General features: G+C 44.1%; 1 protein-coding gene across 1 annotated transcript; it reads left to right on the top strand.

Annotated features, from left to right (window-relative positions):
• Positions 1-43,093: 43,093 nt before the first annotated feature.
• XRCC2 (X-ray repair cross complementing 2) lies at positions 43,094-68,059 on the top strand. Its single transcript, XM_043590012.1, has 3 exons — positions 43,094-43,272; positions 56,977-57,058; positions 67,229-68,059. The coding sequence occupies exons 1-3, from the start codon at positions 43,234-43,236 to the stop codon at positions 67,927-67,929; spliced, it is 822 nt and encodes a 273-aa protein (XP_043445947.1). The 5' UTR covers positions 43,094-43,233; the 3' UTR covers positions 67,930-68,059.
• The last annotated feature ends 3,840 nt before the right edge of the window (positions 68,060-71,899 follow it).

The following is a 71,899-nucleotide window of genomic DNA, read 5'->3' as shown; positions in this document are numbered from 1 at the left end:
ATATCATTTCAACAGAGGGCAAGAGACGGTAGAAACGTGACAAGACAACGAAAAGAGGTTTGCGCTTCTGTGGGCAGTAACTGATGGGAAGGTAAATAAATGGGGGAAATTAATGGAAAAGCAGGCTTATTCGGTAAGGTTTGTTTATGCAGACTCATCTCGGCGCTGACTTTTGTTTTTTAATGTTTGTTTATTTTTTGAGAGAGAGACAGAGACAGAGTGCAAATGGGGGGGGGGGGGGAGGGCAGAGAGAGAGGGAGACACAGAATTCGTCCGAAGCAAGCTCCGGGCTCTGAGCTCTCAGCACAGAGCCTGACGAGTTGCTCGAACTCACGAACCGAGAGATCATGACCTGAGCCGAAGTCACATGCTGAACCGACTGAGCCACCGGCACCTTCGGCGCTAACTTTCTGTCTCTCAGGATAGTTTTTCCCTTCCTCCAGGCTCAGGAGAGGGCGGGGGGCAAGGGAGGGGATGCACCTGCTCGAAAGGGAAGTTATGCCCTGCTTTGAAGCAGAAAGAGAGGGGGCAGAGAGTTCCTCCCGCATCTGCCGTGTCGCCATTGGCTTCGGCTCAAAATAATCCCATGTCAGAGGGGCGTCTCCTGGGGTGGTGGATTCCGGTCCAACGTCAGAGATATGAACGAAGATTCCCCCAACACACAGCCGCCCTCCGCCAAAATAAAAGATTTTCAACACATTTTATAAACTTTTGTCAAGTCCCTTTGAGACGCTGGCAGCCAGCTGAGGGGTGGGGGTCCAAGAATGAACACCGGCAAGTGTGTGGGGAGAAGGAGGTGTGCCCACGTCAGTGCGTGAACAGGCTGGACAGAGTGGGGGCACTTTGGGGAGCGCCAGGGAGAGAACAATTAATTCCGAGTAGGAGAGCTTGGACGAGTTCCACCGAGGGAGGAACATTCAAAAATAAAATAATGAGGGGTGCCCGGGCGGCTCAGTCGGTTAAGCGACCGACTCTTGATTTCGGCTCGGGTCGTGATCTCGTGGTTGTGGGATCAAGCCCCACGTTGGGCTCTGTGCTGACAGCATGGAGCCTGCTTGAGAGTCTCTCTCTCCCTCTCTCTCTCTGTCCCTCCCCCATGCTCTCTCTCACTCTCTCAAAATAAATAAACATTAAAAAAAAAAAAAGATGCGGGGCGCCTGGGTGGCTCAAACAATCGAGCATCAGACTTTTGATTTTGGCTCAGGTCATGATCTCAGCCCTGCCCGTCTCCCCCCGCCAGGCACCTGCCCGGCTTTTTAGCCGCCAGATCTCTGGCATGGATCCCAATTCCAGTTATTCGGTCCCACTTTCCCCGTAAATTTATCTGTACTTGTCAGATTAGGTGTCCCGATTTTTGGCCTGAACAGTACGAGAACCCTAGTCATCAGTTATCCTAACCTGCACGTCCTGTCACTGGCTGGAATACATTCCGCGGGGACCACATGTCATGGGCGATCCCTGGCGTAGCCACTGAACAAACACACACTCCCCCTCAAAAGGGCCCGATTTTTCCCGGGTCCCTCCACCTTGCAGCCATCTGGAAACCTCCCCGGGCTCTCCAAGAACTGCTTTAGGGATTCGGAGAAGGGAGGAGGTGATGGAGAGGGTGAGGCCGCCCCCCCCCCCCCACGGAGAGAACCCCCAGTGAAACTTCTGGGCACAGCTGGTCTGCTTCCAAATACCTCCAGCAAAGGGGTTGTGTCAGAAAACAGAGGCGTGGACAGCTAACCCCGTCTGAGGAGCGCCAGGCTCTCAAAACCGTGTCGTAGAAAGGGCACCATCAATATCCCGGGGCTGCAGATACTGGGCTCGCTCTCTATGTCACCGCCCGAAATTCTAGATTCCATTTCTTTAAAAACGTAAACAACTTCGGGAAGGTTAAGGGACTGGGGCATTCACATATCATCATAAATTAGTGGTCGCTTTCCCGAGCCAGCTACCGAGGAAATGGGATATTTGATGCAGGGCGCAGAGGGCAAAGGTGGCCGGGAGAAGAGGGCTGTTTATTTTTTTAAGGTTTGGACAACTGCCAGAGGCACTGAATATTTAATTAGTGCTGCAGGAAGAGAATAACTAAAGCAAGAGGCCGGCCGTACAACAGGGGCTGAAGGCAGTTTGCGGGCTCTTGGGCTCAGCACCCTAAGGAGAACATCCCTGAGGTGCCATAGAGGGGGCCCTGCCCCCCGCTACGCTTCAGAGCCCCCCTCTCCCCCCTTCCCCCCCTTCTGGGATGCAAATCCAGGCCCACGCGCCGTCAGTGACACCAGGTGGTATTTATGGGTAATCAGTGAGAATGTCGAGTAGTCTTTGTTTTTAACGTTTATTTTATTTATTTTGGGGGGGGGAGGACGAGTGGGGGAGGGACAGAGAGAGGAGAGTCACCACGGAGCCCAGTGTGGGGTTCCATCTCACAAACTGAACCTCAAGACCATGACCTGAGAGGCAATCAAGGATCGGATGCTTAACCGACTGGGCCACCCAAGCGCTCCGAATGTCTAATATTATTTACATGGGCAAATATGTTCTTAGTTCAAACGACAGAATGTAAAATGAACTTTCGTTAATACTTTTTAAATTAAAAAAAAAAATTTGTTTAGTGTTTAGTTTTGAAAGAGAGAGACAGAGCAGAGTGGGGGAGAGGCAGAGAGAGAGGGAGACACAGAATCCGAAGCAGGCTCCGGGCTCCGAGCTGTCAGCACAGAGCCCGACATGGGGCTTGAACTCACAAACTGTGAGATCATGACCGGAACAGAAACCAAGAGTTGGAGGCTGAACCGACTGAGCCGCCCCTGAATGTAAAGTGAATCTTTGGAACGCCATCCATGTGTAAGTCGGGAGATGTCTAGCAATAAAAACGGCTAAGTTTTTAAACACTAATCACTGTGCTAAAGGCCCTACATGAGTTCCATTTCATCGCCACCACAGCTCTGGGAGATTGGCGCATTTTATAGACACGGAGGCGGGGTTAGAAAGCAAGTGGGGGATCCCGGGCTCAAATGCAGTGGTCAGACTCCAAACAGCACGTTCCTCGCATGCGCCCCTTGTGTTCAGTTACAGTCACGTGTTTTCATTCCGGGAAGGGGAAAAGATTGTCAACCCGCAAGGCAACTCTGGACGCTGTCTTCACAGGAGGTGGTGTGAGAAGTGAGTAGGATAGGGGCCTTGAACCAGACGGACGCGGGTTCAAGTTCTGACTCTGGCACCGATCGGCCAAGTTACCCTGGACAAGTTTCTCGTGGTCTCTGAAATTGAATACACTCGCCTGTAAAACAGGGGGACGATGCCAACCGTATAAACAAGATCGGAAGGTAAGGAGGACATTAGAGCATCTGGCTCCGCAGAGTGTGAGCTCTGAGCTGAGGACCAAAGATTCCACCAAAACCCCAGTCGGAAAATGCCTTCTTGTTCTTCCCGCGATTCTCGGGAACCTTGTCGTGAGATGTTACGTAGGATTTCCCCACCAGCAGGGCGCAGGCTGACACAATTCACCCAGCCGACGGCAACAGCCAAGGTCACGGTAATGCAGTTGCATTTACGGCCTTTGCTGGGATTACCCACAGCTGACCAAGGGCAAACACAGCCCCAGTGCTCCAGCTCAACTGGTGGGTCACCGCCGGGATCAATGGCTAGGTAAAAACAAACAAACAAACAAACAAAAAAACCACAACAACAGCCTCTCCTTTTATTTGGTTTTGCTATTTTGTCCAAGGAATGGAAGGTACTGGGCTACAGAGGCAAAAATACACAAGCCTAAAAACTATTCCAGAAAACTGGTGTTACGTCTTCAGAAGAATACAGGTTTCGCGGTCACCCACACTAGTGATATGAAGCTGGGTTTCTTTTTGTTTTTTTTTAACATTTATTTATTTTTTATTTTTTTTCAACGTTTATATATTTTTGGGACAGAGAGAGACAGAGCATGAACGGGGGAGGGGCAGAGAGAGAGGGAGACACAGAATCGGAAACAGGCTCCAGGCTCTGAGCCATCAGCCCAGAGCCCGACGCGGGGCTCGAACTCCCGGACCACGAGATCGTGACCTGGCTGAAGTCAGATGCTTAACCGACTGCGCCACCCAGGCGCCCCTAACATTTATTTATTTTTGAGACAGAGACAGAGCATGAGGGGGGAGGATCAGAGAGAGAGGGAGACACAGAATCTGAAACAGGCTCAAGGCTTTGAGCTGTCAGCCCAGAGCCCGACGCGGGGCTCAAACTCACAGACTGTGAGATCATGACCTGAGCCGAAGTCGGACGCTCAACCGACTGAGCCACCCAGGCGCCCCCGAAGCTGGGTTTCCAGATCGGGCTCTACCCCCGCAAGCTCTGTTTTGCCTCTCTGGGTGTGCCTGGGAGGGTTGCACGCATGCATGAAAGGTTGGGAAGGACCTTTCCTGGAAGTGGGATCCGTGGAGGGTGTGAGGGTACCAAGGGTGCCGGTGACACTCATGTTTCCGCTTCATGAAGTCTGTCTTGTTTGACTCTAGAACCCTCTGAGGGTGGCATTGTCATCATTTTATACACGATGGACCCAAGTGCCAGAGAGGTTACGATATCGCCCCAGAGCACGAGGCTCGCTAAGCAACAGAACAGGAATTTGACAAGGTCCCTCCTACTCCACGCTTCCGAACACTAACGCATGGGGCAAATGTAAGTTGTTTAAACTGTCAGGAAGAGGGGCGCCTGGGTGGCTCAGTCGGTTGGGCGGCCGACTTCGGCTCAGGTCATGATCTCATGGTCCGTGAGTTCGAGCCCCGCGTCGGGCTCTGTGCTGACAGCTCGGAGCCTGAAGCCTGTTTCAGATTCTGTGTCTCCCTCTCTCTGACCCTCCCCCGTTCATGCTCTGTCTCTCTCTGTCTCAAAAATAAATAATCGTTAACAAATAAAAATAAAAAATAAAAAAAATAAAAAATAAAAAAAATAATAAACTGTCAGGAAGGAATACCTCGAGGAATATCTTTGCTCCTTTTTTATTTTCTGCCTCCCAGCCTGGTATTTTGGCATCAGTAACCAAATGTTGAATCCACCTGTAGGGACTCGGGGTCAGATATCATCATTGCAAGGCAAGATGAGTAAGAACCAGGGACACCAGCGAAGGGGACAGAGCTGGGGCACAGTCTCCAAAGGTTTGACTGCATACTGCTATCAAAAATTTTTGAGGGGCGCCTGGGTGGCTCAGTCGGTTAAGCGGCCGACTTCGGCTCAGGTCATGATCTCACGGTCTGTGAGTTCGAGCCCCGTGTCGGGCTCTGTGCTGACAGCTCAGAGCCTGGAGCCTGTTTTGGATTCTGTGTCTCCCTCTTTCTCTGACCCTCCCCTGTTTATGTTCTGTCTCTCTCTGTCTCAAAAATAAATAAACAAAAAAAAATTAACAAAAATAATTTTTGAACTTACACTATATATTTTGTGTGTGTTTATGCCCTCCCTACATGTACACCTACATAGGCTACTGTGTTACTATTATTGTAAAACATATACAAAAAACAAAAATGTATAGGTGTCTGGGTGGCTCAGTCGATTGAGCGCCTGACTCTTGATTGTGGCTCAGGTCATGATCCCAGGGTCATAGGATTGAGCCCCACGTCAGGCTCTGTGCTGATGGCTCGGAGCCCGGAGCCTGCTTCAGATTCTGTCTCCCTCTCTCTCTCTGCCCCTCCCCCACTCTCTCTCGCTCTCTCTCAAAAATAAACATTAAAACAAATTTTAATGTAAAAGAATGAAATAATATTTTTAAATAATTCTCATTTAATTTCATGTATTAATGGAACAAAAAGCATTTTACTTTGTCATCGATTATGCTTCACTGTGTGATTTCACTTCACAAGATCTTTATTTAACACCACGACAATTATTCGAAGTCTGGTGTCAAATTCGGTTTCCTTCTGTGCTTGTTTTCATTACTGAAACTTGCCTGCGTTGCTGAAAAAGATATTTCACAAAAATGGAGAAGTGAATGGCTTGCCTTTAACCTCTAAGATTCTTTGAAGTACTCTGCAATGAAATAACCACGGGACCTAGGTGCGGTACAAAATACTTTCAGGATCTTTCCCCATGGCATTTCAAAACTTTTGTGAGGATCACACAATTTAAGATAGCACAATCCATCGGGCTGGCTGCCTGGGTGGCTCAGTCGGTTGAGCGTCTGACTTCGGCTCAGGTCATGATCTCACGGCTTGTGAGCTCGAGCCCCGTGTCGGGCTCTGGGCTGACAGCTCAGAACCTGGAGCCTGTCGGATTCTGTGTCTCCCTCTCTCTGCCCCTCCCCTGTTCCCACTCTGTCTCTGTCTCTCTCAAAAATAAACATTAAAAAAATTTTTTCAATAAAAAAATAAAAGAGTACAATCCATAAACCCCGTGCACGTAAACAGCGGACTTCACCACGACGTGCTAAAAACCAGGAAGCAAGATGGAGCCCCCGTCAGCCCCTGGGAGGGGCTTCTTCACTTCCCTCTGGGACCCGCGACCAGCTAAGACTCGGACCTGTGTCCACCAAGCTATTAGAAACTAGCAAAACTGTGTTTTGTGTCTGCTTATGTAAACTAGGTACAACTAGGTTCCCTGCAACCTCATGATTGACTTACATATACCCCAGTTGGACACCAGCGCTCCAGGCAAAGGAAGGGCTCAAGAGCTCAACAGGTTGCAAAGGCTTCGTGCACCAAGCCTCAGGCCTGTCACCCAATATGGTAGCCGTAAGGGTCACTCCGAGAAGTTGCCTGGCAGGCTGACAAACCTAGAGCAGGAAAGGCAGCACGCCAGGTCCCAGGAGTGAGGGCAACTGAAGAAATGCTTCCCTCAACCACCAGAGAGGAATGGAACCCTAATCATTTTTTAGGGTTTTTTTTTCTCATTAACTCTGGGATTAGGTGGGACCAAACTTAATGCCTACAGATGTTCAATTCTGCAGTTGGACAGAGCTGTTTATAAGCAGGGACTTATAATACTCAGTCACTGAGAAAATCATTTTGAACGTCCTTTATCAGATTCAAAATATGGGACCTTAAGCAAAGCACGTAGACTTCCCTGGTCTTAGCTTCCTTGTTTGTAAAGTAAAAGGGTCAGAGGGGGCGCCTGGGTGGCTCAGTTGGTTACTTATCCGACCTCAGCTCAGGTCATGATCTCCCAGTCTGTGGATTCGAGCCCCACCCCCGTCGGGCTCTGTGCTAACAGCTCAGAGCCTGGAGCCTGCTTTGGATTCTGTCTCCTTCTCTGTCTGCCCCTCCCCTGCTCATGCTCTGTCTCTCTGTCTCTCAAAAATAAATGAATGTTAAATATATATATGGGGTTGGAAGATGTGATCCTTCTCAAATCCCTTTAATTCTACAAAATAAAAAGATAGCCCATGCTAAGTACCTCTGGAAATTTAGTTCCACCCATAAATGTTATCTGTACATTTGTAACCCTTTGTTCAAAACAAAGCAAAGAGGAAAATCTAATTCTTTTCTACAATCCTTTGTCCACACCCTGTAGTTCTAGGTGCGTTCAGAATTCAGAACTGTTTGCACTTTAGAAAGGAAATGATGTACAGATAGACCATGATGTAAGAGCACTCGGGCCTGAAGCAGGACCCTGTCATCAATCACACTAACGTTTCTTTTTTTTTTTTTAATTTTTTTTTAACGTTTATTTACTTTTGAGACAGAGAGAGACAGAGCATGAACGGGGGAGGGGCAGAGAGAGAGGGAGACACAGAATCCAAAACAGGCTCCAGGCTCTGAGCTGTCAGCACAGAGCCCAACGTGGGGCTCGAACTCACGGACCGCGAGATCATGACCTGAGCCGAAGTCGGACGCTCAACCGACTGAGCCACCCAGGCGCCCCTACACTAACGTTTCTGCGGTGAAATAGAGGAGTTTCCACACTAACTAGGATACAGACTAAAAGTAGTCTCACATCAGTTCTGGTCAAATTTTACAGCCCAAAACTTTCCCACATATTTAACAAAAAACCACCTGTTTTCAGACCCACCGTGGCCTTCAGATTTGCTGCAGTGGATTGCAGACCCAAGGCATGTTCCGACTCAGGCTAACTCCTAGGTAAAACTTTTTCGTGGTGTAAATCAGCCTAATAGCTAATAACTTCCCAATACTTCACAACCTGCCACTACTTGTATTATTCAGAGTTTAAAGGCAAAACTTCACCGTAATGAAATGTCTCCTACCTGTTCCAAGTCCTTCTAGCAATCACCATCATAGTAGAAGATTACGACTGGTATGAGGAACTAGGTCCTTTACAAAACCAACATTTGAAAATGTTGTCTAATCCCCATAGAGTTAGTACACAGTGTTTTGTTAGTTTCAGGTGTATGACAGAGCGATTCAACAATTCTCTGCATTACTCAGTGCTCATCATGATATACGTAGTCTTTTTTAAAATTTTTTTTTTCAACGTTTATTTATTTTTGGGACAGAGAGAGACAGAGCTTGAACGGGGGAGGGGCAGAGAGAGAGGGAGACACAGAATCGGAAACAGGCTCCAGGCTCCGAGCCATCAGCCCAGAGCCTGATGCGGGGCTCGAACTCACGGACCGCGAGATCGTGACCTGGCTGAAGTCGGATGTTTAACCGACTGCGCCACCCAGGCGCCCCTATATGTAGTCTTAATTCCCATTATCTATTTCACCCTTTGCCCTACCCCCCTCCCCTCTGGTTACCTTCGATTTGTTCTCCATAGTTAAGAGTCTGTTGAGGGGGTGCCTGGGTGGCTCAGTTGGCTGAGCGTCCAAGTTCGGCTCAGGTCATGATCTCATGGTTTGTGAGTTCGAGCCCCATGCCAGGCTCTGTGCTGACAGCTCAGAGCCTGGGGCCTGCTTCAGATTCTGTGTCTTCCTCCCTCTCTGCCCCTCCCCTGCTCACACTCTGTCTCTCTTTCTCTGTCTCAAAAATAAATAAACATTTAAAAAAAATTTTTTTTAAAGAGTCTGTTGGGACACCTGGCTGGCTCAGTCTTCAGAGCAGATGACTCCTGACCTCAGAGTCATAAGCTCAAGCCCCACATTGGGAGTAGAGATGAGTTTCAAAAAGAGTCCTTTTTTTTGGTTTGTCTTTTTTTCCTTTGTTCATTTGTTGTGCTTCTTAAATTCCACCTATGAGTGAAATCAGATGGTATTTTCTTTTCTCTGACTGACTTATTTCACTCAGCATAATACTCTCTAGCTCCATCCATGTTGTTGCAAATGGCAAGATTTCATTCTTTTTTTTATGGCTGAATAACATTCCATTGTATACACATATACCGCATGTCCTTTATCCATTCATCTACCGATGGACACTTGGGCTGCTTCCATAATTTGGCTATTGTAAATAACGCTGTGATAAACATAAAAAGATGCGTGTATCTTTTTGAATTCGTGTTTTCATATTGTTTGGGTAAATGCCCAGTCCAGGAATTACTGGTGATTTTTGAAGGAACCTCCATACTGTCCTCCACGGTGGCTGCACCGATTTTTATTCCCACCAACAGTGCACAAGGGTTCCTTCTCCTCCACACCCTCGCCCACATTTGTCGTTCCGCAACATTTGAGATTTTTGCAAGTGGCTTTAGGAACATTTTCAGAACTGAAATTAAATGGACTGGACTGTAATCTGTGGTTGTACTCTCCTCCTTTTTTTCTCTTTTTAATGTTTATTTTATTTATTTTTGAGAGAGCAGGGGGAGGGGCGGAGAGAGAGGGGGACAGGGGCTCCGAAATGGGCTCGGCACTGACAGAAGAGAGCCTGATTCGGGGCTTGAACTCGTGAACCGTGAGATCCGTGACCTGAGCCGAAGTCGGACCAGGTCAACTGAGTTGAACCAGCTGAGCCCCCCAGGCTCCCCTCTCTCCTCCTTTTCTAAATTCAGGTACTGCATTCGTCTACGGGCACCAGCTCTGCCCCCTTTGGATTCCCAACAACTGATGCCCTTCGTGATCTTATATCCCTCAGGTTCCTGGCAGGGAGTTAATCCAGAGCTGCCACCAGACATTCAACATGTCAACAGGAGATACGGGCACCTCACCCCGATGGAATGAAATCAGTCGGGAGAAAATGTGGACAAAGATATTCAAGAAGTGTCCTATCCTCTTCTGATGAAGGAAGCCTTCCCGTAGTTTCTGGTTCCATCTCGCGGTTTGTGAGTTCAAGCCCCGCGTGAGGCTCCGAGCTGACAGTGCAGAGCCTGCTTAGGATTCTCTCTCTCTCTCTCTCTCTCTCTGCTCCTCCCCCACTCGTGTGTGCGCTCTCTCTCTCTCTTGCTCTCTCTCAAAATAAATAAACTTAAAAATACATGAAATTTAAACACTCCATCAAAATCGATTATTACGTATCTGTTGTTTCGTGATGTCTAGCAATCAAAACAGTCACTCCATTGAAGAAGAAAATTAAAATCCACTGACAAGTCTTGTTCTCATAATTGTGCTTTATAATTGATTGATTGATTGCTGTCAGCCATTGATATCACTCTACTGTCGGTCAATGTCTTAGATGGATAAATGGAAAATTACAACATGGAATTAGTTAATATGATTCCTTACAAGGATATAAGCAAAATTCCACTGAAATAGTACAATATTTCCTTAATCACAAGGTGCACCCTCAATTGACAACAGCTTTTTATGGGGAGGGGGAGCTGGAAACTGCCTTAAGTAGTGTTTAGGAAATTGAATGAACGAGAAAAAAAAAAAAAACCCGTATACTTAAAGAAAAATTTACAGTGCCTATTCCTGAAAAGTGCCAGCATGATTCTAGTGCCTTACCCTTGAGCGTACCAGTAGAGAAGCCTGAGCCCGACTGCATTTCCCCCGATAGACCCTGGGTGAACTCTCACCCCTCTGCACCTTTGCAAGGCCATACCACTCACTTTTTGACGCTATTTCCAAGTTTGGAATAATTTTTTAGATAGTCTCCCTGCCCTTGTGAAGACAACCCCTGCAGGTTATTTTTGGATAAGAAGCAAAGCCCCTTTAGTCTGATGATTACATGGTTGCAGCAGAGAAGTTGTATTCGTTTGGTTAAGTGCAACCCCCCAAATATCTGTAGGTGGAAAGCAATTATTCTGCTGTGTAATTTGATTTTAAAATTACCTGAAAGACTCTCCATCTCAGGTGTGTGAAGCCTGAGGGGCAATCCACTCCAGGGTGGGGAAAAATTTTCAATTAGCAATTGGCGTAGTTTTGTCCTGCCTCGATGTATAGCCAACCTTGCTCAGTGGCTTGTTTAGAGCCCCCAAGTTTCCAAAACTGTCGCAGCCTCACTCCCTAAGTTCCCTCCTCTCCTGTCGGGATGTCCCAGGGGCACCTCCAGTTCCAGCACATACAAAGAGATGAATCACTGTCTTCACCAACAAACGTAGTCTTTTCTCTGTGGGAAAGTATCACTCTCTACCTCGTCACCGGAGCCACTTACCCAGTCACGCGTGTAAGTCGACTGAAGTGCGATTTTCCAAAAGATGAAATCGCGACTGGTGTGTAACTGTAACACGAACGCCTGTCAAATATTTTATTCAACTCACTAATTACCGCACAAGAACGTAGATGAATCTCGCAGACTTGCTGAGCAAAAGAAGCCGAACACAGAAGTACAAACTGTGGGCTTCCGTAGGCAGAACCAACGGTTATAGAATTCAGAATAGCTCCTAGCTCTGGCTGGGGGAGGGTGGGTATGGACAGGGGAGGAACACAGGAGAACATTCTCAAGTGCTGGAAATAGTCGAGATCTTGTTCTGAGTGGCGATTATGTCGCTGTACGGACGCACAAATTCATTGAAACGCATATACTGAAAGTATGTTATGCCCCAATAAGAAAGTTATAAATAAAAAAATGACTTAGGGGCACCTGGGTTTCAGTCTAGGTTTCTAGGTTGCTTAGGTTGCTAGGTTTCCGTCGGTGAAGCGTCCGACTTCGGCTCAGGTCATGATCTCGTGGTTCGTGAGTTCAAGCCTCGTGTCGGGCTCCGAGCTGTCAGCACAGAGCCTGGAGCCCGCTTCGGATTCTGTGTCTCCCTCTCTCTCTGCCCCTCCCCCTCTTGTGCTCTCTCTCTCTCTCTCTCTCTCTGTCTCAAAAATAAACATTAAAAAAAATTTTTTTAATGATAAACACATTTCCAATTCTTACCACGCTAAGGTATTCTTACTCATTTCTTTATTAGCATATCATATTTACCCTACAGATTTGTCTGCAACTTGGGTTAAAGTTTGGTTGCATTTTGCCTTATCTTTTACTCTAAACAAGTCTGCAGTCTCCTCCCTACCCTGCTTGGGTAGAGGGTCCATGAGGAACAAATTAAAACCAAAACCAAAACGACCTTTCTAGATGAAGGACCCAGACAGTGGAAGTCAGTAGAAATGGTCAAGTCTTGGCACATCTTGGTCATTAACTAACAAATGGAGGCTTTAGCCAAGTCCCTTCATCCTCATGTGCCAAAAGGAGAGAATATAATAACCGTGACGCCGGCCCATCTCAGGGGTCATGCAATGAAGTAAGAAATGATTAAGAACCTGCTTTAGAAACCAGTGATGCACTTGCCTCATGTAAGTCTATTAGAGTCTATCAGAGTCTAGGGCACAAAATAAAACTCACTACATAGTTGAATTCACCAGCCAGCCAGGAAGCTTCAGAAATCCCCATAAAGACACATAGCGACCGCAAATTATTTTAAAACATTTCACTGTCAACACCAGTACCATATTGTCCATCTTGCTATGTTTCCAAATCAACCTTAGAAAGAGTTTTCACATGAGAGTCGAACACACGACTGATCTATTCAAGTGGGTGATGGGCCGGGGTGGGCAGGGTGAAGTCAGAGAAATAACTGAGCAGTTATGTGGGTGTGGGTGGAAGGCAATTCTCACTGCCTCACAGCAGGTTGATAGCCTGGAGGAGAAAATGGAGGCCCCCGGGGGTACCGCAGAGGGCTCTGATGAGCCTCATAGAGTAGATGGGTGCTCTCCCTTAAAGTTGGCTCAACTTTGGCTGCTGCACAGAGATACTCTTTTCCCACGTGCATGCTTTTGTCTCTTTGAGGTCACAGTTCTTAATGTCAAAAATACCCCCACCATTGAAATTCTAGTTGTTCTCTATGGTAATATTAAAAAATCTAGAGGTTGAGGGGCACCTAGCTGGCTCAGTTGGAAGAGCATGCAACTCTTTCATTAATTTTTTTTAAAATTTAGCATATAGTGCAGTAATGATCTCAGGAGTAGACTCCAGTGATTCATCCCCTACGTGTAACACCCAGTGCTCATCCCAACAAGGGTCCTCCTTAATGCCCCTTGCCCAATTAGCCAATCTCCCCATGCCAAACCCCTCTGGTAACCCTCAAGTCATTCTCTGTATTTAAGAGTCTCTTATGGTTTGTCTCCCTCCTTGTTTTTATATTATTTTTGCTCCCCTTCCCTATGTTCATTTGTTTTGTATCTTAAATCCCACATATGAGTGAAGTCATATGATATTTGTCTCTCTCTGACTAATTTCTCTTAGCATAATACCCTCTAGTTCCACCCATGTTGTTGCAAATGTCAAGATTTCATTCTTTTTGATTGCCAAGTAATATTCCAGTGTGTGTGTGTGTGTGTGTGTGTGTGTGTGTGTGTGTAACACATCTATCTATGTAATACCGCATCTTCTTTATCCATTCATCAGTCAATGGACATTTGGGCTCTTTCCATACTTTCGCTATTGTCGATAGCACTGCTATTAACATTGGGATGCGGGTGCCCCTTTGAAACAGCACACCTTTATCCCTTGGATAAATACCTAGTAGTGCAGTTGCTGGGTCATAGGGTAGTTCTATTTTTAGTTTTTTGAGGAACCTCCACACTGTTTTCCAGAGCGGTTGCTCCTGTTTGCATTCCCACCAGCAGTGCAAGAGGGTTCCCCTTTCTGCATCCTCGCCAACATCTGTTGCCTGAGTTGTTAATGTTAGCCATTCTGAAGGATGGGAGGTGGTATCTCATTGTGGTTTTAATTTGTATTTCCCTGATGATGAGTGATGTTGAGCATTTTCTCATGTGTCTGTTCACCATCTGGGTGTCTTCTTTGGAAAAGTGTCTTTTGCCCATTTCTTCACTGGATTATTTGGGGTTTTTGGGGGGAGGTGTTGAGTCTGATAAGTTCTCTATAGATTTTGGATCCTAACCCTTTATCTGATATGTCAGTTGCAAATATCTTCTCCCATTCTGTCTGTTGCCTTTTAGTTTTGCTGATGTTTCCTTCGCCGTGCAGAAGATTTTTATCTTAATGAGGCCCCAGTAGTTCATTTTTGCTTTTGTGTCCCTTGCCTCCGGAGACGTGTTGAGTAAGAAGTTGCTGTGGCAGAGGTCAAAGAGGTTTTTGCCTGCTTTCTCCTCTAGGATTTTGATGGCTTCCTGTCTTATGTTTAGGTCTTTCATCCATTTGAGTTTATTTTTGTGTATGGTGTAAGAAAGTGGTCCAGGTTCATTCTTCTGCATGTTGCTGTCCAGTTTTCCCAACACCATTTGCTGAAGAGACTGTCTTTATTCCACTGGATATTCTTTTCTGCTTTGTCAAAGATTCGTTGGCCATACATTTGTGTGTCCACTTCTGGATTCTCTATTCTGTTCCATTGATCTATCTGTCTGTTTTTGTGCCATACCACATTGTTGATGATGACAGCTTTGTAATACAGCTTGAAATCTGGAATTGTGATGCCTCCAGCTTTGGTTTTCTTTTTCAGGATTGCTTTGGCTATTTGGGGTTTTTTCTGGTTCCATACACATTTTAGGATTGTTTGTTCTAGCTCTGTGAAGAAAGAGCATGCAACTCTTGATTTCAGGGTTGTGAGTTCAAGCCCCATGTTGGGTGCAGAGATTACTTAAAAATTAAAAAATCTTAGGGGCACCTGGGTGGCTCAGTCAGTTAAGCTTCTGACTCTCGACTTCAACTGAGGACACGATCCCAGGATCACGGGATCTAGCCCTGCATCAGAATCCACGCTGACCTCCACTGAGTCTGCTTAAGATTCTCTCTCTCTCTCTCTCTCTCGGGCACCTGGGTGGCTCAGTTGGTTAAACACTGGACTTCAGCTCAGGTCATGATCTCAAGGTTCATGAATTTGAGCCCCAAAGGGGTGAACTTGCTTTGGGTGAGCCCTGCTTCTCTTCTCTCTCCCTCTCTACCTCTCAAGGGATTGTCCCTCTCTCCCTCTCTCTCCACCCATTGCTCACTTGTGCCCTCTCTCTCTCTCTCAAAAAAAAAAAAGATTTTCTGTCTCTCTCTCTGCCCCTCTCTCCCACTCACACACTCTCGCTCTCAAAATAAATATATCTGAAAAAAATTTTTTAATAAAATTCAAAAAAATCTAGAAGCTGACTATCATAAGAGGAGGGTATAAATTTGAAACACGGATGCCCATTGCTTTTGTAAAACTAATATATTTCGCTTTGCACAGGTTTGCACAGCTGATATTTGATGCCCGTTAATAGAAATTGTTCTCTCCCTTTCCTTTCTCTCCTTCCTTCACCCATCGTCCTCTTACTTCTTGTGTTTCCTGCAGTCACCAGTCCACTTACAAAAGGTTTTAACGTGTTAAAACATACTGATAATCAGCAAGACTTCTTAGCGTCCACTTCTTTGTTAAGCAGACCCGAAGACTGGAATTTTTCTGCCACTCATTAGCTGATGGACCCTGATCAACTCACACATCCTTGCTGTCAACAGGAGTAGCTAGCTAGCAATGGCTCTCTTCTCCACCTAAAAGGATTATTGGAAGGGCAGGTGAGATAATAGACGTGAAAGTGCTCTGGTGAGTTGAGCACAGCGATAGAAACAACAGGTGTTATTATTAATAATTCACGAACTGGAACGCTGACTTATAGACTCCCCAACCAGAGAGCAAATTGGTTCTTGGAATTTGTTTTTATTCCATTTATTCGTATGAGGCCATACTTTTTACTAAAAATGGAAGTGGAGGGGTGGCTCATTCTCAACAAGTTGTTTGCACGTAAGACACTATAAGTTGCAGACTTAATATGTCAACAGAGACAATTAACTCAAGGCTAAAGCCTATTGTACAACATCCAAAAAAAAAAGAAAGTTGGAACAGCAGGCTTTTAAGAACCCTCTCCATGGAAGCTTTTGGGAAGGTGCTGATTGCCGTGGGGAATCAACAGTCATTTAGCGGGATTATATGACATCAGTCTGAGTCATGCTAGTATGTAAAACCAGTATGAGGTCATTGTAAGTAATCAAATGGGTGGCTGGAGAAAGGTGCCATTCACTATTTATGACCTCAACCAGAAACAAAAGGACTGGATTTAGTTAATGGAAACCAAAGGCTTAATGAATCAGACTAAACAAGGAAGGCGGTGGTAATTGTGTCATTAAGGCCTTAATACTGAGAATCTGTCTACTTCTTATGTTGGCCCGAAGGCAACTTTTCCAAAGGTGATCCTATGGTCATTAAAAGGCTTTCTGCTTTCAGTTCGTAGAGCTCTTCTTATTGCAGTCACTGAAAAGTGGTTTCTGGGTTACCGAGAGTGTGTTCTGGGTCATTGGGAATGTTCATTATTGGTCGGCAAACATGATGGTAATGCCCATCAAATTCTCTTCCAATGGCAGGTGTCTGCTCGGCCGGTTGATGTGACTATAAAAAAAAAAAAAAAGAACAAAAAAAACTAAAGCTGATTATATTGAATGGCTTCTGGAAACCAGTCTCCTTCTCTTAACTGGGCCATCACGTCAGACAAGCACACGAATTATTACAATTCAAAGAAGGGACCATAAAAGGAGCATAAAGGGCTGTGGGGGAGGGGAAGACGAAAGGACATTTTGTATACCGGATTGGTGGGCTCAAGGAACCGCTCTTTGGAAAGATGACTCTTCCAGCCACTTGGAGGGCAGCTCGAAGGAGACGAGAAGGGAAGGGGGTTGAGGGCGGGAAGTGGTGAGAATCTGAGAAGGCTGGTGTTGGAGCCGGGAGAGCAGGATGGATGAAAGAGAGCTTCTAAACAGCAAAGGGACTTAAAACTTTGGCTCCCAGTTTGAGTGTGCAGGAGAGAAGGGAAATAATTTGCCCAAATGAAGGAGTGAGGAGAAGGGCATGTCTGAGGTGGGAAAAGATGACTGGGGTTTGGGATGTGGCCCCCTGAAGTGGCACAGTTCCCAGGTAGAGAGAAGACGAAAAGGCAGGGACCTTGACCTGGACCACTGGGCACATCCCGACGGGGGAGGAGTAAAGAGCCCATGATTCAACAAGGGACCGTGGGAGGGTCCCAAGTCTGGGTTGCCAATTTCAGGACGTAGAGAGCAGGGAAGGCGACCCCGGATGGGGTGACGGCGGTATGGAACAGCAGGTCTCACCCAAGCAGGAGCATGTCCCAGGAAGGGCTGATCCGCAGAGAGGACTGGGCTCCGCCTCAGAATCTCTGATTCCGTGGGTCTGGACCCGGGCCTAAAAGTTGCACTTCTAATCGGTTCTAAGGTGCCGGCCTGGGGCCCACACTTTGAAAACCACTGGTGTATAGAAGGCAGCGTAGGTTTGGGATCCAGAAAGACACGAGACCAGGGTTGCCTGGGTGGCTCAGTTGGTTGAGAGTCCAGTTTTGGCTCAGGTCATGATCTCACAGCTCATGGGTTCCAACTCCACGTCGGGCTCACTGCTGTCAGCACAGAGCCGACTTCGGATCCTCTGTCCCTCTCTCTCTCTCTGCCCCTCCACCACTCACACACGCACACACACACTCTCTCTCTCAAAAATGAATAAACATTAAAAAAAAAAAAGGGGGGCGCCTGGGTGGCTTGGTCAGTTAAGCGTCCGACTTCAGCTCAGGTCATGATCTCGCGGTCCGTGAGTTCGAGCCCCGCGTCGGGCTCTGTGCTGACAGCTCAGAGCCTGGAGCCTGTTTCCGATTCTGTGTCTCCCTCTCTCTCTGCCCCTCCCCTGTTCATGCTCTGTCTCTCTGTCTCAAAAATAAATAAACGTTAAAAAAAAAAAATTAAAAAAAAAAAAAAAAGACATGAGACCAGTTTCCAGCTCAGTCACATCCCCTAGCATCTCTGAAAGCTTCAGTTTTCTCGAGTGGAAAATGAAGGAAAAAACTGCTTCTCTGGGAGAGTAAAGGGCGTGTGTGTAAAGAGTCTCCTAAGAGCGTCTGGCACGTAGCTGGTGTTCAGTGTAGGATCCCGCAGTCGGGTCGGTAGGAAGAAGACTGGACGGTGGGTCAGTAGGATGACAGGCAGGCGGATAGGCGGTCACGTGGGCGAGCAGAAACCTGCCAGGCATGGGCAGGGAGAGAAGAAATGACAGGGAGCACGAGGAAAGTTGGGATCCAAAGAAGATGGGGCAGAGTAGTTCCCCAGTCCGAAGAGTGACCAGCAAACAGGTGCTTTTGTACCTGGTGCCTCGCTTTGCCAGCAGGGTAACTGTCTCAAGAGACAGCCGAGGAGCCAGAATAAACATAGTCGCTGGACGGGATCCGGCGCGTGGTGATCAAACGAACCCCGGTGATGCATGAGCCTTGCCATCCGGGTCCTGGGCCGTCGTGACCACTACAGACCCTCCTCAGAAGACGCAGGCTCCTGGTCTCAGAGGCTGGGGCTGGGAGACGAAAGATGGGTCCAGAGACCCTTCCCCGTTTTTCCGGCAAGCTGTGGGGCACCGCCTGGCCCCAGGAGCACAGCATGGGCAGGAAATGGGGGGAAGAAAAAAGAGGCAAAGGCAGTCAGTTCTATCAGAGGCAGGACCAGCTAACAGAATTTGCAGGTCCCCGTGCAAAATGGAAATGTATGAAGAACGTCAAGCGGGTGTCAGCAGTGATGCTCCGAGAGTGGGCCCACCGTCGTCACGGGGCCCTGTTTGCCCAGGTCACCCACCCGTGGAGCCAGCCGGGTTAGCACCGTCGCAGCCTGGTACCCTCACCCTGGGAAAACAAGCGGCCTGTATTTGCAGACTTTGCAGCTCAGTTCACAGCTCTGGCAACGTCCCAGGGACGCCCCAGTTAGAATCCTGTAAATGCAAACTGGTGACTTGGAGCCTGAAGGGGTCCTCAGGAGTGTCCGGGGGCTCCCACGACGTGTTAAAAACCGAGGACAGAGAATTCCTTTATAAGGGACGTGCCTTGGCCACGGCTGCTGTGATCACGAGTCTTACCTGCCGGGCTCAGGACGGCGCATGAGTTTGTGGACTTGGTTTGAATCCTGATCGTGAAAAGCCAAAAGTCCCCTGCTCGGGATCCGTTTTGTGACTAAGCTTTTACATCCATAGTGTTTATGCTGAACAGTAAACACACACTCCTACTCGGAAAGCCCCCTCTCCAAACTGACCATGACCGACCCCGTGTCCACACGCTGGGCAGTGTCTATACTCGCCACTAGGAGGCGGCGTTGTCTAGTTGGCTGCTCGTGAGGCCACAATACGAGGACTTTTTTTTTTTTTTTTTCCCCTATCTCAGTTCACTTGCCGGAGGACTTTGAACTTTTATCTTCCAGAAGTGAAGGGACGCCCTTAATTGTCTACTTCACAGCAATTGAAATGTATTAGTTTTGGGGGGGAGGGGGACCGCAAAAGAAAAAAAGGAAAGGTTGTTTTCACAGCAGGGTGCCGTTTTTACCTGGATTACAGAAACCGTTCAATGTCAACCCACCGGGTCAAATTCTGGTTTCGAGAATCTGAAAGAGAGAGAATCTGAAAGGGATGACCGTGAATAACCGTCCTGGAACTAGAGAGGAGCTCGGATGTTTTTCTCCAGGTAAGCTTGCTATGCAGTAAAGCCCCAGACACTGGCTTTGACCAGAGGGAATTTTCCATTTGATTCCTACAGCCTGAGGCTCACCAGCTTTCCTTGGTTGGCAAAACAAAGTCCAAGCGATACCACAGAAGCGAGCAATGGCCCAGCGGTTCACAGACACTTGACACAGGCCTTGGACGATTCCACCCTCTCTCTCCAAGGCTACAGATCCCTCCAATCCTACTTCCAGAAGAAGCCCACAGTCCAAATCTTCTAGAAATGCTCATTGAGTCCCCAGGATGGGCTTAGAGCTCGATGTTAGTTTCTCTCTTCTTATAGGCTCTTGAAGAAGATAACTCCTATGCAGAAATAACTACGTGTGATGCTGTATTCGAGGAAATGATATGCACAGGACAGTCCATGACAAAGGCTTTCCAGCTGGGGCAGGGAGAGATGCCTTCAGACAGGGACAATCTGGCTTCACAAAAGGGTGGCACTTGGGAGAGGCCTTTCTCAGAACAGGGAGAGAAAAGTGCAGTTCGGGCTCAAGAGCAGTGGGTACGTGTCTAGAAGATGCGTCTAGAAAGATGAGTGGGTTACGAGATGTGGAGGTTAACGTGCCAGGTGGCAAGCCAGTCACGATGTTTCTAAAAGAACTGAGAAGTGTCTTGTGGGAAAGTCTGTAGAAGAGAAGGAACAAAACAGAAGCAAGGAAGCACTTTGTGAGAAAGTAGCCCAGAAATACAGAAGACGAAGCGCGGTTTGCCTGTGAATCCCCCCTCCCTCGCTCTGGGCTGTGTGACCTTGGACCAGCCAGTTAACCCTGGGGAGCCTGTTGTTCATCTGTAACGCAGGGTTAATATACAGATTACACAGATGATCTCTAGAAGGCACTTGTACAGGGACCGAACTACTTACCAGTCACTGGTGAAGGCGAGGGCGTTGTGAAGAAATGGTAGCCCACGCAGATCAAAAACTAACCAGGGGCCAATCTGAATGAGCCGCGTGGTCTCCTGGCTCCGACCTGGGGTTCTTCCCTCTTGCACATACCCTGTAAACATTTGAAGTCCTAAAATATTTCCTGCAATCTTTGTATTTTGAACTTTATGTTAAAGCACGAGTTCGTTCGTAAATATAGTAACTCCGTTTTCAGAGTCACGAAAATAGTTAACCAATTTCCAATTAATAAAGATTTTAGGGGCACCTGAGTGGCTCAGGCGGTTAAGTGACTGACTCTTGGTTGCGGCTCAGGCCGTGATCTCATGGTTCCTGGGACGGAGCCCTGCGTCAGGCTCCCCGTTGCCAGAATGCTGCCTGCTTGGGATTCTCTCTCTCCTTCTCTCCCTCTGCCCCTGCCTCTCTCTCTCTCTCTCTCTCTCTCTCAAAATGAATAAACATTAAAACAATTATAATAAAATTTTTTGAAAAGATTTTATTTAGCTGGGATTTCAACTGCCTTCCAGTTAAACCCATTATTTTCATTTCAATAAATAAATTTGATAGTATCTGTACACATGCAACACAATAAAATGTATTTAAATTTTTTTTCCACTTTGGGAGACACAGTCTATATATATATATATATGTATATACATATATATGTATATATATATATTTAAAGGTATCTTGATTTTTAAAGTTTACTTTGGCAGCTACAAAAAAAAATCACACGAAGATCTTATTTACGCAAGTGAAATTCAGATAATCGAGATACGTAAAGTCTTCAGGAGCTAACCATGTATAAGCCAATGCTATAATGGCAATAATACATGCTATAGAATGGCATAATAATGCTAGGAGGGCAAGAGCAAACCAACCAACCTTCCACCAGCAGTGATGAACTTGTTTTATTTAACTCAAAGCAAGCTTACGACTCTGAATATTTTTCTCTGGCAAGAAATACGTATAATTCTTTTGGTTGTACAACACCACAGGAGGAATAAAGAAACTCAAAACATTTTGTCTGGGAATGCACCTTGGGCAGAGGGGCGGGTGGTGGGGGGACAGAGAGGGTGGAAGAAAATAAGTAGAAAGACAGCTGTTTTAAACCTTCACAGAACCGTCCCTGCAGGGAAGAGTTTCGTGCATTCTGTGAAGTTCTAGAAGCCAAAACCAAGACTTAACCACTTCTGAAATGACAGAAATTCCAGTTCAATTTTAGGTACAACTTTCTGTCAATTAGAGTGCTCAAAATGGATTTGATACGAAATTATGTTGTCATTTGTATTAAATAAAAAGCATGTGTGTGGTCCTGGTTGAAGGAAGGGTACTACAATCGTATGAATATGTGTACGTGGGGCGCCTTGGATGGCTCCGGCGGTGAAGCGTCTGACTCTTGGTTTCATCACTGTCTCACAGTTTGTGGGTTCGAGCACCGTGTTGGGCTCTGTGCTGACAGTGCTGAGCCTGCTTGGGATCCTCTCCCTGCCTCTCTCTCTCTCTCTCTGCCCCCCCCCCCACTCTCTCTCTCCCTTTCTTTCAAAATAAATACATGAACTTAAAAAATATGCATGTACACAAAACCCTCCAGGTACAATACCTAGAAACTTCGTAACCGTCGTTACAGGGAGGGGAACTGAATGGATGGAGAATTAACCCACTCAGCATACTTTTTTTGTTCTGCCTGTGTTTTCATATACACCACAATGAAAATAAGGGAAACGCCTTAGTCATTTTTCTGATCTCGATAGAGCCTGAGCAGAATCTTGTCAACCAGTTGACAAGAATGCTTTAAAAAAGAATTCCTGGGGCGCCTAGGTGGCTCAGTCGGTTGAGCATCCGACTTCAGCTCAGGTCACCATCTCGCGGTCCGTGAGTTCGAGCCCCGCGTCAGGCTCTGGGCTGATGGCTCGGAGCCTGGACCCTGCTTCCGATTCTGTGTCTCCCTCTCTCTCTGTCCCTCCCCCATTCATGCTCTGTCTCTCTCTGTCTCAAAAATAAATAAACGTTAAAAAAAAAATTAAAAAAAAAAAAAGAAGATTTCCTGCTTTGGGTGAAGACCAGTTCACGACAGAATCCCAAGTTCCCTTCTGACTTAGAGATGTAGGAACAGGTTCCTATGGTAGAGGCAGATGAGGCAGGAGAGCCAGGGAAAGTGGGGCGGGGGGGGGGGGGTGGCAGGTGGTCCTCATCCACTGTATTTCCTTCCAGGTTCCAGGATAGAAGGGGTGCTGGCCTCTCAGGTGCCCAACAATGCAGAACCAGCAGTGGTTATCAGAAGCAGAGGGAAGGTTGCAACCCAGTCTTGATTTTTCTTTTCCTCATGCTTTTCTGCTTGCATATTTAATCTCTCTTTCAGTTTGAAATCACCACAGTGGCAGATAGCATCAACAACCATTATCCCTGTCCTGAGGTAGTTGTCAACCCAGGAGAGAAATAGAATCAACTCTGGGGAAATACCACCTGGGCTTTGCTCCTAGAGGCCGTAATTACCTCTGTCGGGAGAGGTATAGCATTCCACTTCCCTCTGCCGCAGAAACCGGGGTGAGATTCTCTTCCCCAGCATTCCTCTGGGCTAGTCCCGTTGAGAATGAGTCTGGCTCTCAACAACAAGGAAAGGAAAGCAGATTGCCCCAGCTATGATGTCTCCCCAGATCTTTCCAGCTGCTACTGCTTATCCAGTTCTGCTGACCTCCCTGGGGCACTGTGGCCTACTGACGGCCACCGCCATTTTGCCTCCTCTGCTGGCGTTCATGCTGGCCCAGGCTTCCACTGACATAGTTAGTATTGATCCCTGACTTGAGAGGTCACCACCTTGCCTGCACCTTTAAACCAGTGCTCCCTGTACCGCTGGTGGGACATATGGTTGTGTACAACCCCAGGTCATCGGGGAAGAAAAAACAAGCTTGGTCTTACTTGACGCAATACCTGATCACTTTAGGCTTTGCGTAAAGAGAAGTGTGCTTCAGGTAACGCATAACACGTAAATGCTGAGAATGAGATTGCCTTTTACAAAGGCGAATGTCTGCTCAACCTAATTTGGGGAATGTTTCTTTTATCTGCATTGTTTAGACTAACTATGCAGTTTGGGAATCAACCAGATCTTTTCCTTTATCCTGTTTCGCACCTCCCTTGTTTCCCAGTTATTTAGAAAGTGCTTTAATAGCAATGAGTAAAGAAGCAGTAAATGACATTTTAAAAAATAAAAGCTTTTGTTTTGTTTTTACTATTAGCTTATCTGGTAAGGATAAAATCTGAATAAAGATCGAATTAGGTGTCTTCTGAAAATGGCAGACTGGATAATGGGGAACAACTCTTTTACTGAAAGCTATTACAAAAGCTGCTCAAATGGAGAAAAAAATTGTTTGAAGTCACTAGAGGAACTAACAGCACAGTAAAAAAATTACAGGGTTGGGATCTAGAGAAGAATTAAATGCAAGGAGTGACATCCAGCATTAGGTCTACTATTCTCCCAGGGCATCTGTCAATTCCTTGAGAAGTAACCAAAAGATTGAAAAGCTGAGCATATATTTTTTGAGACTGTGAGGGAGACCTGTAGAGAAAACACCACACACACACACACACACACACACACACTCTGCGTTGGGAAATGCAAGGGTTAGACCCTAGGAATAAGGATGAACTGAAGCTCAGCTCCAATTATCTAAGGCCTTTATTGGATTCGTCTGATCTGGAATTGCTAGTGTCCCTACCCACCTGCCAAAAGCAAATACAAGTCTTCTCTATCAAAAGATAATGTTAGATTAGATTCAAATTATTTCTGTGATAATTAATATACAGTGTCTTGCACACAATAAAAAGTAAATAGGTTTAGGAGGAGTGAGGTCAGTTGAAACCTAAAGAAACAAAAGGCAATAGAAAGATACCCATAAGGGATCAAAACAATGGAGTTCTTCTTACTCTAAGGTGTTAACATAACTATGCTGAATACGTTCTGATTAAAAGACAGCTCAGAAGATAATTGGAAACTGTAAGTCAGAACCAAATGAAAATTATAGGATTAAAAAAATAGTAACCGGGGCACCTGGGTGGTTCAGTTGGTTGAGCATCTGACTCTTGGTTTCGGATCAGGTCATAATCTCACGGTTTGTGAGATCAAGTCCTGCATCAGGTTCTTCATAGAGAACACGGAGTCTGCTTGGGATTCTCTCTCTCTCTCTGCCCTCCCCCTGCTTTCTCTCACTCTCCTCTCTCTCTCTCTCTCTCTCTCTCAAAATAAATAAATAGAGGCGCCTGGGTGGCGCAGTCGGTTAAGCGTCTGACTTCAGCCAGGTCACGATCTCGCGGTCGGTGAGTTCGAGCCCCACGTCGGGCTCTGGGCTGATGGCTCAGAGCCTGGAGCCTGTTTCCGATTCTGTGTCTCCCTCTCTCTCTGCCCCTCCCCCGTTCATGCTCTGTCTCTCTCTGTCCCAAAAATAAATAAACGTTGAAAAAAAAATTAAAAAAAATAAAAATTAAAAAATTAAAAAAATAAATAAATAAACATTTAAAAATCAGTGACCAAAGTTAATACCTCAATATATAGGTGTAACCTCATATTAGACACAGCTAATGAGAGAATTAATAAATCAGAAGTTAGGTCAGGAAAAAATGTCTAGCGTGAAGCACTGAAGGACAAAAGGATAGAAACCATAGAAGAGAAAGTAAGAGGTAGAGGCAGAAGGACTAGAATATATGTTAATTGGAGGATGAGGGAGAGAAAATAGAGAATGGGAATGAAGATGAAGCAATGTTTGAAGAGATAATGGTAGAGAATTTCCCAAAACTGATGAAAGATATCAAGCTACAGATAGAACCATCCTCGTGAGCCCCAAGCAAGATGAATACAAAGAAACCTTCCCGCTTAGGTCCATCACAGTAGAACATCTGGAAACCAAAACCAAAGGGAAAAATATTAAGCACAGTCAGAGGAAAAAAACTTTCGAAAGGACAGCACTAAGACTGGCAGCAGAATTCTCAACAGAAACAATGGAATCCAGAAGACATGAAAGACCTTTGAAGTGGTAAAAAAAAAAAAAAAAGAATTAGAAACCACCTGATAAAAATCAACATTTATTAATTCACTCAGCAGGTACGTATTGTGCATGGATTGTGTGCCAGGCACTGTTAGACCGTGGGCGTACAGCAATGTAAAGGTACAGTGGTTGCCTCAAGAAAATCAATAATGGTACTCAACCCTTTACTCAAAGGCCTACCTGACTCAAGCTGTGTGACATATTCCCATCAGTAAGAGTGGTTTCCTTATGGAGTAACCTGAAGAAGGTGGGATTCAAGGGTACACATCAGAACTTGAAGGTTGTGTCATTTTAAAAGAAGCTCCCAAATGATATACTCCCTCCCCTAATCCCCTGAAGGGCTCGAGAATTACTGATGCATTGGAGACAAGGTGCAAACATCTGCACTGTAATATAGTAAAGCCATAATCAATCAACTTACCCATTCGTTTAACGTCGTGCTATGAGTACAAAGATAAGTAAGTCCCCTATTTCTTGACCTCAAGATGCTTGTAGTCAATGGGAGAGACAGCCAAGAGAAATCAGTAATTACAATACAGTGTTTATTGTTTAATATTCTTTGGGAGGCAGAATACAGGGAGTGTGATCTCTGAAATCAGACTGTATAACCCCTCTCTGTCTCACAATCTTGCTGTAAAGATAAAGGGAATATATGGAAAACATTTAGTACCATACAGTGGTTGGCATATTGAGTAACTGTCTAATAAATGTTGGCTATTTGATTAAAAGGGCCAGAACCCAAATTTATGTCAATTAAGCAAAAAAAAAGTCAGGATTTTTATAAAGACACAGGCACGTATCAAGGAACTTAAGGACAATAAGACCACAGTAAAGGACCCAAACGGAATGAAGAAAATTATTAGAAACTCACAAAATACTCACTATCTCTCCTGTTTTCTCTCTACATTCCTCATTCTTTCAGCTATCCTTCTAAAACCTGGATTTCTTTTTTCCAATAACAAGGCCAACTGTGGCTGCCCCTTAGTTCCTGAATGTATGGTTTGTGGTCCAGCCATACACAGGGACTAAGTGACAGTCTTACAGATGCCACTTCTAAAAGTCCTGATTGAGACAGACACTCATGTATGACATGATTCATTTGGGGCAAGAGATGAAGCCAGGTAATAGAAACATGATTGGATAAAAATAATAATATAGTCTTTTTCATGTTCTTTCCTATGCCTTCAATTAAATCCTGCCTATGGTAGGCTTAGCATATTCTTAGTAATGGATGAATGCAGGTCAATGATATGAGCTAGTCAAGCTTCCCTTTCCCCAGCACATCTGGAAAGTAAGACTTCGCTTTAGGAGTACATAACAGACCTCCGATAAGCTCAAACTAGAATTTAAAGTATGGGGGCTGGTCGTCTGGAGAATTCCTCCAGATGCCCTATAGGCATGAATTGGTATGAAGAGAGGTCTTGGGGCTGGTAGGGGGATACGGTGCAGCGTGCACGGATACCTGGAGAGAATGGGTGAAATGAAATAAAGAAGAAGGATGGCCAGGCATACTTTCCCAGCTGCTGTTGACTGAGGGGTAAGGTCTCAATGTGGCAGAGATGTACTCCCCAAAGGCTCTGGCTGGTGGAAGTCTGGCTGACAGCTATGGGGCTCTGAGGGCCAGGTGAGAGACTACAACACAATACTGGTGAGAGGTCCATCCACCAGTCTGCACTTTTGCCCTGCGAGGGTTCAGTGTGGCCCCCTGCAGAGGACAGGTGGATCCAGTCACGTTGTCATGCAATGTGGGCACAAGTAGCAGGCCAGGGCAAGATCCTCCACAAGAAATCTGGGCAGGAAGAGCCTAACTGGACCCATTTCTGACGATATGACACACACTAGTGGATCCCAGAAATGCCTTGGGGAAAAACGGTGGGGAGGAGGGGAAAAAGGGGGGCAGGGATTTTATGAGCATGTGAAAATGGAAGCTCATCCTATTATGGCATTCATAGTGTTCCTCAGTTACACCCTGAGTGGAGCCCGGGAACTTTGGCACGACATTAAAAATAATAATTTTTTGGAATGAAAATGTTTCAGACAAAGGTTACTCTTTTACACACATATACAGCATCAAGTGTAAAAAAAGTACCCCTTTTAAATTGGGTGATTAACTTTTTTGCTCTTGATTTTATGAGTTTTTGAAATATATTTGGGAAATTTACCAGTTGCTTGATGGTTTGCAAGTATTTTCTTCCATTCTTTAGGTTGACTTTTCATTTCATTGCTTTCTTTGTTGTGCAGAAAATTTTTAGTTTGAGGTAATCCCACTTGTCTATTTTTGGTTTTGTTTCCTATGTTTTTGGTGTCATATCCAAGAAATCACTGCCAAGACCAATGTCATGAAGCTTTTCAAACAATGGGCTAAACTGAGAACAAACTGAGGGTTGTTGGCGGGTGGGAGGGAGGGGAGGGTGGGTGATGGGTATTGAGGAGGGCACCTTTTGGGATGAGCACTGGGTGTTGTATGGAAACCAATTTGACAATAAATTTCATATATTGAAAAAAAAATAAATAAAACAATGGGCTAAAGACTTGAATAGACATTTCTTCAAAGACACACAAAAGGCCAATAGGTTCACAAAAAGATCAGCATCACTAATCATCAGGGAAATGCAAATCAAAATCACAATGAGACATTACCTCACACCTGTCAGAGCATCTATTATCAAAAAAAAAAAAAAATAGGGGTGCCTTGGTGGCTCAGTTGGTTAAGTGTCCCGCTCTTGATTTCCACTCAGGTCATGATCTCACGGTTCATGAGATTGAGCCCCGGCATCAGGCTCTGCACTCACAGCACAGAGTCAGCTTAGGATTCTCTCTCTCTGCTCTCTCTGCTCCTTCCCACCCCCATGCTCAAGCTCTCTCTCAAAATAAATAAATAAACTTAAAAAAAAAAAAGCACAGCAACAACCAAACCCAAAAGATAATAAATGTTGGCAGGGATGTGGGGAAAGGGAACTCTTATACACTGGTGGTGGGAATGCAAAACAGTGCAGCCACTATGGAAAACAGCGTGGAGATTCCTCAAAAAAATTAGAAATGGAACCACCATCTGATCCAGCAATCCCACTTCTGGGTATCTAATGGTTTTTAATGTTTATTTATTTTTGAAAGAGAGAGACAGAGCATGAGCAGAGGAGGGGCAGAGAGAGAAGGAGACACAGAATCCAAAGCAGGCTCCAGGCTCTGACCTGTCAACAGAGCCCAATGCGGGGCGTGAACTCACGAACTGCAAGATCCTGACCTGAGCCCAAGTCAGATGCTGAACCGACTGAGCCACCAGGTGCCCCCACTTCTGGGTATTTATATGAAAGAAATGAAATCAGGAATTCAAACAGGTATTAGGCCTCCAATGTTCACTGAAGCATTATTCACAATAGTCAAGATGTGGAAACAACCTAAATGCCCAGAGATGGGTGAATGGATAAAGAAATGTGGTACGTACACACGGTGGAATATTTTTTTTAGGACTTTATTTTTAAGTAATTTCTACACCCAAGTGGGGCTCAAATTCACAACTGTGAGATCAAGAGCTGCATGCATGTGACTCTTGGTCTTGAGGTTGTGAGTTCGAGCCCCATGTTGGGTATAGAGATTACTAAAAAAATAAACTTAAAAAAAATAAAAGAGTCGCATGTTCTACTGACTGAGCCAGCCAGGTGCCGCCACACAACAGGATTTTTATTATTCCGCCTTAAAAAAGAAGGAAATTCTGCCTACGTGACGACATGGGTGAAACTTGAGGACATATTATGCTGAGTGAAAAAAGCCAGTCACAGAAAAGCAAATACTGCATGATTCCATTTATAGGAGGTACCTAAAATAGCCAAACTCATAAAAACAGAGAGAACGGGGGTTGCCAGAGGCTAGAGGGAGGGGGGAAAGGTGAGTTGTTAATGGCATCAGGAGTCAGTTATGCAAGATGGGTAAATTCTAGAGCTAGGCTGTACAACATTGTACACTTAGCCATTTCAGAGAGTAGACCTCATGTTGTGTTATCGTAATACAATAAAAAACGTTTAAATTATACTTTTTCTTCGGCGCATTTTGAAGTTTCCACTTGCAACCATATTTTATTAAAATTAGAAGGGCGGAGATTCTAACCTCAAAGAGGTTATAGTCTTACTCGAGAGACATTAAAGGGCTTTTTTTTTTTTTTTGTAAGTAGCCAGGTACACCGACTACTTAACCAACAGTGAAACTGACGTCTCCTAGTCCCCTGTTTGCATTTCACATTTCTTGACTCTAATCCATGGTGTCACTGCGCTTCCCGTTCCGACTGACATCTCGGTGATGCACATTTTGGGTTGCCGCCTAAGGACATTTAGAAAGAGTTTAGTGCTGAGCGTAAGCTGAATATATTCCCAGAATTCCTGTGCTGATCAATTATTTATCCCTTACAAATGCTAAGATCAAATACGAAGAAAAGTTATGTACCCAAGCTTGACAGGAGGTTTTGGGAGGCCGGCAGGGACAAAACACTTTTGAGTCCACAGTGGGTAAGAATGAGTTTCCCGATTCAGTTATACTCTGTCTACAACAAGGCAAAGAATATTCCTTTGTTGCCAGTAGTTAAAAATTAATTCGTAAATTCTGAGGAACTTGTAATTTACATGAAATGTTGCAGTCTTTGAGTTACTGGGATTTTTCTGATGTAACTAGTAAACATATTGTGATATTTGTCACCCTTTACCCTTCATTTTGGTTGTACTACAAAAGGTGATTTAAAAAAAAAACACACACTAAATTGCCATCTTTTTGTCCGGAAACGTCTCATCCTTGTGCGCGTAGAGTTTTAAATAGGCTTTATTTTTTTGGAAATGCTGTCACATTTACAGGAAAATTGACAACCTAAAGGTACCTGGCCCCGGGTTTAGCAACGATTGGCATCTTCCATTGCTATGGTGTATTTGTTACACTTAACTAGCCAATATTATCACTCGCCTCTTGTTTGTTTTCGATTTGTCATTTGCTTTCTTACCCTCCTCTCTCTGCCTTCAGTGGTGCCGGGTTCTGCCTCGGGCTCCACACCCCCGTGGCACTCTGTGCTTGCCGGAGCCTCTGACCACACCTCTTGCTTTTCACCCAAACAACGCGGGCTCCCGTCTCCTCCATAACCCTGTAGGCAGCTCCCTCCTGCCAGGAGTGCTGTGAGATATCCCATGACGTGGAGCACCGTAATTATTAAGCCAATCCCAGTCATTTGTATTATTCTCCAAACAAAGCTGCAGTACTTAATCTTGCCGCGTATTTCTTTCTGTACCTGGGCTGGTATTTCCGAGGGATGGATCCTCAGAGGGGAATCGGTGGGTCCAAGGGTATGGGCTGTGCCCTTTTAAACCTTTTAGAAATCAGGATTTCACAGTAGTGAGTGTTTTATCGGTCCACTCGTTTTCCCATCTTATTCACAAACTATTAAACGCTTGGCTTAATCAAAAGATGTCATATTTATGGGGCGCCCGGGTGGCTCAGCCGGTTAAGCATCCAACTTCAGCTCAGGTCACGATCTCGCGGTTTGTGAGCTCGAGCCCCATGTTGGGCTCTGTGCAGATCGTCTGTTTCCCTCTCTTTCTGGCCCTCCCCCGCTTTCTCTCTCTCTCTCTCTCTCTCTCTCTCAAAAATAAATAAACATTAAACAAAGTTTTAAAAATATGTATCATATTTATGATAAGTCCATGCTTTAAGAGACTTACTCATTTTTATAGACACCCTCCTTCAGCCCTATTCACTTTTAAATTGTCTACCCACAGGGTTATATCTTTTTTTTTTTTTCCTGCTCTGAAATTCTACTATTCTTAGGTCTAAGACATATCTGACTGCACCCATGTTTCCTCTAAGATAACACGGTCATTTTCTGCTACTGCCTTTTCACATGGTCAGAGTTAAATTTTATGCAGCAGTTCCTCTCATTAAATATCTAAATTTGAGCACTTTAATCTCCACCAAAGGAGGTAAAGGACATATCTGAAGCTCTGCTTTCAACAGAATGAGGCTTCCATCAGCGAACAGACAGTCCAAACCTCTCTACGTTTCCTGTGCGGGTTTGCATCTCGTTTTGGGAAAACATGACTCATTTTCTCAGTGTGGCCTGGCGGTCTGTGGTCTGCCGTCCCTCCAACAAACCTCCATCGCCCTTCCCCCGTTTCTGCTTTGCCGAATGCTTCCCGCCGTCTTCCCCCGCTGCTGTGGGTATTTCCACAGTAGGCGTGCACGTTTTGGAGAGAGTTCCAGTTCACGTCTCTGTTTTTAGGCAGTACAACCTTGGATTGCAAGTGACTTGTTCTGCGAGTGTTCCGCAAGACGAGCAAGCATTGCTAATAAATTTTAGCCTGATAAAACAAGCGATGTCTTGCAATACGAGTCGTGCGTGATTCCAAAAGCCACGTGGTCACAACTGCTCCAATGGTTCTTCTCTCCCTCCCTTCCTCCCTCTCTCTCTCTTGCTCTCTGTCTCGCTCTCGTTCTCGCTCCCTGCAGGATTGTGGGTGATCGTCTCCCACGCTCGGATGCTTAGTCTCAGGCCGTGGTGTTTGGCAGAAATCAGTGATTTTTCAGAATGTTGGAAGGTGCCCACAGCTGGCACTAAAGTATTTTTTGTCACTTCCAAGCACCTATGGCCGGTCCTTTGCTTCATTCTAGGTCAGGCCGCCTGCAGATATAGACCCATTCCTCTGCTGCCTTATTGCCAGTTACATTAAATACAATCTCTGACAAGAGTTTAACACTGCACGGTAGTCAACATCTTTTAGTGATGCTGAAAGTCGTCCTACACAATAACCCTCCTCTCTCTCATCTCTCTCACACCCCCCACGAAGGCTTTCAAAGGTAAGTGCAGGTTAATTTGTTTATTGTTCTTTATATTTTGTATTTGCTTTTTATTTTATATTATATTACAGGATTGTGATCATTCTTATATGAATGTTTGGGGTTGTGGAACAAATCGTCTGAATTTCCATTATTTCTTATGGGGAAATTCGAGCTTTGATATACAAGTGCTTTGGATTACAAACATGCTTCGGGGATGATTTATGCTTACAAACCAAGGTTTTACTGTATGTGGGTCCTTGAAGCAGAGCGTATGCCTGTATTTCCTTATTCGTACCCCAAGTTTTATTTCCCTGATTCTCAGTGGCTTTTATAATAAGGTCAACCTCCATGTCCCCCATTTCAGAGTTCACTTTGTTTAGTGTCCAGGCTCTGTTCGGGGTCATGGGAACTATTGTAGCAAAACGGATTTGTTTAGACCCTGTTGTATCATCCCCACGATTACTGGGACCCCTGTTACCGCTGTTGTTGCTCCTGTATTATCGACATCTGAGCTGGGCGGGCCTGAAACTTGCTTCTTTTCTGCTGTCCTGTCAGTTCCTCACACAAGGCTTCAAAACCACTGGTGACACCTCCTTAGCTTCCTTTTGGGCTTTCCAGTAATTGTTTTTTTTTTAATTTTTTTTTCAACGTTTATTTATTTTTGGGACAGAGAGAGACAGAGCATGAACGGGGGAGGGGCAGAGAGAGAGGGAGACACAGAATCGGAAACAGGCTCCAGGCTCCGAGCCATCAGCCCAGAGCCCGACGCGGGGCTCGAACTCACGGACCGCGAGATCGTGACCTGGCTGAAGTCGGACGCTTAACCGACTGCGCCACCCAGGCGCCCCGGGCTTTCCAGTAATTGTGATTACCAAAAAGTGCACCTAAAGTTGAGGAGAAGAGCAACACACTCTGCGTTTGACATCATCAACCGTGGCCCCATTACTTCACTGTGAGGGATTTCCTTTTACTGCTCGCCATTCCTCTTCCGGTATTAAGATGGTTTCCATGTTTTCATGGAGCAAAAGTAAATGTTTAGTTGTTGAGGGACACTCTTTATTATGTAATTTTTGTACATATACCTAGACATTTGTGCACGTATTGTGTTGTTGTTGTTGTTTAAAGTCTTTATTTATTTATTTTCAGAGAGAGAGAGAATCCGAAGCAGGCGCCTCTGACAGGGGGGCTCAACTCCGGAAGCGTGAGCTCATGACCCAAGCCGCAACTAAGAGTCGGACGCTTAACCGACTGAGCCACCCAGGGGCCCCACGTGCACATATTTTGAAATGTAATTATTAAATAATGATTGAATTAAAATGAAATGTGAAATGTAGTCAACGGAACTCTTATCAGGAATTTTAGCAAACACTAAACCAGTGGTTGGCACACTGCGATCTAAGACTCCTGGGGATTGCCAAGACCTTTCAGGGGGTTCATGAAATCAAAACTATGTTCGTAAAAAATACTAAGATGTTATTTTCCTTTCTCTTTATGTTGGTATTCGCACCGTGCTCACATTACAGCAGATTAAATTCAGAAGTGGATAGGAGATCCTAGCAGTCATTTGATTAAGGCAACCATTAAAGAAATTTGCGAAAAAAAAGGAAAACAATGCTATTCCTTTCACCAAGTTTTAATTTAATTAAAGATTTTATTTTTTTTCAGTAATCTCCACACCCAACTTGGGGTTCGAACTCAGAACTCTGAGGCTAAGAGTCTCATGCTCTACCAACTGAGCCAGCCAGGAGCCCCTCACCAATTTTTTATTTCTTTTATTTCTTTTATTCCTTTTTTCTTTATTTATTTTAGTTTCCTTAAATTTTATTTTTAATTTACATCCAAATTAGTTAGCAAATAGTGCAACGATGTGGATTCCTAATGCCCCTTACCCCTTTAGCCCATCCCCCCCACAACCCCTCCAGAAACCCTCTGTTTGTTCTCCATATTTATGAGTCTCTTATGCTTTGCCCCCCTCCCTGTTTTTATATTATTTTTGTTTCCCTTCCCTTATGTTCATCTGTTTTGTCTCTTAATGTCCTCATATGAGTGAAGTCATATGATAATTGTCTTTCTCTGACTGACTAATTTCACTTAGCATAATACCCTCCAGTTCCATCTCTTTTATATTTTAAGTTTATTCATTTATTTTGAGAGAGAGCACAAGCAGGGAAGAGGTAGAGAGAAGAAGAGACAGAATCCCAAGTAGGTTCACACCATCAGCATAGAGCCTGATGTAGGGCTCAAACATAATGTGAGATTATGACCTGAGCTGAGATCAAGAGTCAGACACTTCACTGACTGCACCACCCAGGCACCCCACCAATTTTTTATTTTAGAAAATCCTTTTTAAAATATGTTGACATGTAATAGATTGAATAAAGATATATGTTTTTAATTCCTCAATTTAATTTGTAACATAGTAAATAATATTCGATATAACCTACATAAACAAAAGTTCTTTGGGGTCCTTAGTAATTTTTAAGAGTGGAAAGTGCTCCTGAGTCCCAAAATTCTGAGAGTTGCTGCTCAAAAATGATTATTTAAATTCAGTCTGCATAGTTTTCTTGGGACTTCCTTTGAATTTTTTTTTTTTTTTACCTGAAACGGTGGGAGAATTCTATCTACTATTTCCATCCTCAACTATATAGCAGGTTTTTATTCTAACAACTCTCCTCATATATGTCTATAAATATAAATAAAAAGGAAAAAGAAAAAAGGAATTGGAAACCCTATCTCATAAGACCCAAAAGAAACATACAGATGGCTAAAAAAAAAGCAGGCTCTGAGAAGTAAAAATTTCTTTTGGCACAAGCTGAGTGTAATTGTGTATAATTACACAATTATAACTGTGTGTAAAAATAATAAAATAAAGAAGATAATGTCATCCTTGTCCATTCCCAGCATCCATTTCTCCAAAAGTCTTAACCTCATAGCCTTTTTCTACAGCTTTCCTGAAAAACTCAACATGCATCCAGGTCACCTATTAAAGTGGGCCGTTAAACAGCTTTTAGCTTATTCACGAGTTGTGCGTCCATCACACCATCGGTTTTAGAGCATTTTCATCGTTCCTAAAAGAAACCCTGTACCCATCAGCCCTCCCCAGCCAACACCCCCCCCACACACACACACACCCTCCAGCCCTAGGCGACCACGAATCTGCTTTCTGTCTCTACGTTCTCCTATTCTGGATGTTTCATGCACGTGGAATCATACAGCATGTGTCCTTCGTGACTGGCTCCTTCCGCTTAACATAATGTTTTTGAGGTTCGTACAGGTCATAACACAAGTCAGCACTTCATTTCTTTTCTTGCCAAGTAACGTTTCGTTATGTGGGTATACCACATTTTAGTTATTCATCCATCAGTCGATGGGTATCTGGGTGGTTTCTCTTTCATGGCTGTCATGAAAAATGTTGCTATGAACATGTATGTACAAGCGTTTGTGTGTACGATGGTTTTTACTTCTCGGGGGTATAGACCCAGGAGTGGGTGTGCTGGGTCATAGGGTAACTCTCCATTTAAGATTTTGAAGATGGCCAGAATGTTTTCCACAGGGGCTGAGACATTTTACATTCCCTCAGCTATACACGAATAATCCAATTTCTCTATGTCTTTACCAACGCTTGTTATTTATTTATTTGTTTATATTTTTCTAGCCATCCTGGTGGGTGTGAAGTGGCATCTCATTATGGTTTGATTTGCGGGAAGTCTTTTAATTGGGAAATGAATGTTGTCAACTGGTGAGTTCTAGTACCTTGGGCTTTAGATGGCCAGACTCCTCAAAGTGCTTATTCTAACGTGGATGCCGACCTCAATCTTTTCACCTCCTAAAGCAATTAAATTAAATTTAGGGCAATTTTATCTCCGTAGGTCTTCTGGTGAACCCAATTATCTGTCGGCGTGGCTTAGAGAATTCACAGACGTCACTGGCAGTCACAAGGTCACCGCCCTGGGCTCTCTGTTGTCCCAGACGTGGTGTCTGGTGGGTGGTGCTGTGCAAAGTCAAGAGCACCGGCTTTAGGTGAGACCCAAGGTCAAGATGATCCCCAATTCTTCCCAGCTATGCAAACACTATTATGTAACTGATGTCATCTCCCCAGTCTCAGTTGTTCAAGTATAAAGCAGGGACGTCCCCATTGATGTAAAAGCAATATGCCATAAGGGTCAGAGACACAAGCTTTAGAGCAGATCGGCCTGGATTGTGATCCAGTCCTGCAATTTCTTAGCTACGTGGCCTTGGGCAAGTTGCTTAACCTCTCTGATCCTTTGTTCCTTCACCTGGCACTTACCCATAGAACTGGAGTAAGGACTAAAGGAGAAACTATGTAAAGTGGCTGGCATATAGGATAACATTCAACAATTGTTAGTCAATCCTTCTGTTGAATGATACTATTGTGACATTTAATAAGGTAAGGCAAAACTTGGAAAGTTGAATGATGTCAGGAGTGGAGGAAATGGAGAAAGAAATTTTGTCCACCAACCTAACAGAATTTAGGCGAGTTAATGTGTTCGTGACCCAGTCGCCCCATTCTGAGGATATATTGCAGAAAAACTCTCATAAAAGATCTATGAGGGGACATACACAGAGACTATTCATCAAAGTGCTGTGCGTGGGGGCAAGAATTGGAGACACTTATGGAGGACACGGACAAGCACAAGGTGTTGGGTACACAGTGTAGACCACCTTGCAGCAGTTAGACAGTAACACAGACAAATAGGAATAGAGACAGACCTTTAAAAAAGGGAAGAACTGAGTGTATCCGCTGAGAATTAACTAGGAAAAGAGATAACACGTTAAGTAGTTTAAAACAGGGAGATTTTTTAAAAATTTATTTTAGAGAGAAAGAGCACGAACGGGGGAGAGAGGCAGAGGGAGAGAGAGTCTTAAGCAGGCTCCACACTGTTAGAGCATAGCCCAGCTCCGGACTCAATCCCATGACCCTGGGATCATGACCTGAGCCAAAGCCAAGAGCTGGATGCTTTACCAGCTGGGCCACCCAGGCGCCCCGAGAGAATTTAGTATGAGGAATTCGTTACACAGGTGATGAAACAGTTAAGAAAACAAACGGGATAGGTGAGGCTCAGGCTTTTTAATGACAGGAAGTCTTCTCCACCCAGGGAGGTGAGAGGGACAAGGGGAGAAAGTGATGTGACCTAAGTCCAGGGGCTGAGGTCACTCTGCAGAAGCTGGAACTACAGCAGGGTTGTTCAGCGGAGACTGGAGCTCTGGAGAAGACACACTTGCTGTAGGAGATCCTAAAAAAGACAGAGAAGGCGCACCACCAGCTTCTCCCTTCTCCCCTCTTCCATCCTCCTATCCCCCCCCGGTGCTTTTACTTTGCAAAACAGAGCGGGGAAAGAACAGAGATGGATTTGAGAATCTCAGATCCCAGCCAGGACAAAGCATGAGCACAGTTCTCTATGTGAATTACAAGTACATCCACGCTCCAACAAAACCACTTATCTGGTAAGGAGCCTACAAACTCAAGTACACAGATAGAGCACGGAGTAACTGCCTAGGCAGGGGTGAGATAAAGAGGAAGAAGCAAGGACAATGAACTACCTTGAGGTACACAAGGCAAGAAGAGGTTGAGGTGATGATGACTTTAGGGTAAGTGAACATGATACTCAGTTGACTGCTGGTTAATTCCCATGGAGAAAGGAATGAATGCTTAGGTTATGGACTATTAGCACTTTGGTGGACATGTTGATTCCCTTAATTGTAGAGAATCACAGAACATGGAGTTGTGAAAGGCCTTAAATCCTTTGCATCTTCTGAAGCAACTTAATGCGTTAGGAAGACTGTAGGCTTTATAGTCAGGTAAACCTGGGTTTACTGACCGGAGGACTGTATGATGGTTAAACTTCTCTGAGCCTCAACGTCCTTGCCTAGAAAATGGGGGTATAATAAATACCTTGCGGGGTGCCGGGGTGGCTCAGTTAAGCATCCAACTCTTGATCTCAGCTCAGGTCTTGATCTCAGGGTCATGAGTTCAAGCTCTGCCTTGGGCTCCGTGATGGGTGTGAACCCTACCTCAAAAATTAAACACATACATACATACATACCTTGCAAGAAAGGATTGGGAATCATACAATGGAATAATAAACATAGTGTCTGCAACAGAGTTGACTTTTGATAAGTGGGAGCTATCATCTGATCCAAATCCCTCACCTTCCAGGGAAAGAAGTGGAGGGTACCATCTCATCGAAGTTAGAGGCATACCCCAGAATCACAGACATAGGGCAGAGTTGATTATGGATCTTGAATCTCCATATTTAAAATCTATTCAAATGGATATAAGGGGTATATACCTAGGAGCGGAACTGGAGTTATGACTTTAGGAAAAATTCCTAGAAGAAGGATTGCTGTGTCAAAAAGTTAATAAAAATTTTGTTACATACTGGAAAATTCCCTTCCAAAAAGGCTGTACGTATTTGCATTTCTAACAGTTATGAGAGCATCTTGAACATTCTTTTAAAAGAGAAGTGATATCTCTAGAACATTAGAACTGAGGTAATTTTGGGCACCTGGGTGGCTTAGTTGGTTGGGCGTCTGACTCCTGCTTTTGGCTCACGTCAGGATGTCACGGTCGTGGGATTGAGCCCTGCATCAGGAGTGTGGAGTGTGGAGCCTGCTTGGGATTCTCTCCTTCTGTCCCTCTGCCCCTCCCCAGCTGGTGTGTGTGCATGTGCTCGATCTCCAAAATAAAAACAAAAACAAAAACTGAGGAAATTTCATGGTGTGACCCAAGAAATCTCATTCATTATTTAAATCAATTAAGAGTTGGGTGTTCTGTGACTTGCAACCAAAAACATTCTAATTTATACCACGAGCAACTTTATTATTATTATCCCAAGAAATATCTCATAAGAATGTATTCCCTAGGCTTTTCAAAGAATAGATGGGTGAAAAAATATCTTTGCCTGACACTTTTTCATTCCAGGAAACAGTTTTTCATCTTGATGTTAATGCCCAATGTTACTAGGTCTAGATTCTTGCCTCTTAGAATGCAAAAGTGGGCATTACTATCATCAGGACTAAATTTCTAGTTCCTCACGTCCTAGAGGTTAGGTCCAAAACTTTATCAAGAAAGTTTAACAAGGCATAAAACATTGTAGGTCAGAATGAAAGCCATGTTCATCTATTTTGGCTGAATCATGCCTCTATTTTGAATTACCGTCTTCCTGCCTTTCTCGATTACAATTATATTCCCGCTTTTCTGAGCTTTTGCTTTATCGCTCAAAACCTTTCATATATCCTGTTACAGATTGTTTAGTGTGGGTCCTGAGAACTGCAAAGAGCCTGGGATTTTACTCTTCCAGCAAGTTCATGAGTTAGCTTACCACAATTTCGTGGATGCTGATAAAAGACGAAAGAGTCCAAGCCAGCAGCCAGAATACCAGCATCTCCTTACACTGGTTACAGAAGCCCCAGTAAAGCACAGGAATTGTGAAGAGGGTAGGGTAACATGTACACATGGAGTAGGTTGCATTATAGGAGAGGAAATTTCAGCTCAGGGAACCCAAATATTTTATAATGGGCAGGAAGCAGCACTTTGCTCTTGAGGGAGACATTGTATCTATCTTCTGTAGCTGTTCATTACACGGGTGCCTTGGATATCTTGCAGACTTAGAAAAATTAGACTTTGCATTTCTTTTTTTTTTTTTTTTAATTTTTTTTCAACGTTTATTTTATTTTTTGGGACAGAGAGAGACAGAGCATGAACGGGGGAGGGGCAGAGAGAGAGGGAGACACAGAATCGGAAACAGGCTCCAGGCTCTGAGCCCGACGCGGGGCTCGAACTCCCGGACCGCGAGATCGTGACCTGGCTGAAGTCGGACGCTTAACCGACTGCGCCACCCAGGCGCCCCTAGACTTTGCATTTCTAAAACAGGAAATCCAGGACCCCAATTCAAAAGGGATTATAGCTTAAGGCATCACTATCATCAATATGATCGGAATTGTATTAAGATTTGCGGACTTGCCCTGGGGAGCAAATAAGTCGGCACATCTTCTAAAAGGATGCATTTTCAATATATGTCTACATATTTTTAGAAATTCACTATCTTGTTTCTTTGTGTGGGAGTGGGTGGGGAGAAGGCAGTTATCACATTAACTAAACCTACACATGGTAACTCTTCTGTTACCCAAGCGTGTCTTTTATGGAGCCTGTTTCACTGTTTTTCCAAGTGTTTTTTTCTTCCCAACCACATACAGGATCCCAGTTGAAAAGATTGCAGTTAAAAATGGTTTTTCTTCCATCTCGTATTCTTGTGATATTTTAGTACATAGAGAAGTTTCAGCAGCCTTCACGATGTGCCACTCTGGACATCTGCCGGACAGGCTCATCTCTTAATCTGGCCCTAATCACCACCATCACGGTAAACAAGGGATGCATATTGAGTATCGTATCTTTGGCACTGTGTTAAGTGATGATCTAAGAAAGATAGGGAGGTAGGAAGGGAATCGCTATTTTGTGTTAGATGCTGTACTAGCCGTTTTCAGTACAGTTTTTCATCATCCCAACACAGCGATAACTACGGTCCAGAGTGATAAGTAGTGTGTATCATGGTAATGAGTGACAAAACCAGATTTAAAACTCTAGGTGTATCTGATATCAAAATCCATGATGATTTTAGAAAATTTATCTTGGAATTCAAGACAATTGTAACTCAGGGAGAAAAGCTCTGTGCAACAAAAGAATCATACTAATATAGGTCGTGCATTAAATGTGACTATAGACAGTAAGTGTCACTGGAAAATTCTCCCGCTTAAGGTAATTACCACCATAGTCCACGGTGGTATAGTACTTTGGTCAATCACCAGTGCTCCGTGTTCGGCATGAACTGAGAATGGGTTTTGGAGGAAGGCTTTTGGGAGAGCCTGTAGATGGTAACATTAATTCAGGCAGTCAACTTAGGTGCACACTTTGCTTTTCACAAGAGGAATTCAACTGGAGGCTGGATTCGCACTACCTTGCTTTCTACTTCAGAGAAAAACAACACCCTTGAGCCTTGACCTTCCTCAACCTCTTTGAGCTTCCTACCCCAGAATATAGCTGCATCTGCACCCATTTTTGAGCCTAGTCTCTGCTCACAGTGAAAGAGCATTCTTTCTCCGATGGCATCTTTAACCAGTATGTTTCTACAGCTCTTTCCTATCACATACATTTTTTTTTTTAATTTTTATTTTAGAGAGAGAGTGGAAGAGGGGCAGAGAGAGAGAGAGAGAGAAGGAGAGAATCCCAAGCAGGCTCCTTGCTTAGCACAGAGCCTGATGTGGGGGTCAATCCCACCACCCTGGGATAATGACCTGAGCTGGAGTCTAGAGTCCGGCACTTAACCAACTGAGCCACGCAGATACCCCATTTCCTGTCAGCATTTAAATGTGCCCCAGGCTTTGCCTTCGTCACGACTCTTGCTCGATTTCTTCTTGTTACTATGTATCTCCTTCCTTCACAACCAAGTTTTTTATTTATTACTTTTTAAAATTTTTATTTATTTTTGAGATAGAGAAAGTCAGAAACAGAGCATAAGCAGGGGAGGGGCGGAGAGAGAGAGAGAATCCGAAGCAGGCTCCAGGCTCCAAGTTGTCAGCACAGAGCCTGATGCAGGGCTCGAACTCACAGACCGTGAGATCATGGACTGAGCCGAAGTCGGACGCCCAGTCGACTGAGCCACCCAGGTGCCCCATTCTTATTTATTTAAACAAAAATTTTTAATGTTTTTATTTTATTTTTGAGAGACAGAGTGCAAGCAGGGGAGGGGCGGAGAGAGAGGGAGACACAGAATCCGAAGCGGGCTCCAGGCTCTGAGCTGTCAGCACAGAGCCCGACGCGGGGCTTGAACTCACAAACCGCGAGATCATGACCTGAGCTGAAGTCAGACGATTACTCACTGAGCCACCCAGGTGCCCCGCAACCAAGTTTCTTTGAAGAACAGTTTGCATTCATGCTCTTCCTTTCCTAGCTCTCATTAATTTGTTGACTCAGTACAATCTGTTCACCAAAGTAATGTGGGCCAAAATTGTGCCTCAGTTTCCTCATCTGTAATACACGGGGATAATAGTAACTACCTCATTGGACTGTGTGGATTTAACTAATTATTAAATATAAAGCACTTAGGACACATACTAAGCATTGTTAACTGTTAACTGTAATGACTATTATTATAATTATTTAATTACAAAGATTCTCTCAAAGTTAGTGTACTTTTTTTTCAGAATTAACCATGAATCACATGTACTGCCAGCCAGAGGCTTTTAACCCACAAATGGACACAAAGCCCTGCCTGCTCAGTTACTGCTTTGTTTATGGGAAAGAGAGAGAGAGAGAGAGAGAGAGAGAGAGAGAGAGAAGGAAGAAGTAAAGAGAAAGAAAAAAAGGAAAGAAAGAAAGGAGAAAGAAAAAGAAAGAGAGAAAGAAAGAGAGAAAGAAAGAAAGAAAGAAAGAAAGAAAGAAAGAAAGAAAGAAAGAGAGAAAGAAAGAAAGAGAAAGAAAGAACATGCTGCCAGTTTCACCCACTAAAGAGGAACTGAAGTTGATGAGAAGAAAAAACCGCCAGCCGCCTCCCGGTCTCCTTGGAGACGCGGTCTGAAACCACCTGAGCGGGGGACGCCCGTAAGCCTTACTGCGCATGCCCACCGCCTTCCCGGCGGAGGGCGGGTGCAGTGCGCATGCCCGCGTCCGGGTCAGCGGGTCAGCGCGTCTGACTGGCTGCGGGGCCGCAGGGACTCGCGGTAAATGGCGCTGGTGGCGCGAAAGTTGAGTGTCGGGTGCGCGGAGCTTTCGGGGCGATGTGTAGCGACTTCCACAGGGCTGAGTCTGGGACGCAGGTGAGAGGCACCGGGATGGGAAACGAGAGAGCCGTGAACCAGGGCCGCGGGCGGGCGAGGGAGGCGGCGCGGGCGTCCTGGCCCGGGGTGGGGGTGGGGGTGGCGGGGAGGGAGAGCCGCGCTAGACTCCGGCCCTGGGGCCGCCCCCGCCCACCCTTGCCCTTGGAGCCGGGCCCCAGGGCCTGGGAGTCCCGCGAGCGGACCCGGAGGAGGACACCCCCGCCCCGCGTGCACGGATAGGTGTGAATGCTTGGTCTCCGCCCGGCAGCTTGACGGTCCGCACCTGTCGCACGTTCGCTGCGCTGGGAGGTGGCGGGCCGGGAGGGGGAGGCTAGGAGGGCTTGCCGCCTTGGAGCAGTTATGGACGTTTCTCTAGGACAGGCGGCTTTTTCTGGAGGTTGCTTCACCTCGCTCCCTAGTCTCTGCGTCTCTGCCTCTGGCTTCCATCCCTCGCTGCCCCATTTTGCAGTTCCAGCCTGAGTACCTCCGCACCCGCGCCAGCCATTTGATGCCCTGCAAGAATGGCCTCAGGAATTGCACCGAGAAGTATCAGGGGCTTACTGTGTGTCAACCGCTGGTCAGGGCCTCCGAGTAAGAAACAAAAGAAACCACTTCTGCCGTTGAACTAGCGAGAGAGGCCGACTTAAAAAAAAAACAATTGCAGTACGTGCGGTAAAGCGTGCTAATAGAAGGGCGGGCATCGCGGAAGACCAGTCCAGGAGGAGGAGATGGCTGGGGTTTTAGGAACCATGTGAAGTTGGTTTGGCAAGAGGGGGTGGCATTCGGAGCAGAGACTAGCTGTGACGTGGGTTGTGCGTTAAGTTAAGCAAGCGCACGGCTCACTTGCGGGGACTGCGGGTAGTGGCGTGTGGTTGTATCGCTGCTGCGGGAGAACAGGGTTGGAAAGTAAGCCCTGAGACGGAGACAGGTGGATCACAGGTTAGGGAGAGAAGCAGTACCCTCAGGTGAAGGGCCCCGTAGTGTGTAGGCTTTTCAGGCCAGTGGGGGCTCGCAGTCGCAACTACTCCGCCCTGCAGTTCTAATGTGAAGGTTTCCATGGAGACGTACACACATTTGCTTGGCTGTGTTCCAATAAAACTTACTTGTCAACTTTCGGATCGGCCTGCTGGGCCCTACTTTGCTGATCCCCGCTGCGCAAGAGTGGAGCCGCTGCTTGTATAAGAACCACTACCGTTAGAGCCTATTTTTTAAAAATGTTGGGGCGCCTGGGTGGCTCAGTCGGTTGGGCAGCCGACTTCGGCTCAGGTCATGATCTCGCGGTCCGTGAGTTCGAGCCCCGCGTCGGGCTCCGTGCTGACAGCTCAAAGCCCGGAGCCTGTTTCGGATTCTGTGTCTCCCTCTCTCTCTGACCCTCCCCCGTTCATGCTGTCTCTCCCTGTCTCAAAAATAAATAAACGTTAAAAAAAAGAAATTAAAAAAAAATGTTATCTATTTGAGAGAGAGAGAGACAGCAAGCCTGAGCAGAGGAGGGGCAGGAAGAGAGAGACTCCCAAGCAGACTCTGTGCTGCCAGCACAGAGCCCGAAATGGGGTTCCATCTCAGGAACTGAGATCATGACCTGACCCGAAATCAAGAGTCAGACGCTTAACTGACTGAGCCACCCAGGTGCCCCCAAACCTTACTTATTTTAAATGATCATTTGAAACCAGGGTTGAACTCAGATGACTTTTGCCATGAGAACAAGCCTAGTATCCAAAAAATGGGAGGCCTGCCATGTCTGTATGGAGGTCGTGAGCCAGGTTGCCTGGCACCTGTTACTTTGTGGAGTAGGAAGGGGTAGAGGGGAGAGTGGGGAGCTAGGCAGCAGGTGCTACTTGATTCTTTTTCCTTTTTGTTCACAACACCAGCTAAGTGAGTCTCTTTTCCTTTAAGCGTTTTTGGGCACTCTGTGGCCAGTGCTTAATTTATTTGAGCACTGTTTTCTCCCTTTGCACTTTAGTCTGCGGTACTTTATGGATTCCACTCACAGGCGTTGCGTTGAGGAAGATCTCTGAAGTCACAAGCCATCCCAAGAAACTGAAGCACTACTTTAAAATTTTATTTATTTATTTATTCATTTATTTTTTTGCTTAAGATGTTTATTGATTTACTTTGAGAGAGCGCGCACACAAGTGGGGGAAGGACAGAGAGAGAGAGAGAGGGAGAGGGAGAATCCCAAGCAGGCTCCACGTTGTCAGCACGGAACCCAACGTGGGGCTCGATCTCAAACTGTGAAATCATGACCTGAGCCAAAATCAAGAGTCGGACTGAGCCAGCGACTGACTGACTGAGCCACCGGGCGTCCCATACTTTAAAATTTTAATTCACTACAATTACAACTTTAAAAAATAGCCAACCATTCCCACATTTTGTGAGTAGTAGGGAAAAGACGTTTCATACAGGGTCTTCCAAGAAAATAAAGTTGCAAAAAATATTTTAACAGATTCTAGAGATGGAATTAATAGTGGGCCAGATGGTGTGAATGGAAAACTTATAATGAACCCTTGATTTATTTTTTGTTCGGTTTTATTTATTTAAGTAATCTCTGCACCTAACGTGGGGCTCATATTCAAGCACCTGAGTTCAACAGTTGCATGCTCTTCTGAATGAGCCAACCAGGCGCCCCACTGAACCCTTGATTTAAGGACAAAGCATTTGACTACAATGTAAAAGAAAATAATTCATTTTTTACCTTGCCTACTGTTAGTCTTTATTCTTTTACCCTGTTTATTCTTTTTTTTTTTTTAATGGTTGGTTTTTTTTTTTTTTTGGAGGGAAAGAGTGCGCATATGTGAGCGAGCAACCTTGAGGTCATGACCTGAGCCGGAATCAAGAGTCTCAACCGACTCAATCAAGGGTCAACCGACTGAGCCACCCAGGCTCCCCCTACCCTGTTTATTCTTCTTAACACTTACACACCTGACATTTTATATTGATTTAAGGGTCATGAGAACAGACTTTGTTGTCTGTTGAGTTTACTCCTTTAGTCCCAGTGTTTGAAACCATATTTAGCCCAGAGTAGGCACTCAGCAATTGTTGCTTCGGTGGATAAATTTCCTATCTTTCTCCTCTTCCCTCTCCCCTCTTTCTGCCTTGCTTCTTCATGTGTCATTGAGAAAAAAAATTTCACAGGAGCTCCCTTATTCTTTCCTGTTGTCTTTTCGTTACTGATTTCTAGTTTCCTTCCATCATTGTCAGCGAACATACTCTGTATGATTTCAGTTCTTTTAAATTGGTTGAGGTTTGTTTTATGGTCCAGGCTGTGATCTGTCTTGGTGAATGTTCCATGGGCCCTTGAAAAAAAAATGTATGTTCTGCTATTGTTGGGTGGAACGTTCTATTTATATGAGTTAGATCTTGTATTGTTCAGATCTTCTATCCGTGCTGATTTTCTAAGTTTATCAGTTGCTGAGAGGGGACTGTTGAAGCCCCAACTGTAATTGTGGGTTTGTCAGTTTCTCTTTTCATCTGCATTAGTTTTGTTTCGTGTATTTTGAGATTCTGGTAGACATGTACACATTTAGGATCATATGTCTTCCTGGGCGATCAAGCCTTCTATTCATCCTGCAATTTACCTCTATCTCTAATAATTTTCTTCATTCTGAAGTCTATTTATCAGTTATTAATGTAGCAATCCCTGCTTATTCATGAAGTCTGTCTTGATAATCTATGTACTATTTCTCTGAATTCCCTCCTTAAAATAAAAAATATTTCTGCTTCTAAGAAAGTGCAACTTCTGCACTTAGGTTACAGATTCCTTCCATCCCATTCCTCCTCAGGGACCTCACTGCTGCAGAGGTTCCCACTCTTGTGGTGGTTTTTCTGTCTTCTGGATTTTTAATCTTCTTCTCCACCAATCATTTCCATCAGCATCCTAACATAAAACATTAACAACAAAGCAGAAAACCTCCCTAGATGTTCATGCCCCATCCAGCCCCAGCCAGCCCCATCCCGCCCCAGCCCCCTCAGCATGGCAAAGAGTTTGTGCTCTGTGTCTGTACTTCCTTATCTCCCATTTACTCTTTAGCCCACCGATCAGGCTTCTGTCTCCCAGAGTACCACTGAAGGTTATCAGGCCAACTGTTTTGGCAAATGCTCATTTCTGAGTGCTCTCTCCTTTTAAACTGAAGTATAGGAACACAGCAGAATGGCTACTACCAATCGACAAGCTGTCGGGAGGGATGAAGGAGATGATCCATGCCTTTCTAGTACCTGCTCTTAACCCATTAGGAAATCTCTCCTTCCTTGGGGAAGAGAACGAGGAGGTGGGAGAATATGCCAGAAGCGTTTCTCCAGCAGAGTTCCTCACATGCAAGGTGAGGATAGTATTCTGCCAACATTAAGCTCCCATAATTTTGATTCTGTTTTCTTTCTGGGACCTTCATATATTTGATTTTTTTATCTAAATGACAATTTGAAGCAGTTTGGCATAACTTCCTGATGAGGTCTGAAGAATGCACTTAATGGAATTACTAATTTGTGGAATGTCATAAATTTAAAATTTAGTTCTTACAAATCAGCTAGAGGTTAATGCTGCTTACACAACTGTCAGAATGGCTAAAGTCAACAACACAGGAAATAAAGGGGGCTGGCGAGGGTGTGGAGAAAGGGGGACCCTTATGCACTGTGGATGGGGAATGCGAACTGTGGGAAACAGTATGGAGGTTCCTCAAAAACTTAAAAATATAACTACCTTATGATCTAGCAGTAGCACTACTGGGTATTTTCCCAAAGAATACAAGAACGCTAATTCAAAGAGATACATGCACCCCTATGTTTACAGCAGCATTGTTTACGATACCCAAGACCGAAGCAGCCCAGGTGTGTGCTGACTGAGGAGTGGATAAAGAATGTGTGTGCACACAATGGCATGTTATTCAGCCATAAAGAATGGAATCTTGCCATTTGCAACAACATGGATGGAGCTTGAGAGTATAACGCTAAGCTAAATAAGAGAAAGAAATACTGTGTGATTTCACTCACATGTGCAATTTAAGAAGCAAAACAAATGAGCAAAGGAAAACTAGAGACAAACCAAGAAACAGACTCTTAACTGCAGACAACAAATTTCCGGTTACCAGAGAGGAGGTGGGGGGGTGACACAGGTGATGGGGGGATCAGGGAGTGCACTTGTCCTGGTGAGCACAGGGTGATGTATAGAAGTGTTGAATTACTATATTGTACACCTGAAACTAGTATGATGCTGTGTGTTAACTAACTGGAATTAAAAACTTAGGAAGAAAAAAGAGGGCGCTTGGGTGGCTCAGTCGGTTAAGCGTTTGGCTCAGGTCATGATCTTGTGGTTCATGAGTTTGAGCTGTCAGCATAGAGCCCCTTTCGGATCCTCTGTCCCTGCACTCTCTGCTCCGCCCCAAAAGAAACATTAAAAAAATATATATTTAAAAAGAAAAAAAAAAGCTTAAATTCTCAGGCGTATATATAGAAAATTTTGCTTGACTTTATTTTCCTTTTCTTATAGGATAATTGCTTTTAAAAAATATCAATTAGAACAGCACCAGCTCTTCATGGAATATACTTAGAAATGATGGGACTTAACAATATAGTAAATTATTCAGCAGTTGTCTTTGCCGTATAATTTAGACAAAAGCTGGATTAAAGAGCCAGGCCTCGTACTCTGCCCTGAAGGACCGTTGAATTTTCAAAGTGGCGACAGAGTCTCGTTTCACCTGGGAAAAGAAATTGGTCCTCTAATTTGTGGGATGGCGTAATGGCCCAGTTTTGCATCCATCACATGCATGTTCACGCTGCTTTCCGTTGCTTCCTTATTCCAACTCCTCTCTTACTTTCGCTATGTTATAAACATTTTTGCCTGAATTTCCTCTATGTGTAAGTAGTAAAACTAAGGATTGTATTCAGTTTTTAGGTAGAAGTCTAGGCCTGTTATGGAGCAGGGGTGGGAATATTTGGAACCAAATATTTGGAATATTTGGTTTAGAATGATTACTTCTTTAGGTAGCCTTTTTTAAAAAATTTTTCTGATGTTTATTCATTTTTAGAGAGAGAGAGAGAGAGAGAGACACGGAACATGAGTGGGGGAGGGGCAGAGAGAGGGAGACAGAATCTGAAGCAGGCTCCAGGCTCCGAGCTGTCAGCGCAGGGCTCGAATCCAGGAACTGTGAGATCATGACCTGCCAAGGACGCTTAACTGACTGAGCCACCCAGGCGCCCTTTAGGTAGCCTTTTATACTTAACTGGTTTGAAACCCTACTGCAGACATTTAATTAGAAAAGGTCAGGGGAAATGAGCCTTTATCTAAATGCTTCTTACATGTATGGATTTACCTTCACGTCATTCATTTCTGGTTACTTTGATCTTAAGTTGTTCTTTCAGCTCTTTTATTATTTTTTTAATGTTTGTTTATTTTAAAGAGAGAGATAAGAATGCAAGCAAGGAACAGTCAGAGAGGGAGACAATTCGAAGCAGGTTCCAGGCTCTGAGCTGTTAGCACAGAGCCTGATGCTGGGCTCAAAGTCGGGAACTGTGAGGTCATGACCTGAAGGAGCCAAACCCACTCAGCCAACTGAGGCACCCAGGCACCCCAATTCTTTCTGCTCTTTAAACACATCTGTATGGGGGGCACCTGGGTGACTCAGTTGGTTAAGCATCCAGCTCTTAGTTTCAGCTCAGATCATGATCTCACGGCTCGTGAGTTTGAGCCCCGCATTCAGCCCTGCCCTGACAGTGCAGAGCCTGCTTGGGATTCTCTCACTGTCCCTCCCTCTCTGCCCCTCCCTGCTCGCTCTCTCGCGCTCTCTCTCTCTCTGTCTAAAATAAATAAAAACTTTAAAGAAATAAAATAAAAACATCTATATGGTAGGTATTCTGCTTATCAGGTATTGAAGATTCTAGGTTCCGATGAGTGTGTCTGAAATGGACTTTGGTTAGTATGAAGAGCTTTGATGATAGGCATAGAATACTCATGGACTTTGGTAGAAGTTTATAGACAGTCCTAATACAAAAATGGAAATAGTTTATGAGGCTTACGGGCGCCTTGGGTGTCTCGGTCAGTTAAGCATCTGACTCTAGATTTCTTTGGCTCAGGTCATGATCTCAGAAGCCCCACGTAGGGCTTCACTGGGCTTAGGATTCTCTCTCCCTCTCTCTCTTCGGCCTTCCAGCATGTGCTCTCGTGTTCTCTCTGTCTCTTTAAAAATAAACATTAAACAATTAAAAAAAAATAGTTTGAGGTTATTTACACTCCGTCCTTCCCAAGCCTGCCTACCTATACCTTTTTCACCTTTAATTTAATAGGCAACTACTGAGTTTCTGCCGAACATAAAGCATTTGGACTACGTGGTGAGCCGAAATAGATTCTTTTCTTCTTGAGCTTTTATATCCAGATGAGGGAGACAGGCTGGTAATGTTTCATAGAAGGAAGCGGCCTTGAAGAATGTGTATTATTTTCGCCTGTTCAGTAGTCTAGGCTTTAGAAATTTAATTGGGAGAATAGGGCAAGGACATTCCATGCAGAAAGACAAAAAAAAAAAACCACAAAAACATTTCTGTATCAATGTACATTTTGCATTTAAGAGAACTATAAATAAATCTCTCATTCAACATTAAAGTTGCCTCCCACACAAGAAAACCGGCCAGAAGACTGAAGAAAAAGGCTGACAAGTCCAGCTTGTTGTGAAATGGCTTGTTTAGGGGACTTACTGACGACGCCCTTCTCGGGCACAAGAGGAGTGACTCTCCGGCAAAGTCACCTCCCTTAAGACTTGCTTTTCTAGCCCTAGAGGTTGGGAGTCCTGCTGAGGGACCACCCAAGAGGAGAATGTTTAATGTATGTGTTATAGATCTCCAGGGCAGATGGAGGAAGTTATGCCCCAAGGGTGTACTTAAGGGTGTGGTTAAACAAAAGGAAAGAATGTTGGGAGGGTGCTGTGCTCCGGGAGGTTCCAGGTCGCTGACTGGTCCTCAGGGTGATTTCTCCAAGATGGCTGGTTAGTCTGGTTCAAACACCTTTGCGGCGCCCTGCATTTCTCTTGTAGCACCTACAGTACTTTATGGCACTTTTGTAACCTTTTGACTTTCTCCTATTAAGTTCTTTGAAGACAGGAACTGTGTCTGCTACGGCTTTGTGTCCCCAGCACCTTACTCAGTTCCTGGGACACACTTGACTTGGCTGAGATGTTTACCAATGGGTACAATTGAGTACTGTGCCCTTTGCAGGCTCGGTACTTCTTATGGTAATAATGCTGCTGTTGAAAGCATTTAGGGCTCCTTGTTAGCGTCGGAGGGAGGGAGTACGGACGGAGATGGCTTACAGAGGCCAGGTGATTGCCTAGCCGGGGTCTCCGACTGGTTTGATCTGCCTAGTAGGTCCAAAAAGTATTTCATCTCTGTACTCAGATTTTATTAGACTCCGCGATACTGACTCTGAGGCGCTGTAGCACACAATTCCAGGCTTTGGGAGCCAAAAAGTCTCTTAAATCTTGGCTCTGGCAAATACTAGTTTTCTCATCTGAAAAATAGAATGATAACAAACAGAGGTAATGTAACAAAAGAGATAATGTATATAAATTATGTACTACTGATACCACAGTAAGCACAGATAGTAGCCATTATTGGTTAACTATTGTTACGATAATAAAACCTGGCGTATATTGATTTACAAACCAAATGTCAAATCTGTCAATTAACAATATTAGTCAAACTGCCAGATAGATTCAAATTGTTGTGTCCACCGTGCATTCTTTCCCAAATAGGAAATTAGGCCTCGGTAAGATTGCTGAGGGAATCAAGAGAAATAGTTGAATTATCTTCATGGCTCCCATCACCATGCTCTGATTGCCCAGTGTGTTAATCTTCCCTGAAAGGATTGAAGTGTCATTTCTAGCAGGACTTACTTGCGTTCCCTTTACCCTGGACACTTACACTCTTTTTTGCCCTTCTGAATACCTTGCTTCTTTCTAACTCCTTAACTCTGACATCGTTAATTTTGATTTTATAATGGATTTATATCAGTTTGTAGGGTGTTTTCTGCCTAGGTTTGGATGATGTCTCGTCCCATAAAATGGCTTCTATAAATTGTTACTATTATTTGTATTTGTATTGCATTTATAAGGGTAAATCTATTTCCAAGTTCTGAGCGGTAATTTCCCTATACTCTGCTTTGGCATTGTAAAACATTATTTTGAATATTTTCGATAGTGGAAAGTTTTCATCTTTGAACATGAATTTGATTTTTAAAAAATTTTTAATGTCTATTTTTGAGAGAGAGAGAGAGAGAGAGAGAGAGAGAGTGTGTGTGTGTGTGTGTGTGTGTGTGTGTGTGTGAGCGAGCGGGGGAGGGGCAGAGAGAAAGGGAGACACAGAATCAGAAGCAGGCTCCGGGCTCCCGATTGAGCAGCAAAGAGCCCGAGGCGGGGCTTGAACTCACAAACCGGTGAGATCATGACCTGAGCTGGAGTCAGCCACTTAACCGACTGAGCCACCCAGGCGCCCCGAAAAAATGAATTTTATTTTTTAATAACAGTGGAAATCAGATGCAAACTGGCTAATGCAGCCAATTTGGTAAGAGGGGTAATACCATCTTTGCCCATGAGTCATGCCAATATAAAGCTTTCTTGAATACTTTCTTACAAGGAATTCTCAGAGGGGAGAACTCTGAAATATTTTAAGCAATGATAATAAGTAAATATGCTCTGCATAACTTCCTAAGTTAATCGTTCTGATGAGCATGTTAGTCATTTGTATACATACAGTTGTTTTATGTGTTCCATATTGTCCATGAAAGTTTCTCTTATTCTTTTTTTTTTTTAATGTTTATTCTTGAGAGAAAGTGTGAGCAGGGCAGGGACAGAGAGACAGAGGGAGACACAGAAACCCAAGCAGGTTCCAGGCTCTGAGCTGTGAGCACAGAGCCTTATGCAGGGCTCCAACTCAAGAACTGCGAGATCATGATCTGAGCCGAAGTCGGATGCTTAACCCACTGAGCCACCCAGTTGCCCCATTTCTGTCTTACTCTTCAGGCAGGACTCTCAGTTTTCTAACTCAGTGGTTCTTGTACTTTTTGGTTTTAGGAGTGCATTGCACATTTAAAAATCACCAAGGATTGGGGTCCCTGGGTTGCTCAGTTAACATGTCTGACTTCCACCCGGGTCATGATCTCACGGTTCATGAGTTCAAGTCCTGAGTCTGTCTCTGCTGTCAGCAAGGAGCCTGAAATGTGGTGAGGAGTGATGGTATTTTATGTGTCTGTAAATCTCTTTAATGTCCGGCTTAATGAAAGTTAAACGGATTTTCATCTCTTCTGCATCCAGTCTGTTACTGTGTGTTCGGTTAAAGTACATGATGACTGGGCTGTCACAGGTTCATAGTTGGAAAAAGGAGGAGTATTTGAAGGTCTTTCCAGATAATTATGGATTTTCTTCTTTGATGCCAAAGTACCAAAACTTGACCAGTAGTAGTTTCCTAAAAGTTCACTGCAACATAGAATATAAAATGTGTATTAGGGAATTCTTCATACATTAAAACCATTGATTGGCCTTATACTCGGAGTGAATCTTTTACCCAGAAATGATTTGACATCATGCCCTGGTCATTTGGAAATAACCGCTTCAGTGGATTACACGGACCTTTCAAGGACTGATGTGTTGAATGATTGTTTTAAAAACCACATTGAAACACTGGTGACTTCAAAAAGGACCATAAGTGTTGGGAAGCCAGCTGTCACGGTCATGGTGGTGGATAAGTTTTCCAAAATTTAAATTTTATCATTGGCAACAAATACTGTCAGCTTTCTTAAGGCGACTGGCTTCCTTTCTAATGTCTGCCAAGTACCGAAGTCTGTATAATCATAGTTTGTCTTTTCTTCCTTTCAAATACAAGGGTAGTCTATGAAAAAAGCATCCAACTCAAATAATCCACACAAGTAAGTGATTTTTCTAGAGAAAAAAACAATTGTATTTCAGTTTGGAGTAGAAGTCCTTTATCTGTGTGTGAAGCTGGGCCTTTGCTGCAGACACAAACCGCAAAGTCTCGGGCCCCTGAGACTGCGCCTGCCCTGACATGACTTGCAGGTTTGGGGTTCCCCAAGACCACCTTTAGGTGTAGCAGCTCGCTGGAAGGACTCAGAACTCACTGAGCTGTTACATTCATGGTTATGGATTACTGCAGGGAAAGGATGCAGATTTGAAAGCAACCCAGGGAGATGTCACGGATCAAAGTCTAGGGGAATTCCTGATGCACACCCTCCCGGTTGTCCTCTCCTCGTGCGCTTGCGGCCAGTGCCTAGTCCTCCCAGCAACATGTGTGACGGTCTGCGGCTCTCTCCCTAGATGCAGGCGAGCAGCTGACCTCACTCTCCAGCCCCTCTGATACCAGAGTCAAGTTGACCCAAAGCCCTAAGTCACACTTTGAGACTATCTGATGGGGCATAAGGCCCGAGGTAAAGACGCTTCTATCTGGAAGGATATTCCTAGAGGCTTAGGGATGACCTCCCAGGAGCCAAGGGCAAAGTCCAGACCTCTCTTTGGTCAAGGTTAAGTTCTTTACTGCTAGTGTGCCGCCCCTGTCATCACAATAATTTTTAAAGTACCCAGGGGTCATGATTTAATGGAACTAACACTTTTTGCCGCCTCATCAAAGGCATTCTCATGTAAAACTAGTGTTGCTTGTTTTGAGGGTTTTTCCTGTGAGTGGTTGGACAGCAGAGTCTCAGCGGCCAGGCTGTCTTCTCCATCCCTGCAGTCTGCATCTTACCTGCTATGGTGCACGGTATGTAAGAGAAACTCAGGAAGTGGCTGCCGAATTAACATAGAGAACGCTTTGCTTGGTGAAGAGTGAATGCTTTTGTTGCCGTTTGTGATCTGCTCTTTTTTGTCTTTTGTTGTATGGAAGATTCGTCAAATCTGTGCTGATTCCTTAGAAACTTGAGAATCCACTTTGATTACATTTCCCTCTTTGGCATTTAACCCAGTCACAGTTCTGCTTGCCGTCTTCCTAACTACTTGGTGTGGGCACACCTCCTCCAGATGAGTGTGACAGACTCCAGCCTTCTCCAGAGCTGCTTTTACTCTCAAATCCATCCCTTGTAGCCACCAGGATAATCTGTTTGAAGTGCAGATGATGATAGCTGGGACCCACACGGTGCTTCCTCTATGCCAAGCACTTTTTCTTTTTTTTTTTTTTTTTTTGTAACACCCTGACTCCTCAACAACCTTGGCTGGGAGGTAGCTGTTACCACTTTCCTGATGAGAAGGCCCCGGCCCAGAGAAAGGGGCCAACAGGTCTGGTTCTGAAGTCCCAACTGTTCTAGAATGCTTCTCACTTCGCAACTTAAAATCCCTTGCTCTTGTCTCAAAACCAGAGAACAGGCTCCTAAACATGGCATCTGCGGCCTTCTGTGATCTGACTTTTGCTCCTTTAGGACTTTGTTAATCTCCTGTCTGTTTCATGTTACCAGCTACAAGCTGTAGCGGTCCCACATCTGTGTACAGTTCACCTACCAGCAGAGTGTTCCTTATCGCCTCCGCGCCTCTGCACCCTGGCTGATGCACTTGCGCTCGGTACCTGCCCGAGCTCTCTTCACCTAATGAATTCAGCGGGAGCTCAAGTGCGTTTTTTCTCACTTTCGCCTTTGCCCCCTCCTCCACTAGTCGAGGAATTGGCAGTATCTTGGGCAGACACATTAAAAGCTGGTATCCGTTGGGGCGCCTGGGTGGCGCAGTCGGTTGAGCGTCCGACTTCAGCCAGGTCACGATCTCGCAGTCCGTGAGTTTGAGCCCCGCGTCGGGCTCTGGGCTGATGGCTCGGAGCTTGGAGCCTGTTTCCGATTCTGTGTCTCCCTCTCTCTCTGCCCCTCCCCCGTTCATGCTCTGTCTCTCTCTGTCCCAAAAATAAATAAACGTTGAAAAAAAAATTAAAAAAAAATAAAAGCTGGTATCTGTCTAACGCGTGTGGTAAGTTTACTGAGAAAGGAAATTATGACACGTAAGAAAGGTAAATACTTGGCAGTTAGCAGTTGGTCCTATATCCCAAATTATACTGGCGGCTCCTTTGAAGACAGGGCCTCGTTTTATACCATCTGATATTTGGTACATAAAAAATGAAGTGTTTTCGGAGCACCTGGGTGGCCCAGTCGGTTAAGTGTCCAGCTCTTGATTTCGGCCCAGGTCATGATCTCACGGTTCCTGGGATGGAGCCCTGAGCCTCCTTGGGATTTTCTGTCTCCCCCGTCTCTCCCTTACTTGTGCACGCACGCTTGCTCTCTCTCTCTTTCCCAAAATAAATAAAGTTAAAAAATGAATTATTTTCTGAGTAAATGACACAATTTTTCTCCTAAATTGTATTTGCTATTTCTTTTTTTTTTTTTTTAATTTTTTTTTTTTTAACGTTTATTTATTTTTGAGACAGAGAGAGACAGAGCATGAACGGGGGGAGGGTCAGAGAGAGGGAGACACAGAATCGGAAACAGGCTCTAGGCTCTGAGCTGTCAGCACAGAGCCCGACGCAGGGCTCAAACTCACAGACCACGAGATCATGACCTGAGCCAAAGTCGGCCACTTAACCGACTGAGCCACCCAGGTGCCCCTGTATTTGCTATTTCATAATTTCCTTTAAATCCTCAAAATTAAGTGAGTTTTTTTATAGACTTTTGGAAAATTATATAATGTAGATTTCTAGGATTTTATATTTTTAGATAATGAATTTTCTTTCTCTTTTTTTTTCTTTTGCAAGCTCCTTGCCCGACTTGAAGGTAGAAGTTCCTTGAAAGAAATAGAACCGTATCTATTTGCTGATGAAGATTCATCTGTCCATGGTAAAAACAATCTCCAACCAAAATAGTGGCATAAATTGTCTTCTAAAACGTGTATTTTCCCCACATATATTCATTTGTGCATACATACCCCTAGCAAGTGGATATATGGATTAAACCGTAAAATTAAAAAGTGAGAACTAGATCACGACAGAACACTTTCAAATCTTTGTTATCTGTGTCAGAGATGGAGTTTGACTCATCTTTGGTAAATCTTGAGAATCAGTATTGAGCTCTCTTATCCCGACACACATTATTTGTGGGAGTTTTGTTATTATTGTATTTTTTAATTCTTTAGAACTTTGAGAATCACAGGAAAGTCCTTCGGTACCCCAATGTCTGGTGACATTTCTACAGAAGGGAAAAGACGTACCCACTCTTCCCACAGCACGTCTACACTAGGGACACTTAGAAAAAAGGTTCTGTGCTTGGGTCGTTTTTCTCTTTTAATGTACGAGCTTTGTAGAGCTATAATTCACCTGTTTAAGTGTAGAACTTAATGATTTGTTGTATTCTAGTATTCAATTATGTACCTGTGACCACACTTGATTTTAGATTATTTTCATCACCCCAGAAAGAAACCCATGCCTATTGAGCAGTCACTGCCCACCTCCTCCCATGTCCCTCAGCCCTAGGCAACATTTTGGACTACTTTTGGACTCTAGGTTAGCCCTTTCTGTATATTTCATATAATGGAATTATACAGTATGTGTCCTTTTGTGAATGGCTCTGTCACTTGGCAGCATCTTTCCAGGTTGTGTCATAGTGTGGCATGTGTCAGTAGTTCTGTTTACTGTTGAGTAATATCCTGTTGTGTGGGGTATGCCACGTTTTGTGTACAGCTGATGGACATTTGGGTCGTTTCTGCTTTTTGCTCTTATGCATAATGCTGCTGTGATTATTTGTGTACAGGTTTTTCTGTGGATATATGTTTTCAGTTCTCATGGATAATACCTACCGGAAGGATTGTTAGGTTCATGTGGCAACTTTTTGTGGGACTGCCAGGCTGTCTCCCAAAGCAGCTGCCACCGGTGGTGAAGTTTAGAATAGTTCCAGTTTTCCCACATCCTGCAAACAAAGGTTATTATTCTCTGTGTTTTTAGTTATAACCTTCCTAGTGAGTATGAAATGATATCTCGTTGTGGTTTTGATTTACATTCCCTGACAGCTAGTGACATTAAGCCTCTTTGCATGTGCTAATTGGCAATTTGTATGTGTAATTTGGAGAAATGTCATATCTTTTGCCCATTAAAACAATGGGTTGTGTTTTTATTATTGACTTATATAAAAAGTTGATCTTGATGGTGTCCATTGAAGCACAAAGTTATTAATTTTGGTGAAGTCCAGTTTATTTATTTTATCTTTTCTTGCTCATGCTTTTGGTACCGTAGCTAGGAGGTCATTGGCTAATCCAAGGTCAAGAAGATTTACAGCTTTTTTGTTACTTATTTCTGTTTTCATTCTTTTCTGATCGGAGAACACGCTTCTGTGATTCAGTTTTTTAATTGATTTGAGATTTGTTTTATTGCAGAAGAAATTCGGTTTATCTTGAAGAATGTTAGATGTGCACTTGCGTATATTCTGCTGTAGTTGGATTGTTTTCATGATGTTTTGGAGTGCTGGTTGGTTTTTAGTGCTGTTTAATAAGTCTTCTGTTTCCTTGCTGATCTTCTGCCTAATTTTCTATCCATTATTGAAAGTGTGTATTGACGTTTCGAAGTATTACTGTTGACCTGTTTATTTCTGCCTTTATTTCTCAGTGTTGCTTCATATATTTGGGGGCTTCATGTACTCTTGGGCACTTGTATGTTTGTTATTATACCCTATTGATGGATTGATTCATTTATCATTATAAAATGTTCTTTGTCACCTCACCCCCATTAGGGTGGCTACTGTAAAAAATAAATAAGTAAATAAGTAAGTACGTAAACAAATAAATAAGTGTTGATGAGGATGTGGAGAAATTAGAACCCTTGTGCACCATTGATGAAATTGTAAAATGGTGCAACCACTGTGGAAAACAGTATGGAGTTTGCTCAAAAGATCAAAAATAGGACTGACATACAATCCACCAATTCCACTTGTGGGTATATCTCCAAGAGAATTGAAAGCCGAGTGTCGAAGATATTCCGACAATACCGTTCCCAGTGGCTAAGAGGTAGAAGAGACCCAGGTGCTCACCGACAGTGAACGGATAAGCACAATGTAGTCTGTGCAACTCATAGAATATTATTCAGCTGAAAAAGGAGGGACATCCTGTCACATGCTACTGCATGGGGAAACCAGGAGGACGTGCTAAGTCAAATAAACCAATCACAAAAAGAAAAACGCTGCATGACTTCACGTATATGAGGTATCTAAAGCAGGCAAATCCATAGAAACAAAAAGTAGAATGGTAGTTACCGGGGGGCTGGGGAGAAAGGAGGAAATATGGAGTTGTTTAATGGGTACATAGTTTCAGTTTTGCACCATGGAAAAGTTCTGGAGATGTTTCACAACAATGTGAAACACTTAAAAACTGTTGAGATGCTCCGGTCGCCTGGGTGACTCAGTCGGTTAAGCATCTGACTTTGGTTCAGGTCATGATCTCATGGTTTGTGGGTTCGAGCCCAGCATCAGGCTCTGTGCGGACAGCTCAGAGCCTGGAACCTACTTCGGATTCTGTGTCTCCCTCTCCCTCTGTCCTTACCCCACTCGATCTCTCTCTCTCTCTCTCTCTCTCTCTCTGTAAAAAATAAACGTTAAAAAATGGTTAAGAGAGTAAATTTTATGCTGTCTTTTAACACAATGGAAAACAAAAATGCTGCTGGTCTCTAATAACAATTATTAAAGTGTGTTTTGTCTGATAATAGTGTAGCCACATTAGCTACTAGTTAACTTTATATGGTATATCTTTTTCTATCCTTTAATTGTCTATTTGTGACTTGGTAAAGTGTGTCTTTTTTGCTTCTCTTCCACATTTCCTGTCTTCTTTTGTGTTAAATATTTTCTAGGGGCACCTGGGTGGCTCAGTCAGTTAAGCGTCCAACTTCAGCTCAGGTCATGCTCTCACGGTTTGTGAGTTCAAGCCCCGCGTCCCGTTCTGTGCTGACAGCTCGGAGCCTGGACCTTGCTTCGGATTCTGTGTCTCCTTCTTTTTCTGCCCCTCCCCTGCTCGCCCTCTGTCTTTCTCTCTCTCTCTCTCTCAAAAATAAATAAACATTAAAAAAATTAAAAATAAAAAAAATATTTTCTAGCATACCATTGTTATTCCCAGTCATTACTTTTATTTTTTTGAGTTATTTTCCTAATGGCTGCTCTGAGGATTACCATTAATCCTTAATATCTTAATTTAAAATAATTTAATTTAAATTAATACCACCTTAATTTCAGTATTTTATAAATACTTTGATGTATAGCTCCATTTCCTCCCCTTCCTTTGTGCTGTTACAAATTACATATTTATACATTGTATGTCCATAAACACATCTAAACTTATTTAATTAAAATAAAATTATTACTTATTGCAATAAATTAAAAAACCATTACAGCAAAGAAATTAAAATGCATTATAACAAATAAATAAGTAAATTTATTACTTAATGTAATTGTTTCTTAGATAAGAGAAAATAAGTTACAATTCTAAAACATATTTATACAGTCTTTCATATTTACCTATGTAGGTGCATTGACCTGTTTTGAATTAATCCATTTGGATTCAAGTTGTCTACTGTCCTTTCGTTCAGACTAGAAGGCTCCCTTTACTGTTCCTTGTAGAACAGATCTGTTAGCAAACAATTTTCTAAACTATCAATAATAAAAGACAAATTTTGATCAAACATGTTAGAAAATGGGACTTTCTCTTCTATCAGGAAAGATGTTATTAAGTTGGACCTCACGAAATTGACATTAAAACGTGGGTTCTCAGCACCACTTAGGCATTTGAATATTACATTTGTAGAAACTTTTTTTTGTTTTTCAATTTTTAAATTAAAAAAAATTTTGTTTTATTTTAGAGAGCGTGAGCAGGGGAGAAGGGCAGAGGGAGAGAAGGTAGAATCTTAAGCAGGCTCCACACCCGGTGCAGAGCCCGATGTGGGGCTCGATCCCATGACCCTGGAATCATGACCTGAGCTGCAACTAAGAGTCAGATGCTCAACCAGTTGAGCCACGCAGGCGCCCCTAGGTTTGTAGAAACTTTAGAAACACTGTCATGTTCAGTCACTGACAGAAGAGCTTACTTAAAACCGCCATGGATGTGATAGCTGTAAACTAGTTAGATGAACACTCCCTGGAGCATTGGCACACTCAGGCCTGGTATCATAAGGGTCATTTATCAATAACAGTAGTTTATCAGAAACTGTACAGGGAAGCTCAAGTCGAAGCAGTAAGAGATTTAGGGATTATAGAAATCTCCAATGCTGTTGGAAACATTTTTAAATGTTTTTTTGTAGTAACTTAGTGCTATATACCAACTCATTACCTCTTCAGTACTGTAATGATTGTAATCTGCAAATTCAACATATTTGTTATACAATTAGTAGATTGGTACCAAGACGATGTATTTTTTTGGCTTTTCTTTTTTATCCTTATTTTGAAGGATCTTTAGATTCATAAACTCACTCCGACAATCTGTTACCGAGATCCTTTACAGCGTTCTATTTGTGAGAGCAACTATCAAGGCCAAACCATCCAGATTTTCTGATTTCGTTTAATTTGTCAAGTGCCAAATGGTAGAGATGTTTTTTGGTGTGTGTATGTGTTTTGGGGGGTTTTGGTTTTTTGGTGTTTTACTGCAAGTTGTCATTCCCAATACTTGGAGTGGACAAGGTTATGACTTCTTTTGTAACAGCTCTCAGGAATATTTGAGATAGTGACTTCAAATATAGCTAAAAGGACTATGTCCCCTGTGTAGAACATAATTTTGGGGAGCACCTGGGGGTGATGAGGGGTGCCTGCGTGGCGCAGTTGGTTAAGAATCTTACTTCGGCTCAGGTCATGATCTCATGGTTTATGAGTTCAAACCCCACTTCGGGCTCTCTGCTGTCAGTACAGAGCCCACTTTGGATCCTCTGTCCTCCTCTCTCTTTGCCTCTCCGCCACTTGTGTGCTCTCTCTCTCCCTCCCTCCCTCTCCATCTCTCCATCTTTCCCTCTCAAAAATAAAAATGAATATTAAAAAAAAGTTTGGCATTGTTAAAAAAAAAAAAGATAATGCTTGAATATTATTTTTGATGTGATTAGACAGTAAATGTTCATAAAACCAGGGAAATTGACATCAGTTGATCATTAAATATATTTGTAGGGAATCTACAGCCTTAATGATCATATTTATGTGCAATTTGCAAGTGTGCAAGTTTTATTTCCTTAGTTGTTATCAATGAACTTTTTATTTGCTTTGCTATTAATCTGTAAAAGGAGAGTGTTTTTATATGCCTGTTAATAATCTCCTAAGCAAGGATTTCGCCTTGAGCCTTGTCTCATTTCAGTCGTGCCGAACCAAGGATCTAAGGAGTCCGTATTCCACGTCTTGTATTTCCTAGTATTGTGTGCATTTAGCAAACCTTGTTAAACCGTGTAAGTAAGTGTCCTCAAAGACTTACTCCTTTGAGTTATGCTGAAAGAGGTTTCTGAGCACCAGCTGCTGTCCAAGAAAATATTTGGCAAGGTTTTCTATTCTGAGAATTCCAGAACTATGCAGAGACAGTTCACAGTTACCCTCTGCCAGTGTCCTGTATTCCTATCCCCTGTGGGGTCTCTTTCCCCCACCTTTTAAAAATTTTTTTTAAAAATGTTTATTTATTTTTGAGAGAGAGAGACAGACACACACACACAGTGTGAGTAGGGGAGGGGTAGAGAGAGGGAGACACAGAATCTGAAGCAGACTCCAGGCTCTGAGCCCGACGCAGGGCTCGAGCTCACAAACAGTGAGATCAGACCTGAGCCAAAGTCGGGGATGCTTAACTGACTGAGCGCCCCGGGGTCTCTTTCCTTTTGCTTCGGAATATGTTGCCTTTCTCTCTTAACTTCCGTTGTTTTCATTTGACTCTCCGGTCTCATGAAACTGCTACTGAATATTTTTACTTTTTAAAGAAAAAAAAATTGTTTTTTAATGTTTATTCATTTTTGAGAGACACAGCGTGAGCAGGGGAGGGGCAGAGAGAGAGGGAGACACAGAATCCAAAGCGGGCTCCAGGCTCTGAGCTGTCAGCACAGAGCCTGACCTGGGGCTCGAACCCACAGATTGTGAGATCACGACCTGTGCTGAAGTCGGACACTTCACTGACTGAGCCACCCAGGTGCCCCAAATATTTTTACTTTTTAAATGAATGTAAACTGTCGTATTTTTCCCCTAATTCCTCGCATGTCCCTGCCTTCCTGCAGCCTGATTCCTTGTCCTTGCTGCACTCCTGGAGCACCCTGCTATCTGTCTTGCAACTGTCTGGTTTTGAAGTTTGGTTCATAATGTAATGTTTATATTAAACGTGCTTTTGCAAACTACACCTTTACTGCTGTCAGGTAATTGTCCAGGACCAATTCAGCGACCTGTTCCTGAACTCCCCTCTGCTACTTTTTTACTTTTAGAACTTTTGTGCTGCATTTACTAGGATTTAGTACTGTTTCGTTTTCTTGAAACCTTTTGTGCTCTGTGTCATTCTCCTCCTAATTTTTCTATTAACTTTCTGTTTTATATGTCTTCATGCCCACTCCTCTAACCGTGGATGTATCCCAGTAATTGGATTTTTGGCCTCTTTTCTTTTGGTTCACTCTCATCTACAAGGAGAGAGAGCTTTTTGTTCTCTGTGTCTCTGTGGCTTAGTCAGATTGGTATGTCAGCCTCTTATTACTGTCTTAAATCTTAAATCCTAGTGGTTGTAAGACCTTTTTATTTTGTGACACCTAGTGAACGTAGCATTTTGAAAGCTGAATTCTGTTAGGATATTTATGTGATTGCGTGAATTAAAAACCCTGCTTTGGGGCGCCTGGGTGGCGCAGTCGGTTAAGCGTCCGACTTCAGCCAGGTCACGATCTCGCGGTCCGGGAGTTCGAGCCCCGCGTCGGGCTCTGGGCTAATGGCTCGGAGCCTGGAGCCTGTTTCCGATTCTGTGTCTCCCTCTCTCTCTGCCCCTCCCCCGTTCATGCTCTGTCTCTCTCTGTCCCAAAAATAAATAAACGTTGAAAAAAAAATTTTTTTTTAAAAAACAAAAAAAAACCCCCTGCTTTGCTTGTGTGGGTGCTTCCAGGCCTGTCTCTGAGAAGAACCTGTAAATCGCTACCTTAGCCTTGCTCTTGCCTTCTGAATAAGTGAAGGAGGCTGAGTGGCAGCCGTGCCTGGGCCAGGGACAGTCGGCAGGAGGCTGGACTAGCACTGGACGCTCTGTTCCTGTTCTTGTCTCCTGTGTTTGTCTCTTGTGTCGAGCCTTGGGCCTGGGCCTTTACACCTGCCGGGTTCTGGTGACCAGTGTCTCCCTACCAGACTTGCTTCCTTTCCCAATGCCATCTTCCAAGGTTGACATTTGGGCCTTTAACCCTCACCAGATCGGGACTTCCATTTTCATTTTTTAGGTGTCTCTCAAGAAGTTCTCCAAAAGAAAGTAATCTGATGAAATGCATTCAAAAGGTACTGTGTTTTGTGCCGGAGATAGAATAGACAAGTCCCAACCTTAAAGTAACGTACAGGAAATACGGTGACGTAAATAGTCAAAACTTAGATAGCGTGATAACCGTGGTGATGGAGGGTTATAAAGTTCGCTTTCTTACCTCACAGAATTGCTGTTAGGATCAAACGAAATATCACGAATTGTCCCTTTTTATCTGTGAAGTGCGGCAGAAAGGTTGGTGGCCGTCGGGCGGCCTCTTCCGCCTTCTCTTCTGGGGAAAGGACAAGGGAAGGTTCAGCGCAGTCTGGTGCTTGGTTTCCCCACCGTGTTTCTCTGTGGTTCGTTGTATCCTACAAGCCGTTTGGGTGAATCTTGCTTAACTGTGTTCTCGACGTTCCTTCACTACCGTTGAGATCTATTCCGTGTTAATGTTTCGTCTAGTGGCTGTAGTCTGTTCTCTGTCTGTAATGTAGGGCAGTAAAAAGCTTTATTTGGGAGTAAGGGCAGGATTTCAGCTTAGCTCCTAAGTCATATAGTAGGAGAGAGTATTGAATAGGATTTTAGTCACTGTGTTAACATTCAGCAAGAGCATTGGTGAACGATTGTTATTGTGAAAATAGTTGTGTTCCTTGAGTCTGGAATCTTGGCAGGGTGGATGGGTGAGGGGGAATCTTTTTAATTTAAATTTTGAATTGCAAGTTGCATGTAAGTTTATAGTACAAACTGGCTGAAGTTTTATGCTACCTTAAATATGGTATACTGGTAACATGCTAGATTTTTTTACACACTTTTTGTGAATGTTCCAATTTACAATAGTTGGTAGTAATAATAGGAAATAAAGTAAACAGATTCTCAGACTGTGTAGTTTGCTTGGGGCTTAAGAATCTACTTTTTATTTTTTTTAATGTTTATTCATCTGTGAGAGACAGAGATAGAGCATGAGCGGGTGAGGGGCAGAGAGCGAGGGAGACCAGAATCCAAAGCAGGCTCCAGGTTCTGCTTAAAGATTGAGCCACCCAGGCACCTCTGACTACACTTTAAGCTTTTTTTTTTTTTTTTTAATGTTTATTTATTTTTGACAGAAGGAGACAGAGCATGAGCAGGGGAGGGGCAGAGAGAGAGACACAGAATCCAAAGCAGGCTCCAGGCTCTGAGCCATCAGCACAGAGCCCGATGCGGGGCTGGAACTCACAAACCGCGAGATCATGACCGAAGCCCAAGTTGGACGCTTAACCTACTGAGCCACCCAGATGCCCCAGGAATCTACATTTTTAACACAGTGTTTCCAATTATGTGGTTCAACCGTAAATTACACGGAAACAAACTAGCCAGAATTGGAAGGCCATTGTTCAGAGTGGATTTCGAAAAGCTCTGGAGGGCAGGACCATTTCCCTGAGTGTTTAATTTCCTCACTGAAAGAGAGTTATTGGAACCTATGTAGAAAAAGATTTGGAATCTTTAAAGTCCAGAGTGGTTTACTTAATTCAGAATGCTAGGAAAATAATTTACAGTGCAGATGTCATGCCAGCCGATACCGTTTCAAGAAATTCACGTAGCAAAGAATGACTGATGGCATTTGGGAATGTGGAGGGGCGTTTTCAGTTGAGGGAGGCTATTTAGGCCTGAGGGCCGTGGACCCTTCTATCTCCACATGCACAGAACCGCGTGCGGGAACTGTTCTCCCGTGACTCCGGGACTGTTCCAGCTGCACGTGACCTGATGGAGACTCTGTCCTCACATCACAAGTGGTATGGAGGCAGGCCCCGCGTAGCCGGTGTGGGCTCCGTATTGTCCTCAGGGCCTTGGGCACCTCCTGTCCTCCTGCCTGCCGAGCTCGGGGTACCCCCTTCACCCTCACTGCCTCGCCTCCAGCGGAGGGAGCAGCAGGGCAGAGGTGGCAGGCACCTGCATGAGCCAAGCGAGCTTAGGAACCCAACAGAAATCTACTCGTGTCTCAGTGGCCACAACCGCGATACCTGCTGACCCCTTTGCCGGCGATGCTGAGAAAAGTCGTTTCTAAACTCTAAAGTGAGTTCCAGCCCCGCATCGGGCTCTGTGCTGATGGCTCAGAGCCTGGAGCCTGCTTTGGATTCTGTGTCTCTCTCTCTGCCCCTCCCCTGCTCATGCTGCCTTTCTCCGCCCCGTAAACCGAGGTTTTATGCTTACGGGAGAGGAGCCCACAGATATACGGTAATCAGCTACCGGAAATGGCGTGTGCTGTAGTGATCAATAGATTTTTGAAAGACCCTCGGTCTGTGGCACTTTATCCTTCACTCCGTGGTGTCACCAATTCCAGGGCGCGTGAATGGGGACCCATGCCCAGGAGGTCTCCTTCGGCACCTGTCAGCCTTGTCTTTCTGGTTTTCACGTTTCCTTGATGCTAATTAATAGCCAGCTGCTTTCTCAGAGGCGAAATGTAATGATTAATTTCCTTACTGATGTGTGTTTGCTCATATGGATCCATTTGGGCACGTGGATTTAGATTTTCTTTCACATTCCGGCAAACGTCTTTTTAAACATTGGTGCAGATTTTCATCTTGTAGCCTTTTGTGCTGCTGCCTTTTTTTTGACTGGCGTTTTTAAATTTTACACAGGTGACATTCTTGAGTTTCATGGTCCAGAGGGAACCGGAAAAACAGAAATGCTTTATCACTTGACAGCGCGGTGTGTGCTTCCAAAATCGGAAGGCGGGCTGGAAGTAGAAGTCTTGTTTATTGATACAGATTATCGCTTTGACATGCTCCGGCTCGTTACGATTCTGGAGCGCAGACTGTCCAGCGGGTCTGAAGACGCGGTGAAGCAGTGCCTCGGAAGGCTCTTTGTGGTCAGCTGTGGCAGCAGCACGCACCTGCTCCTCACCCTGCACTCCCTAGAAAGCACCGTCTGTGGCCACCCTTCCCTCTGCCTTCTGATCTTGGATAGCCTGTCCGCCTTTTACTGGATAGACCGCGCCAACGGAGGGGAGAGCGTTAACTCCCAGGAGTCCGCTCTGAAGAAGTGTTCTCAGTTCTTAGAGAAACTTGCACACGAGTATCGCTTAGTTGTTTTTGCAACCACACAAAGCCTAATGCAGAAAGCCTCCGCCTGGACCGAAGGGCCTTCCTCGGCCGAAGCGGACTACAGGCCCTATCTCTGTAAGGCGTGGCAGCGGGTGGTAAAGCACAGACTGTTTTTCTCCAGACCAGAGGATTTGAAAACCAGCAACCGGTTTTCTTTAGTTTCACATAATTTAAAAAGTAACAGTTTTAAAAAGCATGTTTTTATTATTGGAGAAAGTGGCATTGAGTTTTGTTGATACGTATCACAAAATGGTGTTTTCCGGGATATTATACAAAATTGAAAAAGTCTTAATGGGCTAAAATGATTTGATTATAAGGTATAAAACTCTGGGAGAATTAATATAAATGTTTCTATACAGAATGGATTTTTTTGTTCCAGAATAGATTTCTTTCTTTTCTTTTTTTAATGCTTTATTTACTTATTTTGAGAGAGAGAGAGAGGAGAGGGAGAATCCCAAGCAGGCTCTGCACCATCAGCATGGAACCCTACGCAGGGCTCGGTCCCACGACCGTGAGATCATGACCTGAGACAAAACCAAAAGTCGGATGCTCAACCGACTGAGCCACCCAGTTGCCCCCAGAATGGATTTCTTAAACTAGTACAGTAAAACCTTACACTAATCCGTTCTTAGGTTGTTGAAGAAAAATCAAGTGCTGGTAATAATTAAAGTGTATATTAAACTTGTTTTAAAACTAAATAAGTAGTCTACACATTGCAGCCTAAATAAAATGAACTTCCATACGTTTGTGTCACACTTTCTGGAACTTAGTTAAGTACTTAATTTGTTTAGGAAGGTTTAACTGCATTTCTGATTTCTCCTACGTAACTCCTTTAGGAAGCTGTGACTTTGGAAAATGTTTCTGTAGAGCTGCTATTTCTGCAAAGGGGATGGGGGCAGGGAGCCACAGGAGCCTGCACACCTGCCCGTCACACCAACAACTGGAAAGTCAGAGCGTTTTCATCTGACTTAGACTGAGTCCAAGATGGAGTGGCATTCTGCTTGGGTTTTTATATAATTTTTAAAAATTTTTTTCCCTAAGTTTTATTTATTTATTTTGAGAGAGAGCGAGAGTGTGTCCCAAGCAGGCTCCACCCTGTCAGCGCAGAGTCTGACTCGGGGCTCCACCCCAGGAACGGTGAGACCATGACATGAGCCGAAGTCAAGAGTCGGATGCGCAGATGACTGACTGAGCCACGTAGGCGCCCCTGTCTAGTTTTTTAACTACAGGGAAATAATCTACCCATTCAAGGAATTCTGTGTAAAGGTGGTTTTGAAATTTTCATCTCCTCCTTGTTAAGAGGTTGACAAATGCTAAGACGATTTTAGAGCTGTGTGTTACTAGTATGTTCTTACCCATTTAGGATAGTCTAGCTATTTCCAGCGGAGAGCTGGACAGGGCTGTCTATACTTTGATCAAGGAATGGCCAGAATGGGGCCAGAATGGGGGGCCTGCGTCTCAGGGGTACACAGTGTATTGTGGAGAGGAAGAAAATCTTAGAACCTCTACTTCTGCAGTTTAAGCTAAGAAAAGATTAAATTATATCAATAGTTGATACTCAGACTCATCGGTCTGTATGTCAGGTTGTCTGTCGTATACGTCTCTGAGGTATCCTGTGGGAAGAGTGGAAAGAATTGACGTGGTGTTTTTGTGTGTGTATTCATTTAGGTGTTACCTCCTTAGTTAGAAACTAAGTGTGAATTAACTTACCTAACAAAGATTCTTTTTAAGGGTTTAAAAAGAACCTTGCAAAGAAGCAGATTAGAGCGCACATTCTTCCTAACACAGGGGTGGCAGACATTAGCATACGCTGCCTGAGCCCTGCGCATGTGCCCGGGCTTCCGCTGGTGTCCCTGCACTTTCCGGAACCCAAGGGACTCTGGAGGTGTCTCCTGGCTACCAGAGCCTGCTGGGCTGCGTGCGGGCTGGGCCGGGCAGTCCTGAACCAGTGAACGCCCAACTTCCTTGGCCTTCAGCTGAGAGCACACGAAGGCTTTCTGAGAGTGGCCCCAGCAGGATTGGTTCCCAGTTGCCTACAGCACCCATCTGTGCGTGCTTCCCTGGCACTGCACTCTCATGGGGCCTCCTTGGATGGCCTCCCTAATCAACGACAAATCCTGGTCCGGGAGCTACTTCTATTGTGGGTTGAGGGGAAACCAAGCCGTCAGCAGACAATAAAAAGTTGTCAGACCAACAGCACGTCTAGGCCCAGTATTTGCTCTCCAGCCACACGGTGAAATTTAAAACGATGGCAGTCTAATTGGTAATCTGGTTAATTACACTGGTCCCCATTCCTGCCCTTCACACCCCCACACCCATACGCCTGCAATAAATTTTATTTGACTACTAATGAACTTCCAAACGTTTTAAAATATGACATATTTGATCCCTAGTTTCATCCTTTTTCACTTCATATTTTTGTTTTTTATTACATGCAATACATGTTACACGTAAGTAATTTATAAATATTTGTATGTTGGAGGAATATGCTTACTTTTCCCTCAGATAAGTGTGTGATCAGTAGGATTGAAGATCACTTGCTCTACAGTACTTCTCTTTTTAGCTGTTAGGAAAAGATAGGAAAATTCTGTTACCTTCCCTGTCAAGCTCTGGGTGTATGCGTTACATGTGTATACAAAAAAACTTAGCAATTCTTAGCAGAATTCTATCCTTAGAATATGATAGTTTCCATTTCTCCTCTATATAAATGAAGTATTAACTTAATGGACTGTTATTCACAGATTTATAACTTATTCTTCGGGAACATGATTAAAAAATAATGAACTTTTATATTAACTTAAATTATCAATTATATATTAATGTGTCAGACCAAAGACTTGGTTATCTTAAAAAGATTTGTTATCTGACATGTTGGAAGGAATTAAGAACCCTGGTTAATAAAAAATTCTTTTAAACTAAAAGTTATACCAATGGGATTTCTTGAACAGTACAGAAAATTTAATACTTATAAAAAGAATGAGGCTGACAGGGGAAGAAGTTACACAGATAGCAGATACTGGGGTGCTGGTCAGAACCAGAAGAATAATGGGAGTGAAGGATAACAAATCCTAGAGTATTTATTCCATTTGCCGGTAAAAACAAGGGTGAACTTCTCAGGATCTTTGTGAGACTCCAGTAAAAGAAAACTGCATATGAAAGGTATTGCAGACTTTCATCTGATAAATGCTACACAAAATTAAGGTAGTGTTTGCCTTCACGCTTCCCTTGTGTAAGGTTTTCAGCGTTCAGGTATTAAATGTTGTATTAATACCATTCCAAAACATTTTAAGCAGACTACTCTGCTGTATGGATTATCCAAGAATGAAGTGAAATAGACACTTTCAGATGAACAAAAACTGAGAATTTACCACTACACTAAAGGAGTTCACTAAAGGAATTAAAAAAAAAAAATTTTTTTTAACATTTATTTATTTTTGAGAGACTGAGAAAGACAGAATGTGAGCCGGGGAGGGACAGAGAGAGAGGGAGACAAAGAATCTGAAGCAGGCTCCAGGCTCTGAGCTGTCAGCACGGAGCCTGACTAGGGGCTTGAATTCACGAACCACGAGATCATGACTTGAACCAAAGTCGGGTGCTTTACTGACTTAGTCACCCACCTGCCCCCTAAAGGAATTTCTAAAAGATAAACTTTAAGAAAGGGAAATATTATCACAGGTCTGAGATGTAAAGAGTAACAGCAGAGAAAATAGCAAGCACTTGAGCAAATCTAAATAAATACTGATAGTGTAAACAATGTCATTTGTGGGGGGAAGGGAACTATGTAAAGTCAAATGTCTGGGTATCCTGTTTAGTGTAATGCGTGTAAGGTAGGTAATTGAAATTGTATCAGTGTAAATACCTGGTATTATTTTATGTCTTGAGGATTTTTTTTTCTTTTTCTTTTTCTTTTTTTTCAAGGGTGAGAGCTTGAGCAGGGGAGGGGCACAGGGAGAGAATCCCAAGCAGTCTCCAGGCCCAGTGTGGAGCTCCATGCAAGGTTCATTTGCACCGTGAGATCATGACCTGAGCTGAAACTAAGAGTTTCACACTCAACGGACTGAGCCACCCAGGAGCCCCTAAGGGATTTTTTTTTCAACTTAAGTTAAATTCACATTGTGTCCCTCAACTAATTACCTTTGATGAAAACGGGACACTCCTGCAGATTCTACTGACCTTCAAAAGATAAGTTATTAGGAATTATTTCAT

This window comes from Prionailurus bengalensis, chromosome A2, assembly GCF_016509475.1.
Source record: "Prionailurus bengalensis isolate Pbe53 chromosome A2, Fcat_Pben_1.1_paternal_pri, whole genome shotgun sequence".
Taxonomy (NCBI): Eukaryota; Metazoa; Chordata; class Mammalia; order Carnivora; family Felidae; genus Prionailurus; species Prionailurus bengalensis.
The sequence above is the reverse complement of the archived record's forward strand: the minus strand, read 5'-3'. Positions and strand labels throughout refer to the sequence as shown.

Bases quoted from the DNA above. Each gene is read 5' to 3' on its own strand.
- XRCC2 (XM_043590012.1), top strand. From the start codon at position 43,234: ATGTGTAGCGACTTCCACAGGGCTGAGTCTGGGACGCAG. The intron at 43,273-56,976 runs GTGAGAGGCACC...TTCTTTTGCAAG, and splicing joins GGGCTGAGTCTGGGACGCAG to CTCCTTGCCCGACTTGAAGG. The intron at 57,059-67,228 runs GTAAAAACAATC...AATTTTACACAG, and splicing joins TGAAGATTCATCTGTCCATG to GTGACATTCTTGAGTTTCAT.